The sequence below is a fragment of the Hemicordylus capensis genome, chromosome 2 (genome assembly GCF_027244095.1).
Source record: "Hemicordylus capensis ecotype Gifberg chromosome 2, rHemCap1.1.pri, whole genome shotgun sequence".
NCBI classification, from domain to species: domain Eukaryota; kingdom Metazoa; phylum Chordata; class Lepidosauria; order Squamata; family Cordylidae; genus Hemicordylus; species Hemicordylus capensis.
Window position 1 is genome coordinate 226709981 of NC_069658.1, and position 72089 is coordinate 226782069.

Consider the following 72089-nt stretch of genomic DNA (forward strand, 5'->3'; position numbering starts at 1 on the left):
GATGTTCAGGTGGTGTGTTTTTTTTTTCAAAGCACCACACAAGTTAAAGGCAGGCACTTTCCAAGTCTGAAATCCCGCAAACCTTATAATCAGATTGCTTGACAAATATTCAGATAAAGATAGACCTCTGTATAGGGAATTAAACAGCATGTGAGTGAATATTTCTATTTTATTCCTTGCCTCTCTCTCCCCCACCCTTCAGTTTTGCCAGCTTACAAGGTATTAAACCAACATTGTCTTTTTAAGGGATGTTTTGTCCACTTACTTTTGTGCCATTTATATCTTGTTTGACTCCCCTAGATCAGGGAAAAATCTAGACTTGGGTCTCGCAGAGGCCATTTGAGCATGTGCAGTGGCCATTTTTGTTTTCAGCAGCCTTTTTAAAAATTTAAACAAAATGGCCACTGCACATGCTCAAATGGTCCTTGTGAGGTCCTATGCCTTGCCAGGCCTCACAGAGGCCTTTTGAGCATGTGCGGCGACCTCCAAAATGGCCACTGCACTGATCTTTGTAGGCCCAAACAGGCCTGAAAATTAGCCTGAGACAGGCTGTGGCAGTGATCTAAGAGGCTGGCAGGGGGAGGGAAAACCTTTACAGGAACCCCCCCGAAGGGGCTACAGATTTAAAAAAAAAAATTAAAAATCGGGAGGGAAAATCCGTGAATTGGGGAGGGGGTGGGGGGGCAGCATAACACTGGCGCGGCCCCCCCACCAGTGGTGCCTAGGGCACATTCCCTGGCTGCCCCCCCCCCCAGTTTCACCTATGTATCTACCAGTTCTGAATTTTATAAACCCTTCAGTGTCCTGGTAGGTATGGGGAAGTAGGAATTTTGGAGTATGGGAGGCCAAGCCACAAACTCACATTTACAGCTACCACTACAGTGAACATTTATATACCGTTTTTCAATCAACATTCTCAAACTGGTTTACATAGAAAAATAAATAGTGGGTCAGTCAGTCAGTCATCCTTTATTGTGGTCATAGACCAGTTCTTAGTAATACATACATACTTACAAAAAACTCAGCACAATAAGTCAAACAGATTGTATGCAATATTGACAAGCTAAAATTAAGACAGTTGTGTTGAATTCCAGATAGATCTTACTGAAAGCCAAAGAGAGCAGAGCACCCTCCATTACAATCATAAAACAGGAATCACGGAAAAAAGAAGGTAAAACATTAATGAAAACCTGAGCGGATGTTGCAAACGATATAACAATACCTTGCCATTTTGCAAATTAGGTCGTCATCAAGACTGGACAGTAGATACTGTCTACTGTCTCGCTCCAGTAGATACAGGAGCGAGCACTCCGCAAACCCAGGCTACCTGCTCGTGAGTAGCCATGGCGCAGCTCTGTGCCGCGGCTACTTGCAAGTAGACCCCCGGCCGGGAGGCTTAAAAGCAGCCACCCGGCTCGAGGGTCTCCCCAGTATGCCCTGTGCGCTCGCACAGGTCATACTGGGGCTTCTGGAGGCCGCGCAGCCCCCGAGCTCCCCAGCCCCCACCGGCTCCATCCCCGGGCCGGCCATCATGTGGGCGGCCAATCTGGCCGCCCAGGGCTCCCTCCCCGCTCATGAGTGGGGAGAGCAGGCTTAGCCCACTCTTCCCGCTCACTTCCCCAAACCGGGTCTCATGGATTGTGAGACCCGGTCCTCTGTCTCCAAAGGGCTCACACTGTAAAAAGAAACATGTGGTAGACATCAGCAACAACCACTGGACAGATGCTATGCTGGGGCTGGATAGGGCCAGATGCTCTCCCTGTGCTAAATATATAGAGACACAATTTTTAAAGATGCTTCTTGCTCAGTTAGCAGGGTCTCTTAAAATTTATATATACAGGATTTTGTATGCTATTGGATGCCTCATAAAAATTTAAAAGAAGAAAAATGGAGGAAACCTGCAGTTAAAAAACAAGCAAACATGTTTACCTGAATGCAAGACTAGGTTTCTTCCAAGTCCTTTGCTGTTAGAAATTGAGGGTTGGGGGTTGCCTTAAATTCAGAGGCCGGTTCCTTTTATAACTATATTTTTCAAGGGGGTTGTCTTAACTTCAGAATCATCTTCTATTTGTGGGGAGGGTGTTTGCAAATGTATACATACGTGAAGTAGGAAGGGGAGGGGACACTCTCTTCTCACAGGACTGTAGTGACAGTAGAGAAAATAGTCTCTCCATCGGGAAAGACAAACTGAGGGTATTCTCATGATCACCGAAAAGTAGGCCAAGGGAGCTTAGCCGGCTTTCCAGTCATCATGACAACCAATGGGCTCGCAGGCAAGCCCGGTGGTTCCCTAGTAGCTAGCCTGCCAAAGTTGCCCTCCCCTTAGCCCAGGTTAGCGGAGCAAGTACTCAGCTAACCCGGGCTTCCTGATCGTGTATTGCCGCGGTGCGGCTCCGTGGCACGGCAACACATGAGGAGACCCCCGGCCGGGAGGCTGCAAGCAGCCTCCTGGGCTCTAAGGTCTCTCCAGCGCACTTCCCTGCGCATTCGCGAGGGGCATCCTGGAACTTCTGGGGGCCGCATGGCCCTCGATCCCTGCAGCCCCCACCGGCTCCGTGATGGAGCCAGCAGTTGTGTGAGCGGCCGATCCAGCTGCCTTGATCATCTGCGGGGAGAGTGGGCTAACCCCACTCTCCCTGCAGAACCCCCTCTGGTGGGTCTCACTGATCATGAGACTCGCCTCACTATCTTCCAAAAAAATCTAGTTCATGTACCGGAAGCAGCACTATATGGGAAGCCAACCAAAAAGAGCCCGGAGGCCAGAAAGGTTTCTCCCTGCCATTACAGTCAAGTCAAGAGGATTTTACAAACACACAGACCACCAGATTAGAGCTATAAGCAGACTCTAAGCAGTCTTCAAGGTAAACCCAACACACCAGCCAGTACATGGTAAATCACACACATCATGCACACACAAACGGAGGCTTCAGCAACAAGTATGTGTGTGGTGGGGATCTCTTTGTCACACACACATGCACGGGTTCCAAATCAGGGACAGGAGGAAAGTGAGAACTTAAGGAGAACACACACAAGCCAAGTGGCTGACCAGGAGCATACCAAGGTTGGAGTGGGCCCGGAGACGAGATTTTAAAATTGGCCCCTCGCTGCCTTCCTCTCCTTCACTGAGATCAGTGCAGAACTGATCTCAGTACTTGGGGGAGGGGGGCGCACTGGGACAAAGAAAAAAGTGGCAGCCCTGCCCCACTTTAATATAAAATCTAGCAGTTACTGTCTAGCACTAAAAAAACAAAAAACCCAGAGTTCTTTCAAGGCAGACACACACACTGCCCCCCCACCCCCGGCAACTTAAGCCCTATCAGTCTTAACCTCCTGTGCGCCATTTTAAGCCTAAAACCAGGATTTAGGGCTTGTCCTTGTCTCTTTTTAACATTCAGATTGAAAAAGATAACTTCAGCGTTTGCTTGTGATATTTTAGTTGGTCCCAATAAAGGTATTACCTTACTTTGGATGTTTTCCCTTAATAGACCGATGGCCACCTACGATTGTTGCATGCTACTAAAAAATAGTGAGCCTGCATGGAATTGATTCAACACCTAGCCCACTCAGTAATCCGCATTTGAGTACTCCTCTTGAAGGAAGGTGATGAACACTAATAGGCCATTTTTCTAGAAGAACACTAGACACATGCAGTATTTTTAACACATGGGTTCTTGAGGGCACAAACAGCAACTGCGCTCACAAAAATGTAAGAATACAAAACAAGTATATTTATGCCAATATTCATTAGCAGAAACATTAGAATACTGTGGAGGGCTTTCTCTATAAAGTTGTGTTAACTGTCCTGCCCATTGGCACGTTGCATGAGGTCACAGTGAGGAACACAGGAACCTGCCTGAGTCATACCATGGGTTCATCTAGCTCGGTATTGTCTGCACGGACTGACAGCAGCTCTCCAGAATTTCAGGGGTCCTATCCCAACCCTATCTGACGATGCCATGGATTGAACCTGGGACACCACACACACACCCCTTCTGCATGCAAAACATGTGCTCTTTTACAGAACTACAGTCCCATGATCCCTAACAGACAACATCTACCACAGTTGACACAGATTAGGGATTCTAACATAAAACAGAACACTGAAAGCAGAACTGCACAAACACCTAGTCAAAGGGAACTCTGCTGGTAATGAACACCAAGGCTGAAAGCTAAGCAATTAGCACAAGGCCAGCCATGGTAGAGATGTTGTTTTTTTAAACTTGCTCTTGTTAAATTAGTGGGAATCATCAATTTTCTGATGCTAGTCTACTCAATGCCTGCTTCTGCTTTAACATGCCACAGGGCTCTTTGTCTGCCACAGGGCCCTTTTAACATGCCACAGGGCCCTTTTAACATGCCACGGGGCTCTTTGAGGAAGCCCCTCTGCTCGGATTCTCACCCTCTCTCACTCTGGGCTGCTGCTCTTCTGCTTTGGGTGTCAGCCAGCCCTCAGCACCAGTGTTCCACCTGTTTTCTTTCATCCATGTGCTGAATGAGTTTTGTTTTTGAACAGCAGTAGCAAAGCAATGTGTGCAAATTTTGTGTGCCATTATAGATACAAGTGTACACACACACACATATGTAAGAAAAAATGGATTTCACAGATTTTTCCTTTCTTCCACTTCACATTTGCACATATATCTCAACCAACTGATAGGGAACAGATTTCAGTCCTGAACAAAAAAAATCTTGAGTTCATCCCAATGAACACAGGTTTACTATGGAGTAAGTGTACATAAGATTCCATAGGTGCCCCTATGAAAAAACACTATTGTATGGTTGGTGTGTGTGTTTTAGTTTATGCCAGCCAACCTTAATAATGTTTAGCCACTCCTGTACTTATTTCACAGCTAAAATAAAGAGTTTAGTCTCCTTTGTCTCCTGCACTCAGTACCCCACTTAGTTAAAAGCCAGTGTGGTATACTGGTTAGAGTGGGATGAGAACTGGGGAGAATTGGGTTCAAATCCTTCCATACTCAGCCAGGAAGCTCAGGGGATAACCTTAAACTAGATACTCTCTCTCTCATCCTAACCCATCTCACAGGATTATTGTACAAATAAAAGTAGGAAGAAAGAATCATGCAAACACTACCCTGAGCTATGCCAAACAGAAAGAGAAGTCACTCACCAGCAATCAGTTAAGACGATCTCTCCCTCTCTCTCTCTCCACTAATTTGATTTCAAACCAGACAACAGAATGGAATACATGGTGTCATCCCAGTTTCTTGGGATTTAAATAGTAAGCATTTCAGGAGCAGGAGAGAAAGGCAGCTTAAAACAAAATCCCCATCATCAACTGATTTGCAAAGTCTTTTTTTGCAAGTCTTTTTTTAAAAAGCATTTATTCAGCAGCTTTAGCCCCAGGGGCGGAGCCCAAAGAACCCAGGCCGCCAATGGAAAAGTCCAACACCCCATGGCTCGGGCTCCAGAGGAGCCCAGAGCCAACCCCACACACACGCCCGGGCCACTGAGAGCCCAGGCGAACTCTGCGCCAGTTATTTCAGGCAGCGCCAACTGCCTGATAGAACGTTTTCCCCTTCCTCTCCCTCTCTGGAGGGAGAGGAAGGGGAAAACGTTCTATCAGGCAGCCAGTGCTGCCTGAAATGATGAGCTGAGAGCTCGTTCCAGCTCTCGGCAGCCCAGGCCATGCCCCCTTTGCGTGTGACATCACATACATAATTTGAAAACTATAAATCTAATTAAAAGCCTGGGTGAATAAATGTGTCTTCAGTGCCTTTTAAAAAGTTGCCAGAGATTCGGAGGCTCTCATTTCAACAGGGAGCACATTCCAAAGTCCAGGGGCAGCAACGGAGAAGGCCCGTTCCCGAATAGCCGCCAGACAAGTTGGCAGCAACCACAGACGGACCTCTCCAGATGATCTTAACAGGCGGTGGGGCTCATGGTGAAGAAGATGTTCTCTTAAATATCCAGGGCCTAAGCTGTTTAGGGCTTTATAGGTAACTAGTATTTTTAAGCCCGTTAAAATAACGGGCGCTAGTACCTTTTTGTTTGTTTGTTTGTTTGTTTGTTTGTTTGTTTCCTTTATTCCTTCTCTGTCTCTCTTTCGCCCTCCTTTCCTTTTTTCTTTCTCTCTCTCTCTCTTTCACTCTTTCCTTTTCTCTCCCTCTTCCTCTGTTTTCTTTCCTTCCTTTCTTCTCTCTCCCTCTCCCTCTCTCTCCTTTCCTTCCTTTCTTCCACCTCTTCTCACTCCCATCTTTCTCTTTTCTTTCTCTTTTCCTCTTTTCTTTCTTTAACAGGCTCGCTCTTTGGGGCTGGCTGCTCCTCCCTCCCTTCTGTCTTTTTTTTTTTGTCCTTCTCCCTCATTTCTTTCTCCTTTTTCTTTCTTCTTCCTTCCTTTCTTACTTCTCTCTTTCCTACTTTCCCTCCCTCCCTCCTTGTTTCTTTTGTCCTTTTCCTTCCCTTCTCTCTCTTTTCTCTCCTTCCTTCTTTCCATCTTTCTATTGTCCTGTCTCCCTCCCTCACTCCTTCCTCTCTCTTTCTCTCTCTCTCTCTATCTTTCTCTTTGCCTTCCTCCCTCAGTCCCTGGCCCATGTTAGCTAGTAGACCTTTGGTGCCGCCTGTTTCTGCTTCCTCTGGCTTCACCGCATCCTCCTCCTTTTGGCTGGGCCCAGTGCCTTCTCTGGTCTGGAGTGGGGGTTTTTTTTCTGATTGTTTCCCCCTACTCTCTCTCCCTGTCTTTTGACCCACACTTGTGTATTTGTTTTCCTTCCTCCCACCCCACCCTCTTGTTTTCTACCCTTTCCTCTCCCGCATTCTCTTCTTTCCTTTTCCCTCTCCCTTGGCCCTCTTTTTTTTTTTCTCTCCCCTCTGTCCCGCTTTTTTTTTTTGCCCTTCCTTCTCCCTTATTTAGTTTTTTTCTTACTTATGAGGCAACTTTTAGAGCATATTTCTTGTTTAAATACTCTTTTTTATTTTTTCAACTCAGTATTAAACTTAACTTACTCATTTTAATCATTTTTTGGTTTCCCCCCCAACCCTCATAGTATTTCTTTATACACCACATTCTTTGTGAAAATTCTTTCTGAGTTTGCTAATAGTCTTCCTTGTTCTGGGCCTTCTAGCACCTTGACCACGACGTCTGTAAAACTTCTGACTCTTGATAATGCCACATATAACTGTCTGTGGCTGAATACTGTCTCGGGCAAATAGATCCCTACCTTTTCTAGGGTCTGACCCTGTGATTTATTTATTGTCATTGCAAAAGCCAATTTTATCGGGAATTGTCACCTTCTCAAGGTAAATGGTAAGTCAGTGCAGGATGGTGCCAAATCAATTCGGGGGATGAAGACCATGTCTCCCTGTGCCGATCCTGTAATCACTTGAGCAATGATGAGATTTTTTTTTTCAGGTTTTTTACGATGAGGCGGGTGCCATTGCATAATCCTTTCTTGGTGTTTAGATTTCTCAGGAGCATAATTATTGCACCTACTTTCAGGGTGAGATAATGCTTAGGCATTCCTGTTGGTGTTTGGTCATTGAGGAATTCAATAGGGTAGTTTTTTGAATCCTCTTCGGTGGAGTCATCTGTTGTGTCTGCGCTGAGATATGTGGCTTCTTCTCCTTCCAAAATGTTGAGCACCTGTTCGTTTATGGTGTCAACATCGGAGTTCTTAGGGCAAAGGATGGATCTGTTTGCTATTTGGGGAACATTGTCAACAGGAATGTTTTCTCCAAAAATATCTTTGACGATATCCCCTGTGCATATTATTCTGGCTGGGATTTCAATGGTGTCTTCTGGAAGTCCTTCAATGCGTGGTGTTTCTCCATTGCCAACTTTGATTAGCCACTTGCTGAATTCTGCGTCGATGGATCGGATATTGTTTTGTAGCTTGAGGATTTTGAATGTGGGCCATAGCATATTATATTTTATGCAGGCTTCAACGATATGTGTCTGGCTGCCGTGTGGCACCACTGGAAGTGTTTGCCGGAAATCTCCTCCCAGCAAAAATACTTTTCCTCCCATGGGTTTGTTGTTTTCCATGATCTCTCTCATTAGTTTGTCCACTACTGAAAGTGCTAGAGTGGATGCCATTGTTGACTCGTCCCAAATGATTATTTTTGCTTTTTTTATGTTTTTTGCATCTGCAGAATTGAGGCGCATGTTTGATATGGAGTTCTCAAGAATAGGTACTGGTAGTTTGAACTGGGAGTGGTATGTTCTGCCTCCCTGTAGTAGATTGGCTGCTATTCCTGTGGAGGTCACAGGGAGTGCGACTTCACCTTGGCCACGCACTGTGCTGAGTAAGGTCTTGTATAAGTACGTTTTTCCACTGCCTCCTGGCCCATCCAAGAAAAAACAGCGGTGGCAAAGCTCATCATTCTGGCTTGCTGTTAATATTTGCTCCATGGCTGTTTTTTGCTCGTCGTCGAAGCTTCTTGCCATTTCCTCAGCTGTGTGTTTTTCATAGGCCTGGTTGTAGGCATCTGTAAGCTGTTCTGTGTTTTGCATGGTGTATGTCAATCCAAAGTCTGTGCATTTTTTTCCATGGAGTGTCAGAATGTTGGATATTTCTTGAAGGGCGAGGTCACGGCATATTGTGCACTCTTCATTGTGTTGCATATGTGCGTGGACATAATCCTCAATGAGGTATTGTTCATATTTTTGAAACAGTTCATGCATGTTTTGCAGGGATGCGAAGACGCAGATATAGACAAACAGTTCTCTGATTTGTTTGGGCATGCTGTATTGGACAGCATCTTCTAGTGTACTCTCCCACACTTGCTCATCATTAATGAGCCCTCTTGTTTTGGCTGCTTCTTGGAAAGTGGGGTAGACATTTCCATTTACGCTCCTGAGATTTTCGAAGGATGTTGCACCTGGTACATGCAGCAGTAGGAGGCATAGGCAGTAGCGCTCTGGGTCCGATGGTAAATTTACAGAATACTTTCGCCTGATCACTTTGTCTGCACTACATTGTCGCAATTTCCAAGTGCAATTTGCAGAGTCAAAGACATAATGTAAAGGAATGTCTGAGTATAATATGTTTCTTGCTTTCTCTTCTTGTTGATTTAATTTGAACCAAGCTGTCAAATGAGTTTCTCAACTTGAAGCTCTATCGGCTGCAACGCCAATGTCATCGGGGTTGAAAATTACTGCCTGTTCGTTTGGGAGATGAACTGCTAGCCTGTGGACTGTATGGGATTGGTAATGCATTTCAAATCCATTCAGACGCCATGCTTCTTCTGGTGCGCTGACATACCTTGAATCCATGAAGGTTTTATTTCATCGTGGTTCAAAGTGTCTTCTTCCTGGATCACTACTTTTGCGCAATTGTGGCCCTTGTAGACATATTTGAATAGGTATTTTACACTCTTAACTGAAGCGCAGACTTCAACGTTGATGTGGCAGTTGAACTTCAGGGCTAGATATGGATTATACGGTACAACCCAGCTGTTATCAATTGTCCTGCCATTTTCCATTTTGCTTTGGCCAGTGTTTCGTCTTCTGTATTTGGGGTAGCCGTTTCTATTTGCAATAGTTTGTTGCTGATATTCTTTTGGGAAGAACTTTGTGCATTTCTCATTTGACATACATGGTGAATTCCGATTGTGTGTTCCACATGGTCCATGGATCATATGCTTTGTTATGATTGCATATAGTCGAGGAGTTTTCTCCATGTTCGGGATTTCTGCGGATACTGTTTTGTCTATGGACGCTTCGGTTTTTGGTTTATAGTTTTCTGTTAGGATGAGCAGTATGTGTGCATGTGGCAAACCTCTCTTTTGGAATTCTATGACATACACAATGGCTTTGGGTGGCCCAAAAATATGCTTTTTGCAGATGTCATCAATTAGTGATCTTAGTTTTAGGTGGAAGACTCTAGCCACTAAATCAGGTTGTGCAGCAACAGATTGGCCATGTTGCAGGTTATCAACAATTTCTTCCCATTTGGGGTTGCATGTCATGGTAATAAAGAGATCTGGTTTACCATACTTTCTGACAATTGCCATTGCGTCCTGATAGTTTTGGAGCATGTTTCTGGGGCTACCTGCAAATGAGGATGGCAAAATAAAGGTCTTTCCAGGAATCAGGCCTGCTGCATTGGCTTCATCATTTAAATGGTCCATTAATCCTGAGTATTTCTCCACTCTCAATTTTGGCTGATTTTGCCAGACAAAATTGAGTCTGTTGGCTTCTGTTTTGACATATGCATCTACTATGTATTGTTGTGTAAGGCGTCCAGCATTTAAGAAGGCGTTAAAGTCGTCTCTGATGGAAAGGCAGTAGCCATAGTACTGCATCTGGCTGACTCTCACTCTTGGTGCTCGTGGCTGTTTCGTTAAATCTATTAAGGCTTGTGGTCTGAGTTGTAAAGGTATGTCAATTCCCCAGCTTTGTTCTCCATAGGGGAATAGCAATGGGTACACCATTGGCTCTAGATTGGGATCTAGGGCACTAATCCTTTGTGTTCTTTTCTGGTCTGGATCGCCTGCACTTGGTTTGCACTGTATTAGAAGATCTCTTTCCAGTGGTGGTTCTCCGTCATTATTTAGGAAAATAAACACAACCTCATTATGCTTTGGTGCGTTATACCGTCTTGGGTCATTTTCATGATCTTGGACTATTGTCATGGACACTTTCTTAATAGAATCGCCTGTCTCGTTGGCATCCTCTTGACACTCTTTTTCTACCTGGTGTAGCATTTTGCAGGCTTCGGGAAATGGATTGTTTTCTGCCATACGTGTACTTAGTACTTGCATAAGTTGAGGTTTTATTTTTGTGTTGGATTTATTTTGCATTCTTTTTTCTGTGGCCTCAGTGGGATCTAAAATGTATAATTGCGCAAATTGTCTGTCTTGGCCCTGCTGTGGGTGCAGCGTGCCTGCTCTGTGGCAAATTGAGCCGTGTATCCGGAAGCAGTATGGCCCATGGCCAGGTGGTGGAGCAATGTTTGCTCCCATGGAGGCAAATGCTAGGGCACTATTTATTGATCTGACATTTTCCATGAAGTTCCTGCTGCGTTGATGTTGACCTGTCATAAGGTGCTGGATGAATGGATTTGTTTTTATGGGGGGTAGATCTACTTTTCCCTTTGGACAGCAACGTGTAAATTTTCGATCTGTGGGTCAAAATGTTTTGCATTACAGAATTCATATCTTTGATCTAAGTTTCCACATTTGTGTGGCTTGATGTAGTCCTCGTTCAGCCCTGTAATGTCATTTAGAATGGATGTTGCATGTATTGCTGCCTGATATTCCTGACTTTGGACTCTTTTCCTATGGGCTATTTGTTGTCGTTGCATTTTTTGTTTTTCAGAAGCCTGTTCTCTTCTTCTGGTTCTCTCCTTTTCAGCGTGCTGTCTTCGCTGTGTTTGTTGTTCCTCTGGAGTCTGCTTTGCTCTTTTTTCTATGCGTCTTTGTGTGTCTTTTTGCTGTTCAATTTGCTTCTGCTCAAATGTTCTCTTTGTTCGTATTTGTTTCTCTCTTGCAGCCTTTTTCTTGTTTGACTGTTCCTGGTGGCCTGTTGGCTCTTCCTCTATATGCTGTTTCTCTATGTCTTGTCTCTGTTCTGTGGGTTTGGTTTTTTTGTTCTCTTCGTGTCCTTCTCTTTTGGAGGCCATGTGTGTTGGTTTGCATTGGTTCATGTGTTTTGTGTTTTCTTGAAGTTCATGTGGTTTTTTCTCAAGTTTTTCTGGTTAATGTCTTCTGTCTGATCTATACATCCACAGGTGTGTGGTCCGATGTTCGTCTTTTCCTTATTTGCACTGTCAGTCATTAATGCTGTTGTGTGTATTGCTGTCTCCGATTTTTGGGTTTGGTGTCTTTTACTTTGGGCCAAATTGTATCATTGTATTTGCTGTTTTTCATAAGCCTGCTCTCTTTTTATGGTTCTCTCTTGTTCAGTGTGTTGTTTTTGTACTAATTGTTGTTCCTCTGGAGTCTGTTTTGCTCTCCTTTCTCTGCGCCTTTGTGTGTTTTTGTGCTGTTCATTTTCCTTCTGTTCAATTGTTCTTTTTGTGCATCTTTGTTTCTCTCTTGCTGCTTTCCTCTTGTTCAGTAGTTCCTGGTAAGCTTTTTTCTCTCCCTCTATATGTTGCTTGTCTATGTTTTGTTGGTTTTTTCTTATGGGTTTGGGTTTATTGTCCTTTTCCTGGGTTATGGAGGCCATGTTTGTTTGTTTGCAGTGGTTTGTTGTGTCTTTCTCCTTTGCAATTTTGTCTTTTTTATTTTTTCAGATTTTCTGGTGGATGTTCTGTCTAGTCTTTGTGTGTGGCTTTGTTGTTGTTGTTGTTCTTTTCTGGCTGCTGGTATCAGCAGGAATATTGGCCTGGTCTGGCCTTCCAAATTCTCTCTTTTGTTAAGGCTGGCTCTGGCTTCCCTGTGTTTCACTGGTCACTGCGATGAGGATCTAGGCCTGAGTGGTGTAGGGTGAAGTAATTTTTAATTTAAGCTTTAGTGAGTCATAGCATGGCCTGCAAGGCGAAGTCAGTGGTGTACGTGTGTTCTTTATGTTTTTTTATTATTATTATTTTGGTTTGTTTTTTTCCTTCTTAGGGTAGTTGTTTAGTCAAATATATGCGTCTGACTTTTTTCTTTCTTTCTTCTTCTCTGCTTGCACATGCAGAAATATCGGGGTGTTATGCCCCTCCTAATTTCCTCCTCATTAAATGCTGGCTTTGATTTTTCTGAGCTTTCACTGTTTATTGAGTTGAGGATCTAATCCCGAGAGCAGTAGTGAGAAGTGTTTACTATTGAAATCTGTTGTGCAGCATGGCATGGGCTGCCAGGCTGAGGCACTTGGTTTTGTTTGGGGTTTTTTTGGGGGGGGGAGGGGTTGTCAAGTTTGCCTTTTTCTTTTCAGGTGTCCAATATATATATATTGGGTTTTGAATTTAGTTTGTCTTATTTGAATTTTCATTAAGTTATTAGGTTATATTAGGTTATTCTTCTCTATTTTTCATTCCTGGTTTTCCCTCAAAGATGGATGGCGACAGACACACACTGTCAGTCTGCCATTATATCTGCTGCAGATGCAGGTCTAAAGTAAGAGCAGCCTACTTGGTAAGCTTTTGAATTTGGGTATTGTTCTGACAATAGCTGGGCAGCTAATTAAGGTGCTAATTGCTCTTTTTTGACACAGAGACTTGGAATGCTGCTTCTGTGTGCTTGCGGCACTCTCGGCAGCGACCGTTGGTCCGTTTTTTTTAGGTTGCGCATGCGTGATTCATGGTCCTTGCTTTCCCGCCCTTGGCTGTTGGGGGGGGGGCCTTCTTTCTGCTCTGTTATAGGGCTTGTGGGGGGGGGGTGTTGCTTTTCTGAGTGTGTATTGTCTTTCAGGTGTTTTGGCGGGCAGGGGGTATAGTGCTTAATGCAAACTTTTGCAATTGTGTGTATTGTCTTTTGGGTGTTTTGGCAGGTGGGGGGTGTAGTGCTTAATGCAAACTATGTGTGTGTGTGTGTGTGTGTGTGTGTGTGTGTGTGTGTGTGTGTGTTCCTTATTACCCACCCGCCTCTGCCATCACTGCCCTCCCCGATCCACGCTTCTTATTTGTTTTAGCGGCAGGGCTGGTCCCGCCGCTGCCGACTCTGCCCTCGCCGGTTTCTACTTGTTTTTGCAGCAGGGCTGGTTCCGCTGCTGCCATCTCTGCCTTCCCCTGGTCTCCGCTGCTTCTCCGCTGCTCCTCATTCAGGCTGGTTCTGCTGCTGTCGCCTCTGCCCTTCCTGGTCCCCGCCTCTCTTTCTTTTGATTCGAGAGTCAACATGGGCGCCATTATGTTCTCGCCGCTGCGGTCGGGCCGGTCTCTTCTCCCTGCTCTAATCTCCCCGCCGCTGCCGTATTTTATTCCCGCCATTGCCGTCTCTGCCCCCCCCCCCGCGGGCCCGTCTTTTTTCCCTTCTCTTTTCTCCCCGCGGTTTTTTTTTCCCCACTGCTGCCTCTGCCCTCCCGGTTCCCCCGCTGCCACCTCTGTCCTCCCTGTCCCCCTGCTGCCGCTTTTGCCCGTAGCCAACACGTTCTCAACATGGCCGCCCGTGTCTGGGTGGCCATATCTTTCTCAGACGTTCTGGGCATGCGCTCCACACATGCCCAAAACGGCCGAGAAAGACACGGGCTGCAAAGACACGGGATCACGCTTTACCTTTTTATTATAGAGGATAACCAGCACCTTGTATTTGGCCTGGAAATGTATCGGCAGCCAGTGTAGTTCTTTTAACACAGGAGTAATATGATCTCTCCGAGATTACCCAGAGACCAACCAGGCCGCCACATTATGGATCAACTGCAATTTCCAGACTATGTGCAAAGGCAGCCTCACATAGAGTGCATTGCTGTTATCCAGCCTAGAGGTTACCAGCATATGTACAACCATTTTGAGGTCATTCATTTCAAGAAATGGATGCAGCTGGCGTATCAGCTGAAGCCGATAAAAGCACCTCTGGCCACCACCTCAACCTGGGACACCAGGGAGAGGTTCAGATCCAGAAGAACCCCCAAACTGCGTACCTGTTCCTTCAGGGGGAGCGTGACCACATCCAGAACCAGCAGCTCAAAATCATCTCATAGGAACATAGGAAACTGCCATATACTGAGTCAGACCATTGGTCTATCTAGCTCAGTATTGTCTTCACAGACTGGCAGCAGCTTCTCCAAGGTTGCGGGCAGGAATCTCTCTCAGCCCTATCTTGGAGAAGTCAGGGAGGGAACTTGAAACCTTCTGCTCTTCCCAGAGTGGCTTCATCCCCTGAGGGGAATATCTTGCAGTGCTCACACATCAAGTCTCCCATTCATATGCAACCAGGGCAGACCCTGCTTAGCTATGAGGACAAGTCATGCTTGCTACCACAAGACCAGCTCTCCTCTCCTGAGTTCCGACCCTGCACAATAAGTACCTCCGTCTTATCTGGATTCAGTCTCAGCTTGTTACCTCTCATCGAGCCCATCACTGCCTCCAGACAAACATTTAGGGAGGTTATGCATTCTCCCGATGAAGTTGACATGGAGAAATAGATTTGGGTGTCATCAGCATATTGATAACACCCTGCACCAAATCTCCTGATGCTCTCTCCCAGCGGTTTCATGTAGATGTTAAACAACATCGGAGACAATATGGAGCCCTGAGAGACACCATACCAAAGTTCAGATTTTGAAGAACAACAGTCTCTGAGGGACACCATCTGGAACCTGCCCGAGAGGCAGGAGCGGAACCACTGCAGAGCAGTGCCTCCCAGCCCCAACCCCCTCAGATGCTCCAGAAGGATACTATGGTCAGTAGTTTCGAAAGGCGCCAAGAGATCCAAAAGGACCAACAGAGTCACACTCCTTCTGTCAATTCCCAATTGAAGATCGTCCATCAGGCCTTCCAAGGCAGTCTCCACCCCATAGCCCACCCGAAAGCCAGTTTGAAATGGGTCTAGATCAGGGATGGGGAACCTTGGCACTCCAGCTGTTTTTGGACTACAACTCCCATAATCCCCAGCCACAAAGGCCAATAGCTAGGGATTATGGGAATTGTAGGCCAACATCTGCAGGAGTGCCAAGGTTCCCCATCCCTGGTCTAGATGATCAGTTTCCTCCAAGACTGTCTGGAGCTGGGAGGCCACCACCTTCTCAATCAACTTGCCTAGCCATGGAAGATTGGAGACAGGCCTGTAATTGCTTAAGTCTTAGGGATCCAAAGCAGGTTTCTTCAGAAGCGGTCTAATGACTGCCTCTTTAAGACAAGGAGGCATCCTGTCCTCCCTCAGAGAAGCATTTATAATCTCTACCAGGCCCTCAGCCTCCCAGCCAGATATTATAAACCATGCCGGGCAAGGATCAAGAGGGCAGGAGGTAGGCTGCACCATTCCAAGCAACTTGTCCACATCCTCAGGGGTCACGAACTGCAACTGAACCAGGGTCATCACATAAGAGGAGCTGCTGGACACCTCAGCATCAGACTCTGTAACAATTGTGGAGTTTGAATCTAAGTCGGCCCGAATACGAGAGATTTTGTCCACACACAAAAACTCATTAAAAACATCACAGCGAGTAGTTGCTGGTTCCAAGTAAATTATTCAAGGGGGAAGGCGTGCACACTAGCCCCTTCACGACCCTGAACAACTCCACCAGACATGAACTTGCGGACATGTTACTGGAGAAAAGAATCGCTTCTTTGCCTCACGTATCACCTGAGCATAGATCTTCAAATGCTCTCTACGTGTCAGCAACCAAGCCACCCGGTGTGGGAGTCTGTCCAGAAAGGGACGAAGCAGAGAAGTTGTTGAGTCTTCAGAGCCGGGAGCAGAGCAGGGCATGGCAAGAGGCAGGGGTGATTCTCACGACCAACAAAAATCGGGCTAGGAGAGCCTAGCCCGATTTTTGTTGGTCGTAAGAACCACCGGGCTTGAGAACCCCTGCTAAAAAGCAGGTTTGCGGAGCGAGCGCTCCAGCAAACCTACTGTTTAGGCTCATGAGTAGCCACGGCACGGCTTCACACCGTGCCTACTTATGAGTAGACCCCTGGCCGGGAGGTGAGAAGCCGCCTCCTGGCTTGGGGTTCTCCACAGTATGCCCTGCACACTCGTGCAGGGCATACTGGGGCTTGCGGGGGCCACGTGGCCCCCGCTCCCCCCATCTCCCACCGGCTCCATCACGGAGCCGGCTATCATGTGGGCAGCTGATCCGGCTGCCTAGGCTCCCTGCCCGCTCGTCTGCGGGGAGAGCAGGCTTAGCCCGCTCTCCCCGCAGTTTTAACAAAAGCTGGTCTCACGGATCGTGAGACCCACCTCACAGTGTTCCAGTCAGAAACCAGTCTGGGTCGCAGAGGCTAACACATGACTAGGAACCTTTCTGGCTCAGGTTAGGGTCTGGTAAATGCCACACGAAAGACGTGTATTGTCTTGTCTTCCAGAGCCTGACTACAGACTGCAGACGTGATTTATAGTCTGAGCTGATAATTCAGCTGGCAGGGATTCAGGGCTTATCAGCTTTCTGAAAGAGCCGCCTACTTCTCCTGACGGTTTCCAGCTGTTGATGCCGTCTTGTGACTCTCCTCTGTTGCAGAGTCATCAGGAGTTGCCTGTTTAACTCATCACCTGATTCCTCAGTCCCTGCCTCAGAATGCTGTGTTTGTTCTGGAACAGCAACCAGACCTGCTTCGGGTCTGACAGCCAGGCTCTGCCCCCCAGGTACCCCTGCGTTGGCTGGAGTGCTGTCAGAATCACCTTCCTCCTCACTATCTGAGACCGGGGGCGTGACACTATGTAATAATCTGTCGGATTCAAGGTCTTTCTCCACTTGTGCTCGTCTACCTCACCACTTCAGCCCCCATAGTTCTTCCATATACCAAGCAGCCAGTTTCGAAGTGAGTCAGAGAGGACACTTAGGAGCAATCGTGTCCACTGCCCTGGTGAGTTGATTATTCCAATTCTCCACCAGAGTGTCGACAGGGTCACCAGCAGAGCCAACACTAAATACCTACATGGCTTCCTGGAATCCTTTGGGATCCAGAAACCTTCTCAGGCAGACCATCCTAAAGGGCCCTCCGCCTCTGCAGAGGAGGGACATGGTCGTGAGTCCAATCTTAACCAGATGGTGGTCCGTCCATGACAATGGGGACACCCACAGAACACCACCCTGTTCAGAGTGAAAGACCAGATCAAGCGTGTGACAAGCAATATGCGTTGGTCCCAAGACAACTTGGGATAGGCCCATAGTTGTTATGGCCGCTATGAACTCCCAAGCCACCCCAGACAAATTGGTCCCAAAGTGGATATTGAAGTCCCTGAACACCACAAGCCCGGGAGACTCCAACACCCAGTCCGAAACCAAGTCAGTCAGCTCAGTTAGGGACTCTTTTGGGCAGCAGGGTGCCAACAGCAGGGCAGCAGGGCGCTCTGCTCCGTTGGGCTGCAGGGCAGCAGTACACCAACAGAAGTCCCAGTCTATCCCTGGTCCCCGAAATTAGGTACACATATTCAATATGGTCAGACACTGCATCAGGGATCCTGCAAGGGAGATATTGTTCTTATAGACCACAGCCACTCCACCTCTCTGCCCACATCCCCTCCCCTGCTCCTCAACAGAGTACCCTTGAGGGAGACGCTGGGACCAGACTGGGCCACCAACCTCCCCCAATCAAGTCCCTGTAATACATACCAGATTGTCCCCTTCATCCAGAATCAGATCATGGGTGATTTCAGGTTTATTTTGATCGACCTAGCATTACAAAGGAGCAAGACGAGGCTCTGTGGGTGGGTGGCATTGCTTTCCAAGGTCAAAGAATGTTTATTCTTTATTATAAATATTTATTATGAATATTTATTCATAAATGATCTAGAAGTTGAGGTTAGGGGTGTGCAAGGAACCAGTTCTTGCAGTTCAGGTCAAATTCGAACTGAACTGCCGTCCGCGAACTGGTTTGGTCAAACTGACTGGCAGTCTGGTCCATGCTATTGAACCAGGTCGAACTGGTTCAATGCAGTTCGACATTCCGAGGGCTTATGCTTGTAATGGGGAATCTGGTGAGGATTCCGCTTTACAAACAAAGGGGAATCCTGCCTCTAAAAGGCTTCTAAGGGCACCCAGGGTTGCAGCAGGAGGGCACCTCACCAGTGGTGGTGCTGGCAACTCCTCTAAACCCCGACGTCCCCACTAGAAGTGAGGCCCACATGGTGGTGGAGCAGTTCCAGTCTCCATGCAAGCATGGAGGCCATTTTCGTGATCTCTGTGCATGCATGGAGGCCATTTGCACGAGCACGCGAATTTGGTCATGAAAATGGTCATGCAAATGACTTCCGCAAGAAATGACTTACTGCTCGTCCTGATGTGTGGAGGTCGGAACTGCACCACAGTTCCATGCTGGGCCACGCTGCTGGGGAGAGCACCAGGGTTTAGAGGAGCCGCTGGCCTCAGCATTAGGACCAGCAGTAAGGTGCCCTCTCACTACTACCACCATCACTACCAGCCCCCCTTAGAAGACTTTTAAAGACAGGATTCCCCTTTGTTTGTAATGGCAAACCCTCACCAGATTCCCCTTTACAATCATAGCCCCTCAAGCCAGGTCAAACTGGTCCATAACTGACCAGGCCAATTTGGTTTAAAATCAGATCGGTCACCTTTCCTTGAGGCCAACCTAGTTTGAGTTCGAGCCAGTCAAACTGGTCTGGGTCAAATTGAACATAGTTTGATTCAAACCGGTTCCACACACACCTATTTGGGGTAAGCAGCAATGTGGCCAAATTTGGAGATGACACCAAATTATTTAGGGTAGCAAAATCCACAACAGATTGTGAGGAGCTCAAAAAGGCTCTTTCCTTCAAACTGGGTAAGTGGGCAACAAAATGGCAAATGTGGTTAATATATAATGCCCTTCATCTGAACTTCTCCCATCCAGTCCATGACTGACTTCAGGCACCTGTTCAGAACTTCCACATGCACTTTGAAGAACATAAAGAAAGGAGAACTGGAGTTGAGTGCCATTCACATATTTATGATGTGCCATCCAAAATCCTTGAATGATACCACCCTGCAAGCAGATTTGTAGATGTTTAAAAAGCATGAAGAGCAGAATAGAATCTTGCAGAGCAGTGCACAAGTGAAATGATGCAGAACGAAAGTCCCCCAGCACCATTTTCTGGAGCTGACTTGCCTGACAGAAATGGGAACTCTGCAGTATGGTGCCCGCAATTGCCCTTTTTAACAAACAATCCAGAAAGATACACTGGTCATTCCGTATCAAAACATGCTGTGAAGTTCTGGAGAATCATCAAGGTGAATTCTCCATCATTCTGCTAACTGCTAACTGAATTCTCCATCATTCTGCTAACCCCTGCTAACTGGGCAAACCCCTGCTAACTGGGCAAAGAGGCACCTTTTACCGTGGTGATTCTCTTTATTTAGCAGGGGGAGAGTAACTGGCCCTCTCCACCCTCAGCACACTACTTCCAGTGACTGTTGCCGGTGTGTGTCTTATGTTTCTTTTTAGAATGTGAGCCCTTTGGGGACAGGGAGCCATCTTATTGTTTCTTATTTCTCTTTGTAAACCACCCTGAGCCATTTTTGGAAGGGCGGTATAGAAATCGAATTATTTATTATTATTATTATTATTATTATTATTATTATTATTATTATTATTATTCTGGCACGGGTCATCCATCAGCATGGCAAAAGCAGAGCATAGGAAGATTCAGGGGCATAGGGAGGTTGGTGGTGGCGATCATGGGACATGTCACAGCCACCACCTGCCTTTGAAGTGCTTCTGCCTGCCCACATCTGCCACACCCCTTGTCCCAGTGCCAGAGCCATGCAAATGCAGAAGGCTTGGCTGAAATCAGAGCACAGAGAGACAGGGCCCTAAGACTTCCACAGCTGACCAGATGGCACTTTGTTCACTGGCTGGGTGCTGGTGAGGGAGGGAAAGAAAGTACCCATCTGGAAAACAATGTGCTGGCTGGCCAAAGGGCAATGAGTCAAGTGTACATCTCTATCTGCTGGTCAGTCCTTTGATCACCAGTTGAGTGCTTCTTATCTCTCCCTCCATCTGAGAGAGAAGAAGAAAGAAGCACAAATTGCTGGCGAGCAGGGAGAGGGTGCACATCCATGCAGGGAGAGGATGAGAATCCATTCAGATTGTCTCCCCGCCCCCCATCCCAGCCAGCGAGTGCTTCATTCATCAGCTGCTTAGAGGGCAAATGGGGTTACTTGGGGGTAGCAAGGGATGTCATGGTGGCCCCTGGACCTCTGAGAATCCAGCGACATTTGTACCCCACTCATCCTATGGTCGCCACACCACTGGGGAGATTGCACAGGCAAGCACATCATTTCTGAAAGATTCTTGCAGCTCCTGGACCAGCTAGGACCTTCAAAGGTAAGAACTGGGCCTGGAAACATAGAGGAATTTTGCTGGCTGCTCATAGTTTTGGGTGAAGGAATGTCAGAGCTTTCTCCTGAAAACAGGAAAAAATCCTCATTGCTTCCTTTCCTCACCAGGTCAGTTATGGTGCAGTTTCTCATACGCTTACTGATAAAACTCGGCTCCCTTTTTTCTACCGGGTGATCCCTAGGGAAAACCATCCGTACTTAGGGATTGCCCGACTGCTCCAGCATTTCAGATGGACATGGGTTGGCCTCCTTTTTCCCAACAGTGATGACGGCGAAAGCTTTGTGAGGGTCTTGACACCTGTGCTCACCAAGAATGGCATTTGTGTTGCCTTCTCCCAAAGCGTCACTGGAGACTCTGTCTCATTTTCTAAGATGCTTACAGAGCTGAACAACATACTTCCACTTCTTATGCAAAGAGAAGTTGGGGTGTTTGTTCACTATGGCAATGTCAACTCAATGATGGATTTAATGTACCTGAATCGGCAACTTGATGGGCAGATGAAACCCAGACAGGGGAAGGTTTGGATCATCTTAGGTGTGCGAGACAGCACCTTGGCTTCAAATATTTTAAAAATGTTTCACTTTCATGGCTCTTTGTCCCTCCAAAGCCAGGCCAAACAAAGACAAAATTATGCCAGTTTTGACACATTTCTCAGGGCCATCAAGAGGTTCAGGCTGGAGGCATTTTTTTGTTCAGATGGAAAGCCGATGTTGTCTGGTAGCAGCCAGATAAGATGCAGAGATAAGGAGAAACTGGGCAGCCTGCCCCAAGATACATTCAAGAAGATCCTGACTGGTGACGGTTACAGCATTTACACCTCTGTCCAGGCCGTGATGCGTGCCATAAGCACTGCATATGCCCCCGAAGCCAAGAGGGAGATGATGGTGGCTGGAGACCTGTCAGACCGTCCAAGGATACAGCCATGGCAGGTATTTGTTATCCCTCACAGGTAGCTCCCCTGACCATGGGCTCCACCAGACGCTGATATATTCCAACATATGCTCACATTACCACTAGTAAAAAAGGCAGGGAAATCCACAACACTAACAACTTGGGAACTTTTTGTTGAAAAGTGGTATATGTATGAGTGTGTGTGTGTATATATATATATATATATATATATATATATATATATATATATATTTGTCATATTCATATTGTGCTATATTCTTATCGCCATCTGCTAGGCAAGCTGCAGCAATCAGTGAAACAACCATCATTTTTCATGCTCTGTTTATTCTAAAGACCATTGTTTTTCATGGCTGTTTCATGGATTGTGACAGACAACTGGCCATCATGAGAATCCTACAGTCAAAGTGGGATGAGGTGGAAATGCTCATCTGCGGGCTGGGTACAGAGGTGGGAGGCATGGGCACTGCTTTCCCTCCGCCCTCACTCTGGAGCTGGGTTTGTCGAGGTTTCTCCTACCCTAGCAATCATCATGAGAACACCCCTCCCGTCTGTCTTCTTTGTGTGGATTCCCTGCTTTCCCTCTGTCATAATCCAAGCTGATGTTGCAATATTTCAGCATCTGGAATATATTCGCATCCCCATTACAATTGGTTTTTCCTTATCTCTAAATGCTTGTGTTTCCTCTTTTGTTCTAGCTTCACCCTTTTCTGAGAAATGCTTGGGTTTACAATTGTTCTACAGAGGACGTTTGTTTGAATGAGGAGGACAGGGACCTAGTGACTGACCTTGACCTTGTGAACTGGGTGGTCTTTCCCAATGGCTCCTTTGATGCCGTGAAAGTGGGAGCTCTCAAGAAAAAAGGACCCACTGACATCAAAGTCAGCATTGACCAGGATTCCATTGTGTGGTCCAAGTGGTTTAATCAGGTGCGCCAATCCTTTTCATCCATTTCACATCTTTTCAACTTAAATAACTTTGGAAAGGTACTATAAAAGATGCAAAATGATTATAATTCCTATCCAATTAGAGCATAAACTAAAAAGATGGGGAGAGTTCATGGGACAATTCTGTTGAAGCAGGAAAGCAACACTGGTTTTTGAGGAGGGTCATGTGCAGCTGCACCCAAATCCAAACCCTAATGGGGTATCCTCTAGCTTAGGAGGTCAGCAACTTGATCAACTACCATCTAGAAAAATGCCTATTTGAACTGCAGAACTCAAGAACCTGGCTGAAACCTGAAGAGGATGACAGCACAGAGCTCAGTGATAGAATACAGGAAGCTGACTTCTATGCAGTCGGCCACAGCCCTCCTACTCAATGTGAGTCTTACACATGACCACCAATCTCCATCCCCTTCCTTGATGTTTTTTACGAGCACATGATCACAAGACAGGCGTGTTTTCGCAACTCCTGAACCTGGGTAGGATGCTTGTCCTATCCAACCAGTGATTGTGCAAACTAGCCTAGTGACTCCTGTCGTGCATCAAAATATGAACTGGCTAATTAATATGTTCTCCATCTTTTTCTCCCCTAGTTGTAACCCTTTACAGTGTGATTTGCTATTGCAGAACAGCAAATACCAAAGCATATCCTCCAGGCAGTGGCCTATCAAAAGTTCCTGCTTTCAAAATGCTTATACCACAACCAGGCTTGGGACTAGAGTTCCAATTTGCTCCTTCCCAACCCTGTGACTCATTTCCATCATAGAAACATAGGAAGCTGCCTTATACCGAGTCAGACCCTATGTCAATCTAACTCTGTTGGAAGTACGCCAGACCCCTGCCACCCACTTTCAGTCTCTCATCTCTTTCCCCAAAAATTGCTGTTATGAAGCAGGAACAAAAACTATTTTGACTATGATTTAAGCATCAGTGATACTGAACTCACTTGTGATATTTTCAGATGCAGACCACTGCAACAAGTGTCCAGATGATCAGCACCCAAACAAGGAGCGAGATGAATGTGTCCCCAAGGATATAACCTTCCTGTCATATGAAGAACCATTGGGAATCATCCTCATTTCCTTTGCCCTGACTTTGGCCATCATCACAGCCTTTGTGTTAAGAATCTTCATAAAATACCTGGACACTCCAGTGGTCAAAGCCAACAACCGGGACCTCTCCTACTTACTCCTTGTCTCGCTCCTGCTTTCATTTCTGTCCTCCTTCCTGTTCATTGGCTGCCCGAGGAAGGTGACCTGTCTTCTCCGACAAACCACTTTCAGCATCATCTTCTCGGTTGCCGTCTCTTCCATGTTGGCCAAAACCATCACTGTAGTGGCTGCCTTCATGGCCATCAAGCCAGGCAACAGGATGAAGAGATGGCTGGGGAAGAGCTTAGGCAGCTGCATTGTCATGTCTTGTTCCAGTGTTCAACTTGGGATCTGCACCATCTGGCTGGGGATCTCTCCACCCTTCCCAGAGTCTGACATGCACGCCCAGCCCGGACAAATCACCCTGCAGTGTAACGAAGGGTCTGTCGCCATGTTTTATGGTGCCCTTGGCTACATGGGCTTCCTGGCCACCGTCTGTTTCATGGCGGCTTTCCTAGCCAGGAAGCTGCCTGGGGCATTCAACGAAGCCAAGTTGATCACCTTCAGCATGCTGGTCTTCTGCAGTGTCTGGATCTCCTTTGTGCCCACCTACCTGAGCACCAAGGGGAAGTCCATGGTGGCTGTGCAGGTCTTCTCCATCCTGGCCTCCAGTGCTGGCTTACTGGGCTGCATCTTCATTCCCAAGTGCTACATTATCATACTGAGGCCTGATCTGAATACCAAAGAGCACCTGATGATGAAAACTGAAGATGATTTCTGATTCGTAGAATTCCCAACTTACAAACAGGTTGCATTCCAAAATTCCATTTGTAAGTTGCAACCTCATAACTCAGAAAGACATTTAGTTCCCAAGAGGAACAACTTGTTTGTATATGTGAATATTCATTTTTTTGGAAAGGCAATGTCCAGCAAGAATCTAAACTACTTGGGAGTGAAGTACTCTGAGATGTTATTATAAGAAATCTCTCTATGCTTCACATACAAAGGAATAAATAAAACATGAATGCAATTGTATTGTAGCATTGAAATGGTCACAGGAATATTTGTTTTAATGATTGCTAATTTATCACTTCATCCTAACTTGATTTCAACTGGATTTATCTTAATATATTTTAATTACCAATATTGGAGTATATGCAACTAACACTCCTTTGGCCTTGCCCAGAACAGAGTTTCACAACATTCATTTTTTTGTAATCTAACAAACACAAGAGAGAGCTTCAAAATGTGTTACCTGTGAGTGAACCAAACAGACGCCATCTTGGTGAACTCAGCATGAACTGAGCAAGTGTTCTATCATATGATAGATAGATAGATAGATAGATAGATAGATAGATAGATAGATAAGCTCTATTACGATCGTAGATCAGACTGTACAACAACAAAAACATTACATAACACTAGAGCGTATAATACAAACAATGTAGCAGAATCTAGTCACCTTGAAAGTGATCTCTTTACGAAAGTTAGATAACAAAAACTCTAAATAAAATTCACCTGAGTGACCTGGAATCTTCCCCAAAAGGGGAGTAATTAATTTTAAATGAGCATCACTATAAAATTTACAATATAAAATAACATGAGGGGTAGTTTCTATGGCACCCATTCCACAGGGGCAAATCCTTAAATTAAACGGAATCCCTTTATATCTACCATCCCTAACAGCCGTCAGAAGGGCGTTTAGGTGGGCAAGAGTAAATGGACGCCTAAATTTAGGGATAAGAATATTCTCTAAATATGTTGCCAGTTTGGAATTAAAAAGTTCTTTCCCCAGATAGATGCCACTCCTTAGACAGGCTGTATCCACTTGTAATTCTGTATCGGCAATACGCTGCTTAATAACCTGCCAGGCCTGATCATGTCCTAATCTAAGAATTTCCTCATGGGAGAACCCAAATTGAAGAAGTTTGTTTTTAACCAAGGTCTTCCACTTATAATTAAAGTCATCAGGCATTACTAAGGAAGCCAGGCCTACATTGGCAAAAACCAGTTTTAACCAAAACTTTATAATACAGGTCCAGAACCCGATTCAACCCTAGCGAGACCTACTTCTTGTCTGGTAAGAGAGTTGGGAACACAGAGGGGAACTTGAAGAATAGCTCTAATAAATTTAGACTGTACTTAAATTTTGACTCCAGCAGGCCAAAATTACTACTAGGAGGCCCCAATTGGGCACCATTAAAAAAAAAAATACGGGATAGAGTTTAGAAACAAATAACTTGATTGCCACTGGGATAAATGAGGCCCCTCTTGTAAAATGGAATGATTTTATTTTATTTGTAGAAATTTGAGCATTTTGTATAGACAAAATACGATGTTTATGGCCTGCAAAATATATGACCTATGTCTGTTTAGTTTCACATCCCCTCCCTATCCTCTCCTGACACTTGCCTTGAGATTAGTAACATAGTATTTCATGGCTGGATCTTCATGCTGGGCCTGCTGGTCAAAGCAGAAATGTGCCCTGATAAGAGATGAATCTCTAGAAACAAAGAATCAAGTATGTGAACAAAGACTTTGCTGTGGTTTCATTTTTCTTTCATGATGATGCATCGATGTACTTACCTGTCATGCTTGTTGTTACAATCGAATGTAGCAAATGGTTGGAATCGTGCTCTCCCGTATAAAATGCTTGGGCAGCCTCCATTTTGGGCTGTCCTGTCTTTGGAAACCTACTTCCAGGACTGCTTGCTTGCTTGTTTTGCAGAACAATAAAGCTCTTAGATACTAGTCTCTCTTGGTTCGTTATTGGCTAAGCGCACCAGGTACAATACTCGTTTGCAGGTAACAAAAGGGCTTCACAAATGCTGAGAGTGTCCTTTGAATGTAGGCCTGTACACAGAGTTAGCCAACAGCTCCAGGATCCAGGAACTAGCATTGATGCAGAAACTGAACCCACCTCAGTCTGGGTAATTTCACAAGAACTTGGCTACTCCAAGTTAGCTAATCATGCTTAATGTGTGTTCACTCGGAAACACTGGGCGGCATCCTGACTATACCTCCAAAGGGCCACAACTTCATTTCAAATCAGTATTTGGATGGTGTCAAGAACAAACTCCACCCCCAAGCAGTGCGGGCCTAACGAAGGCTGGAGTCAGACTTCCGTCCTCCTGAATCATTTTGGGTGATACATCCTGGCTCCAAGCCTGGAAGCACTGAATGCTGCTTCCTGCTCGTCTCTTTGCCTACCCCATCGGAGTCTGGGCCTTGCGTGGATTTCACCAAAACAAGCCGTAAAGCCTTTGAAGTGGTGAAAACCAGGAAGCAGGTATGGGTGCCGCCGACCACATCTTTGAGCCACGAAGACTCTAAGGGTAGGTAAAGCACCCTCCTGATTTAAATAGCCCAAGGATGCTCACCATCGGAAACCAACCCTACCGCTATACAGCAGAGGCGTAACTAGAGAAAATGGCGCCCGGGGCAAGCACTGAAATTGCGCCCCCCCGCCGCGCCCCCCCAACATACATCTGACTGACACACACCACAACTGCCTACTCCTAGATTTACAAGGAATACAAGCCACACCTAATGGCACAGCAGGGAAGTAACTTGACTAGGGAGCAAAAGATTGCGGGTTCGAATGGAAACACCTATATCGGGAAGCAGTGATATAGGAAGATGCTGAAAGGCAACATTTCATACTACGTGGAAGGAGGCAATGGTAAACCGCTCCTGTATTCTACCAAAGAAAACCACAGGGTTCTGTGGGTGCCAGGAGTCAAAACCAACTTGTTAGCAAAACAAGCCACACCAGGGCTACCAATTTTCCAATAAGCCTCTGTAGCTGTGTGTTTGATAGTTGCTTGACAGGCAGAAATTTGCAGCTGAAACGTTTCACAGCTCATCCATAATGTTTATCCCTCAACTTACACAGGCTGAGAAGCTATTAAAAGCCACAGATGCAGAAGCAAGGCTGAAAAACTGGAATAGAACATCGAATGTGGGAGAGGCAGAATATTACAGCTGCATTCATCAGAGTTCAGATTGGATTGATGGAAGAGCATCCTCTACACCTTTATACTATTCAGGCACTGGCTTCTAGAGACAGGGTTTTGACAACTGGAAATAAGATTTTAAAATGAGATCTATGGGTTATTTTGCCAGTGAATGGAGTCCTCCCTTCCCTAAGTTCCCTTCCATCCCTGCAATCAGCTGCAGACACACACGCCCGGCACTTTTGCCTTGCTGGCACTTTCCTGCTCAGCTCTCCTTCCCCTCCCAAATCTCACCCAGCTCTCTCTGATCCCTTGGCACTGGTGGGCAAAAAAAGATCAGACGATGGCATCCTGAGATGCAAGAGGCATTAAGCCAAGAGAAGTTGGGGAAGGTTATTTTGCCAGTGAATGGAGTCCTCCTTTCCCTAAGTTCCCTTCCGTCCCTGCAATCAGCTGCAGACACACACAGCACTTTTGCCGGCACTTTCTTGCTCAGTTCTCCTTCCCCTCCCAAATCTCACCCAGCTCTCTCTGCCCCTTCCCTCCTCCTTTTTTTTTTTTTTTTTTTACATTGGCTGCCTCCTGCACGTCCCACGCAGACTCCTGATTGCCGCCTCCTGCTCTCACTCTTGAATTGCTGCTGGTATGCTACTCCCGCACGCCCCATTCCCAAAACTGTGCTGCTGCAAATTTGCTTGGCGTGTTGTAGCAATGCTTCCAAGTCCTCCCCTTGCAGAGGCAGGCTGCAAAAAGGACGTGACATCACCTTCTCAGCTCCAGCCCAACAATGAAGGCTGAGTGAAGAGGAGGAGAAGCAGGGAACATGTGCTCAGGCAACCCACTCCCTCGTGCCCCAGCAGAATTGTAAATAGCGTGCTGTTGAGCTTCTGGAGGGGAAAAACGGGAAGAGCTGGGACCAATCAAACTGAACAAATGGCGCGCATTCATCACAAAACCAGCACACTTACTTTGACCTCAAGAGTCAGTGAAGCAGGTAGGGAGCAGAATCAATGCACCTTTTGCTCCCTGGTAGTCTACTCCTTCCTCCTCGCTTCTGCAGGTCCAGGCGGGCCATGAACAGCAGCGGCTGCAGCAGCACACACAACACGAGGGCAGCATGCTCTCCGCCGCTCCTCCTCTCGCCACAAGGAGCCCCACCTACAAAGATCTCCTCTGGCAAGTCGCGCCTGCGCCGAGGGGGGGGGCGCCGCCGCTGCCCTGGACTCAATTTTTTTTAAAAAAAAAATTCTGGGAAAGGAAGGGGATTGGCAGGGGCACTTTTTGGTGCCCCTACCAAGTGGCGCCTGGGGCACGTGCCCCCCCTGCCCCCCTATCATTACGCCTATGCTATACAGAGCCCGCACTGCCCCTGCCACAAGGGGAGGCTAGCCTTGCTTGGCCTTGCCTCCCCACCCATCCAAAGATTCTCAAATTATTCTGGAGAAAAGCAGTGATCCGAGAGTATCAAATAAAGCCCCCCCCCATTGTCCAGCACCTCCTTTCCCATGTCCCAATTAATCTTACCCCTAGCACATTATCCACTCCCTACCAAACCCTGCACTGTAGGAGATCCACCCATAACATAATTAACATAACATAATTATATCCATAACTGAATCAATTCAAAATCCTGCCGTGCCTGATGCACCAGAGAAACCTCCGTTTCTCTAAGCCGGGTTGTTTTCCCCCAAATGAACCAGCAGCAGCAACTCCAGAGGGGCTCTAACTAGCAATGAACTCCCAAACCAGAGGCAAAAGCTGTCCCTAAAGCATACCCCTCCTACCAAACCATGAGATGGACAGCTGGTGGCCCATACACAAGTGGGTACCCCAGTGCATGGCTCTGGCATGCTTGTGGGCCCAAGACACAATGGAATGGCCACAGATAAAGGTACATTCTAGAGGTGCTGCTCCCCCTGCACCTGCAAAGAGAAGACACAAGAGCAACATAAACAAATAAATTAATACCTGAATGCTCTACAACAGGGATTCTCAGTGTTGGGTCCCCAGATGGTATTGGACTTCAACTCCCATCATCCCCAGCCCCAGTGGCCTTTAGTTGGGGGTTATGGGACTTGAAGTCCAATAACATCTGGGGACCCAACGTTGAGAATCCCTGCTCTAGAATGCCAGCGCCCAATATGCTGCACCTCAGACAAAGGCGCTCTTACCCCTGGAATTCTGGGAACAAGTCCAGGGCCTCTACACCTTCTTGGGGCCTCCAAAGACTCCTTAGTCTGTCCTGGGTGGAGCTGGCCTGCCACTATGCCAAGCAGCTGATTATGACCTCTGCATTAAAGACAAAGGGGGAGTGGGGAAAGAAATACATGGGATGGGAAAATGTTCAGTTGCGTGCTTGCCTGCACCCTTGGAGAAGCCGCTGCCAGTCTGTGTAGTCAATACTGAGCTAGATGGACCTAGGTCTGACTCAGTATATGGCAGTTTCCTATGTTCCTATATTTGCATAAATATGCCTGTTTTATATTCTTACATTCTTGTTTTGTTTTTTAACTTTTTCCAAATTCAATTTTTATTAATTTTCAACAATAATAACCATCATAATAAACAAAAATGGACTTCCCGCTCACCTCTCTTCGTGAAATTACAACTATAAAATTTACCCTTATTATAATAGTAATAAAAAACATAAATTTAAACCTTTAAAGTTCAAAGAAAAAAAATCATTATTCTACCCAACCTGCGTTTCAAAACAAATCCTGCTGTAAGATCAATAATAGGAAAATAATTCTTTAACTACAACACTCTTCCATTTCTATGCATATATCATTCTGTCCACCGTCGATGCATACATGAAGAAAGTCAAACCATTTGTAAAAATTACTCCTTGTGTTATTCCCAGCAGGAAGGATTCTGGCTTCTTGGGAAAAATCACTTTCTTTAATTCATTATATATCATGTCCCAATAAGCCTTAGCCTTCCCATAGGTCCAAATACCTTCCGTATGCCCACACTTCCAACGTTTGTTTAAAACATTTTTATACATTAATGCCAGTTTTTTAATGTCAGATACCATATAAATCATTTTATAATAATTCTCCTTCAAAGCATAGCAAACAATAAGTTTTAAATGACTCTTCCATAATTTTTCCCAGGCTGCCCTTTCTGTAATTATGTCCAACATCTATACTAAAACCAGTCTCTAACCAAATTTTATATTTCAATTAAGCTTTTTAACTTACAATCCTTCCCATAAAAATACTACGAATCTCTGTAAATACCTCAACACATCTACTATACATATTTGATTCTTTACGCAATAAAGCTTCAATCAAAGGTAACCATAACCAATTTTTTTGTTCTAATATACAAACAATTCTAACCAATTTTTATATTTTAACCATACCCTCATTAAGCCCCTTCTTATATAATAATTCAAAAAATCTTTATATATTTTACTTTTTTCGTACCCTAAGCAAACATGCCATCCAAACCTTCTATCAAGACCCTCCAGATCAAAACTCTGGAATTTCTCAGTGTTATCTATTCCTTTAACCATATCTAACAAACAGCATCAAAATACAACCTTAAATCTGGCAAGGTAAAACCACATCTTTAAAATTTATTCTTAATCTTTTCCCCTGCCAAAAAAGCTTAATTCTATCCTTCTGCCATTGCCTAAAACAAGTCACATTATTAATTATAGAAATATTCTTAAAAAGAAATATCATTTTAAGTAAAACATTGTTCTTCACCACTGAAATTCTTCTCATTAAAAATAAATTCATTTTAGACCATCTTTGCAAATCCTTTTTCATTGAGTTCCATATTTTAGCATAACTTTGACCAAATTACTATATCTTATCCAAAAATCTTTCAATCTTGTCCATTGGATTTTCTAAAAATTTAGATTCCAAGAAAAAAATTCTGTGTGTATATTTGTAATCCATATGGACTGATTTAAATTATATATTTATGGAGCAGGATGCTCAGAAGATAAATCTTTATTATATTTCTGCCAAAATTCTTGTGCTTTGAGGAGCTCAGTAAGTCTATTCCTCTTGTTTTTGTAGAAAAAAGAGAGTCCCTCTGGCAATTCCCATCTAAAACGTATTCCTTTGGCATTTAATGCATCAGTCAAAAATTTGTAATCCTTACGTTTTCTTTGAATTCTAGCTGGAATTTCCTTCAAAAATTTTATCTGATGGGCTTGAATTGTTAGGGCTGTGGTGAGATGAGCCTGGATGATTCGTTCAGCTATTGATTTAGTAGTGAACTGTACTAGACAGTCCTTGATTAGTTTATTTCTTGTGGCAAAATCCGAGTTTTGACAAAAAGCTCTCTCAATCTGGGCCTCCATCTCTCCTGCTGTAATTCCCAAAAGTAGTGCAAGTTCTTCTCCAAGTAGTTTCTTAGTATTCTGGTTGGGAATTTCTGGAATGCCCCAAACCTTAAAAATTTCTCTTTTTGTCTTAATTCCAGCAAAGCCATTTGATCTAATAGTCTTTCTCTGTCATCTTTCAGTGATCCCAAATCTTTCTCTAAAGCTTCCACTTTTAATATAAATTCTTTATTATCTTGTGCTAATTTCATGACAGTTTCATCAGTCTTTGAGATTTTATCATTTAATCCATTCAAATTCTGTTTCATCTGGGTCATATCCAAAATGACTTGTTTGAGGGCAGTGGCATTTGATTGCAATATTTGCTTCATCTCAGAGAGCATTTGGTCCATAGCTACAGGTGTTGTGGTTTCCCCCACACCTGAATCTGGAAGTGAAGGTTTCCTGGCTTGTATATGCGTCTGACTCTGATGAGCTTTGCCTCTCATAATGATATGAAGGGGTTAAGAAAAGAAAAATACTTGCAGAGCAGTGTTTGTCCTTGATCTCAAAACAGAAAGTAAAAGCCTGTGCTTATTTCTCAAGTATAAACAGTTCTGCAGCGTGGATTCTATCTAATCACTGGCATTTAGAATTTTCTCACGGTGGTGTGGAACATCTGTTGTTTTCATTGGTTGAGAAGAATGATAGGCAGAGTCCATAGCAAATAGGAAACACCAAAACGTCTCTTCTTTAAGCTTAAAGAATAGCAATCCCCACTAATGAAATCCTTTCCGAATGTTAAAAATTTTTAATCAACAATTTAAGTCTAAAAGTTTAGTATTTAGCAAACAAAGAAAAAGAAAGAATTCCTTTCTTCAATCCAAAGAGAAACTTACAGCCTTATCTGTAGCGTCTTTCCCAGAAACGCATGAGGAATTTCATCAATTTGTCATCATCATTCACTAAAGAGGTGAGCTTCTGAACTTCAAACATTAATTATATCCAAGCCATAGAGATTGTCTGCCGGGCAGCTTCAGTCATGAAGATTTCCTGAGAGGGAGACAAGCGAAGATGGAATCCTTTTCCCTGCCGATCACCTTGAGACAAAAACCGAGCTTTTCAGTCCAATCCCTGAATCAGATAACCAGCATATGAGAAATCGTGGTTTATCTTGGGTCAATCCTTTAATCCAGGACGACGTGGGAGGGTTCTGAAGACTCAAAAAACCCCTTATTTCTCCTTCTCGTCTCCTCTTTGCAGAGGAGCAGCCAGCTGCCCCGGCATTACAACCGGAAGTCGTTCTTACATTCTTGTGAGTTCAGTTGCTGTTTGTGCCCGCAAGAACCCACGTGTTAAACATACTGCATGTGTGTCACAGTGTGTGGGGGCGTGGGGGGGAGGGTGCTCCAAAGGGCTTTAGGTCCAGGCTCCAAAATTACCTAGCTGCACCTCTGACCTCAGAGTCCTGGAATCCCAAATCCGCACCAATGTGAAATGAATGAAGGCTTAATTGTAAAGGGGTCTCGCCAATTGCCAAAAGAATCTTTTGCAACACCACCCAAACTTGGAACTGACTCAAAGGTGACCCATAGAATGACCCAGTTGACACCTACTGGACCCCAAGGAAAAAAACAGGATGAACTCTGCTTAGCTGCTGGCCTTCAGAAAGCAAAATCAGAGCACACCCTGTTTAGCATTATGCCCCTCCAAATAAAAACCAGGTCAAACCATGTGCTGCTCTTTTTGCCCCTCCAAATAATAGCTAGGGCAAACCCTGCTTAGCTGCTCTCCCCTCCAAATAATTACATGGGCAAGGCCTGCTTAGCTTCTCACCACGCCAAAGAAATACCAGGGCAAACAGGACTAAGCTCTAATTCTGTGTTTAATTATCCCTTGAGAATGCACCCCCAGCTTCACAAGGGGGGAACAGGACCACCCAAAGCAGCAAGTCCATGCACTAGAGAAAGTGCTCGTGGGGGGAGCCCCTGTAGCAAAGGGGGAAGACACCCCCACTACCCCCAAACCGATGTGTGTCAGGGGGTGGGATAGCCCAAACCCCCACTCCAAGACCTGCACTTCCCCCAAAAGGGGGGGCAGCTCTGAATGCCCAATGCTCGCTTGCTGCCCTTTACTCCTGGGAAGACAATGAAAAGAGGATGGCGGGTGGAGGGGGGAACTGGCCAGGAACAACTCCCCTAGAAGTGGGGGGGCAGAAATAAGCTTCCCACCCCACCAATCATCCCCAAACAGAGCCTCAACCCCAGATCCCCAAACAGAGCTATAATTGAGTAGATAAGTTCAAAGAACCCGGGAGCCCGCAGCTCCTAAGGGCCTCCAGCTCAACCCCTCCCTATTTTCTTCATTATCTCTCTCATTCAGAGGGCCCACTGGGAAGACGGGTGAACACAGGCCCCCTGTCCCCTAGCTTCGCCCCTGCTCAACCCCCCCCCCAAACCCCAAGCCGGCCAGAGAAAGCCTTCTCCATCTCATTGCCTGTTGGGCTCAAAGTCTCCCCCGTCACCTCCTCTGCCAGTCCTGCGCCTCCGGTTCAAATATGCCTGGCTGTAAAGGTCCCCACCGCATCTCTGCTGTTGCCTCGCTGTTTGCTGAAATCTCTAAGGCGTAGTGTGTGTGATACCCTTCAGGTATCTTCCCAGCCATTTGACTGCAGTCCAGTCATTCTTGATTCATGACCAAAGTAACCCCATCCTGAGTAACTCTGCTGGCTCCAGCTCCCTCCTGGAAAAGCCTGGGTTCTTTTTTCCAAGCTAATGAATCTCTTTCCTTCGCTTCGAGAAAGTCAGTCGGAGGGGGTGAAAACAGATGGCTGGAGAAGCAAGAATGACCATATCTTACTCTGCTAACCTGCCCACAGCTGGCTTCCTTTTCTCATCTCCCTCTTTCCCTTCTTGGTGGTGGAGGGGGAGGATCACCTTGCCAAGTGGTGAGGAGATGCATAACCTTCCCCTCGAGGGGCCCAAGACTGGGCCAAACTTCTTTTTGTAAAATGCACACCCTGGTTGCCCATATTCACTCCAAGCCGAATCTACATTGCTAAGCAGCTACAGGCATGTAGTTGAAGCATGGACGTTGATTCCACTCTACGTTCCTGGTCTGGTGGACGCTAAAACGACTGTTGAGTATTACTGCAATATCAGGACACTTTGCTCAAAGGATCTGTGCTCCCTGGATACTAACAGCTGAAGATGTGGTCATGGTTTACTTTGTATAGCTACATTTCCCCAAAAATACGATCTTATCAAGGCCTATACACTCTTCACCCGAAGTGGAGGAACAGTTTAAAGATTTAATATTAAAGGCCAAAAGTATAATAAAAAGTCATGTTTCTGTGTGTAATCAAGCAAAATAGGAGTCCCAGGTAGTGATGTGCGGTTCGGTCCGGATCCGGACTGGTTCGTCCCAAACCGGTCCGGATCGGGCCCTTCTGGGACCAATCCGGACCGAATCCGAGCCGGTTCGGTACCGAACCGGCTCGGGTTTCCCGAACCGGTTCGGGAACGCCATTGCCTGCAATTGAGTCTCTGAGTGTCTCTTAAAAGTTTCAAGTGTGTCCTCCATTTTGTGTCTCCTTCCCGAAACTTTTGCTCCTCCTTGCATCCATTTTGTGATGCTATTTCCAGGCATTGTATTGGCTGCACTATTGATCCTTGATTGGCCAGAATGAGTCCTTTGGTCTGGTAGGCTGCTTGGCTGTTGCACTGTTGAGAGCTGGCACCCTGTTGGCCGTGGGGGGAGTGCAAAGGTGGGGGCTCCCAAAGGAGGGAATTTCAAACCTATATAAACCCAAGCCTCTTCTCTGGAAACTTCTCTTGGCTGCAGTTGTGGGATCATCTCTGAGACCTGCTTGCCCTTTGCTGGCTGCTCTGGTGTCTCTGTGAGTCCTCCCTGACTGTGTCCTGTGTCTCTCTGTGTGTGCTTTAATCCTTTGTCCACCTGCCCTTTGTGACTCTCTGTGTGTCTCCTCTCTCTGTCTGTCTCTTGTCTGTACTGTGTGTTACTTCACTTTACTTTCTTCTTAATTTCCCCCAATTTTCCCTGTTCCTTGTCTGTCTGCTTTTCTCCCCCCCTCCCCCCCTTTCCCTTCTCATCCTTTGGGCCTACCCTCCCCCACTCCCACCCACTGCATCCTCATTGCTTTAAAAGTTCTTCCATTTATTATTGCTCTTTGTCCTGCCTTGTTTTTGTTCAACTTTTTGATTTTCACATTGCATTCCATTGGTTTCATTTATATATTGCTTGCTGGTTTTGCTTAAATTGTACCATTTTGTTTGTTTCTGCTGCTGCCCTGCGAGTTGGTTCCCTGAATCCCTCCCCCCCACCCCCAGAGGATTCTGTTGTTGTTTCTTGTTGTCCCATATAATCAGTTTTGGTTTCCTGCTCCCAACTTGCCCCTCCAAGTCCAAACCACACCCCACCCCAACCCCACCCCATCCAGCCTTCTCCCAAATTTGCTGCTGCCAAACAGAGTCCAGTTTTCTTTGCTTGCAGTTCCACTTATTCATTTGCTATTATTAATTTGCAGCAATTGTGGTTTCATTGTCTCTGTTCACTTAGTGGCCCCCCTCAGAGTCTGTGTGTTTGGTTCCCCCTCCCACCCACGAGTTTCTTCTTCTTGGTGGTTTTTGGTTTAGAAAAAAAGAGTCTTTCTTTTCATTGTTTTTTTTTAAACTTCTGGCTTGTGTTCTCTTGATATATATTTTGCTCCCCTCCTCCTCCTCCTCCCCCTGCCTGCCCCCCCACCCTCCCTCCTCCCAGACCCTAGCCCAGGCCCAGCTCCTCCCCCCACCACCCCATCCAGCCTTCGCTGCTGCTACCCAGAGTCCAGTTTTCTTTGCTTGCAGTCCCACTTATTTATTTGCTATTATTAATTTGCACCAATTGTGGTTTCATTGTCTCTGTTCACTTAGTGGCCCCCCTCAGAGTCTGTGTTTGGTTCCCCCTCCCCACACCCACGAGTTTTTTCTGCTGGTTAGAGTCTTTCTTTTCATTGTTTTTTTTTTTTAACTTCTGGCTTGTGTTCTCTTGATATATATTGCTTTATATATTTTGCTCCCCTCCTCCTCCTCCTCCCCACTGCCTGTCCTCCCCCCCACCCTCCCTCCTCCAGACCCTAGCCCAGGCCCAGCTCCTCCCCCAACCACCCCATCCAGCCTAATCACTGCTGCTGCCCGAGTTGTTCCAGTTTCTCCTTTGCTGTTTGTTGTTGCCCCCTCCCCTTCCCCCAACACCCCTCTGCCACACACTAGCCCCCAACCACACACACCCTCTCTGCTCCCCCCACCGCAACCCTTTTTTCTCCTTGCCCCTGACTCTCTCCACTTACCCCAGGCCCCCTGCCACACACTAGCCCCCAACCACACACACCCTCTCTGCTCCCCCCACCTCTTTGGACCGCTGCTACTGCTGTCCTCCCCCACACCTGAATCCCCCCTCCCTGCTGCGCTGCGCTCCTCCTCTCTCCTCTTTCTCTCTCTCATCTCTCTTTCTCCTCTCTCTCTCTTTCTTTTCTCTCTCTCTCCTCTCTTTCTCTTTGTCCCTGCCCCCCCTCTCTTTTCTCTCTCTCTTAGTCTTTTCTCTCTCTGCTCCCCTTCACTTTCCACCTCCTCTCCCACAGCTGCAGCCGCACACAGTAGCCTACTCACCTGGCGGCTGCCATCGGTTTTTTTTTTCTTTTGATAGTTTTTGGTTGATTTTGTCTCTGCTTGGGGGTGAGTTGAGCGACACAAATAGTGTTGTCTCCTCACTTCTGCCCCTCCATCGTTGAGCAGCAGGAGAAGGACCGGAAGAAGAGGGGTTAGTGCGTGTTCGATTGTGCACCTTTTGTTGCCCCTTTCTCTCCCTAGCTGGCGGTTTTAAATAGGGACACCCCTATTTTGAAATGCATTTGGGTGTGGGGAGGAGGGAGGGAACCTTGGAGAGGAGATGTACTGTTGTAACTTGTGTCTTCATGCCCAATAAAGAAATTGCTGCTGTGTGTTGCGTTGCACTGCATGCGTCTTGCAGTTGGTTTTTGAACAGGTGCCTTCCAGAGTGCTTCCTTGCCTCTGGGGCAGTCTGAGTGGGGTCCTGGGTTCTGATGCTGCCACTACATGCTGGGCCAATACACACATATGATGATGATCATAATGTTCAATCCATGAGGCTGCCATCAAGTGTTTGCTGCTGCTTGCTTGCCATGGCATTGGGTGGGCAGAGTCACAGAGTGGGTGGGTTCAACCTCTGTGTAGGTGTGACTGGGTTCTGGTTTTTGTTGTGTGCAATTTAGAGTCACTAAATAGGCTGCATTGAGTTTGATGCTCCCCCCACAGGAGCATTACTTGAGAACCACCCCCCAGAACCCACACTTTGTGTTCCAGTTCACTAAATAAGGGTTTCCTCCTTTGATCTGCAGGTTCCCAAGTGTTGACTGCGTCCCTCCCCCACCCCCGGTAGGTGCTGTGCCCTCCCCCCATCCACTCTCCCCCCCCAAAAAAGTTAAAAACTTGCCACCCACACCACAACTACTCCACCCAACTGCCCGTGCCACCCACACCAGGTGTCCACCCTTTAACCCCCTATTTTTTTAAAAAACCCTCCCAGACCCATGTCCCCAATTGGCTTGGTTGACTCCCAAATTCAAAAAGGACACCCTCCCCCTCACTTCAATTGGCTTCCCCCCCCATATCAAAAAGTCTTCCTTTCCCCCCAATTGGCTTCCTTTTTTAAAAACAAACTCCCCCCCCCCCCCCCCCCGCCGCCGTCTCCAAATCAGCTGCCTTTTTTTTTTGGCCCCTAAGCCCCTCCAAATTATTTTTTTGACCCTGTCTGGCCTTCCTCCTAAAGTCTCCCTCCTTCTGACCTAGCAGCATGTCTGAGCGCCGTGTGGCGGGCAGGGCTCGCTCAAGGCTGGCAGGCAGAGGTGGGAGAGGCCAGGTGCGGGGTGCGCCTGCGGCACGAGGAGGGAGAGGACGCGGGGAGCCTGAGGACACCCCAGTTCTCCCCATTGGAGAATTCTTCGCTCCGGCCCCATCTTTGGTGCGCAGGATTCAGTTCCCCCCGCCTGCTGCCACCAATCGCGGCAGAGGCAGAGGCACCGTTAGGGCTGTGGCGGGTCCCTCCTCGCCGGCGGCACCAGGTGCTGCTGAGGTACCGCCAGTTGTTGTGGTGGAGGAGACTGTGGAGGTGGAAGAGCAGGTAGAGGGTGGCGAGGATGTAGCCAGGTTCTCCCTCCCTCTGGGGCCCCTTCCCCCTATCCTTTCGCCGCTCAGTGGGGCCCTTCCTCATGAAGCCCGACACTCTGGTGGGGAGCGGTCTGGCAAGGTAGTGGAGGAGAGGCCTGCCTCTCCAATGCCAGCTGAGCCGGGCCCTTCCTCTGCTGTGGAGGGCGGAAGGGGCGGGTTGGGTGGCAGCAGTGGGCAGGCAGCGGCGGCCGCCCCCCCCCCCCCAGGACTGCAGCCAACCCGCGAGAAACGGCCTAGGACGGCGCCCAGGGCGCAGGAGGCCAAGGGCAGTGGTGTATGGGTGCATTTTGAGGTCCCTGAAGATGCCCCATTCCACGCCCGCTGTGTCCACTGCAGGATGCTTGTCAGCCGTGGAAGGGACCCTGCGCACCTGGGTACGACGCCTATGTGGAGACACATAGAGCATCACCACCCAGGTCTCAGGGGACAGGCTGGCAGCGCTAGTGCGCCTTGTGCATCTGCCACTAGGGCGGGCAGCGGCAGTGTGCCAGCCAGCAGGCAGGCTACACTGCCCGTCCAGCGGTGGACGCAGTCCGCGGGCAGCCAGCGTATTGTTCGTGTGGACCATCATCACCTCACCCGCCTCATAGGGGAGATGATTTCCACCGATGACCAGCCGTTTCAGGTGGTCGAGAACAACGGCTTCTGCCGGATTCTCCAATACCTGGCTCCCGAATACGTCATCCCCTCAAGGACCACGTTCAGCCGGAACGTGGTCCCCTCCCTGTACCGCCGGTGCAGGGAGCTCGTGTCGGCCGAGCTGCGTGCAGCTCCGGCCAGGACAAGCGTGCATTTCACGACTGACCTCTGGACCAGTGTCAGTGGGATGCACGCTTCTTTCCTGGCCCTCACTGACCACTGGTGGGGACCGGAGAGTGAGGGGACCTCCGCGGGCGATGCTTCCGGGTCCGGCGCGGCTCCCGCTGCACTACGGCACAGGTGGGCCGTCCTGCACGTGGAGACGATGGACACGAGGCACACCGCAGAGGAGGTGGCGGCCGTACTCGACCGCCAGATAGAGGAGTGGATTGGCGGGTGTCCATACCTCTCCCACGGCTTCATTGTCACCGACAATGGAGCCAACGTTACCGCCGCTGTTGAGACAGTCATGGACTGTGTGAACATACGGTGTATGGCACACACGCTCCATCTGACCGTCAGGGACGCCCTTGGCCTTAAGGAGCTGAAGGCGTCCCAGGAGAAGGGGGCCCGCCCCATCCCAGCTGCTGTTGCTCTGCCACGGCCACGCTTGTGGATAAGTCTCGCAAGCTGGCCGCCCACTTCCACCGCAGTGAGAAGTCCAGGAGACTGCTTCGCCAGAAGCAGGATGACCTTGGCCTTCCTCGCCATCTCATCCCTACGGATGTGGAGACGCGGTGGAACTCCACCTTCCTCCTGTTCCAGCGCCTGTTGGAGCAGGAGAGAGCCCTTGTCGCCCTGGCGAGGGACGAGTCCTTGGATGTCTGCGACTTCTTGAACGCAGAGTGGAAGCAGATGTCCGAGGCGGTGTCGGCACTCGTGAAGAGGAAGGTGTTCTGAGTGAGTGTGGATTCTGTGATAGCAAATGAGAGTGGATTCATGGTGTCTCATTGGAAATCTCATTAGCTATCATAGAATCTACACTCAGAATACCTCAGAAAAACAACAGAACCATCACTCCTATCTCTACAGGGATTGCTGGGAGGGACTGAGGGCAATTTTGCTATGGCCCCGGACCCACTTTGGGGGTGCTGCCACCCCACAGAGGTGGGTCTGGGGCAGCCCCAAACCCCCATTCTAGCCAATGAAAAAAAAAATTTCTTCAAAAATTCACCAATAATACTAGGAGGCACCAATTGCCTTGGGATTTTTGGGGTGGAGGACACCCATGGGTGGCTACCACCCACCCCAGCTTTTTTGCCCCTAAGGGCTCCACATTGTGAGTTATGGGCAAAAATTAATTTTTAAAAAAAATTGTAAAAAATCAGAGGAAGGTCCAATCGACTTGAAATTTGGGTGGCAGGTAGAACACAATGTCCCCTTCAAAACCAGCCACTTTTTGTGATCCGAACCAGTTCAGTTCAGATCCGAACCGGTTCGAAACCGGACCGGACCGGGGGGTGGTCCGGCAAAACCAAAACCGAACCACCCCGGTCCAGTCCGGACCCGGTTCAGACCCGAACCGAACCGTGAGAACTGGTTTTATGCACATCCCTAGTCCCAGGGCTTTTGGAATGATGAGGGGTCTGCACTGGCCACGGCTGGGAGAGAGAAGCACCCCAGATGTTGGACTGGGAGCACAGTTGCTTTTCCTGGATGGAACCAGCTTCTGCCAAGAAAAAGATTTTTAAACTTAATAACCACTCTCAGAAGAAAGGACAAAGGTTTGCCATGCACTGCAAGAGAGCTGTGAATGCTTCTTCCAGACCCATTTCCCATGCTCTGCTTTGTCCAGTTAGCCAGAGCTCAGGTTGAGGCTGCGTCTTCTCCGGCAATATATGGTGATGGTTCCGGAATTCCCCTGTGTCAGTTAGCTGGCATGTATTGAACAAGCTGCAGCAATAGAAATCCTAGTATGCCCTTCCATCCTGGCCACATCTTGCCATCCTTTTCCTCTACAGGGTGTTTGCTTACCAAGGTCCAGCTCTGCTCCAAAGCAGCTCCTTGCTGGGAGTCTGGTGGGCTCTGGGGCCACAGGAACATAGGAAGCTGCCATATTCTGAGTCAGACCATTGATCTATCTAGCTCAGTCTTGTCTAACCAGACTGGCAGCAGCTTCTCCAAGATTGCAGGCAGGAATCTCTCTCAGCCCTGTCTTGGAGATGCTGCCAGGGAGGGAACTTGGAACCTTCTGCTATTCCCAGAGCAGCTTCATCCCCTGAGGGGAAATATCTTACAGTGTTCACACTTCTAGTCTCCCATTTATATGCAACCAGGGTGGACCCTGCTTAGCTAAGGGGACAAGTCATGCTTGCTACCACAAGACCAGCTCTCCTCCCAGCAGCCGTGTCACTGAATGCCCAGTCCAGAGGGAGCCTGGGTTGCTTACCAAAGCAGCCATGCCTTTGACAAGACCACACACACTGAGTTCTAGCAGCAGGGACAACTGACTTGCCTTAGAAACCTCAACTTGGATTTTGATTGGAGGAAATTCTTGGTTTATTCCACAATAAACATGTGACTGGGAAAGGCCATTCTTGGCCTGAGACCAGGGACTGGGAGGCTGCCTGTCAGAGGAGGTGGCCATGGGACAGGTTCCCGAATGCCTGCAGTCTGTAGACGGTAGCTTCATATGTTCCTAATAGAAGAGGTGTCTTCATATGACTGGCGCAGTGTGGCAAGGGGCGTCTTGATGCCCTCTTTTGCCCCAGTGACCTGCCACCTGAGATCAGTGCCTCACCTCACCTCATGGAAGGGCCGCCCCTCAGCACATGCTTCACTCCTACATCATATTGTAGCAGGGGTAGGTTCTCCAGATGTTGTTGAACTACAACTCCCTTCATCTCCAGCCACAGTACATTGTGACTGGGGATGATGGAAGCTGTAGTCCAACAACAGCCGGAGAGCCAAGATTTCCTACCCCTGATATATTGTAGCTTGATTTAGTGAATACTTAGGACCCGGATCATTTGACCCTGAAGTGAACCCTGTAAGGTGATGGATTCACTTTAGAAAGTCCTCACAATCACCCTCTTGTTTTCCCCAGCTCTGTACCTGTGCTTGGAGCCATGCAGAGAGACCACGAGATTGCAGAGGTGATGCCTCCCTTTACAATTATCTAAATCACAGTGATTGAGCTGCCTTCTCCAGAGAGCTCAGGGGGGTTCAGCCAAAGATAGCCTTTGAAGCCAGTAACATAAACATCAGAATCTGCAGCAACAACAACACATGACAACTTTTTGGACTGAGCCAGCAATGGCATAAAATCTCTCCCATATCACCGAAATTCAGTGCAGGAGGGAGCTCTGCTGCAGTGAGGTTCGATATCATCCCCTGCAGGCTTCCTCACCACAAGGACAGTCCTGCAGCCTGGGTCTTGCAAGAGCACATAGGAAGGTGCCTTATACTGACTCAGACTGTTGGTCCATCTAGCTCAGGATTGTCAACTCTGACTGCCAGCAGCTCTCTAAGGTTTCAGACTCGGGTCTTTCCCAGTCCTGCCAGGATTGGATCCTAGGGCTTGAGAACTAAAATCCTTCTGCACACAAGCAGATGCTCTACCACTGAGCTATAGCCCCATTCCTTAAAGGGAATATCTTGCAGTAGACAGTACTCACATTGAGTCACCCATCCAAATGCAAACCAAGGCAGACCCTGCTTAGCAAAGGGGGAAGTTCATGCTTGCTACCACAGGTGACTGGCTTACCTTCCCCAGTCCTTAAATTCATGTGATGATCTGCTCTGTAGCTGAGGGCAGCCACAAGGGAAGTGGCTGTTGCAGGCAGACCTGAGAATGAAGTTGCTGCTGCTGTTGCTGTTGCTGATGCTCCTGCTCCTGCTTCTGTTTCTGCTCAAAGGAGCTTCGGAGCTGCCGAAAGCAAACTGCCCGCTGAGTTTTAAGAGGAATGCAATTAACCCCTTCAATTACTATGAGCCAGGAGACCACCTCATCGGGGGGATCATAGCGACCACCAATGTGATGTCCGTGCAAAACTATTTCATCAAGGAGCCTTCCTCCTCAGTTGTCCCGTAAGCAGTTGAGTAGTGATGCATCTATCTATCTATCTATCTATCTATCTGTCTGTCTGTCTATCTATCTATCTATCTATCTATCTATCTATCTATCTATCTGTCTATCTATTTATATTCAATTTATGCAACATATTATATACCCCAATAAATAAAACAAAAAGATAACAATAAATCAAAACCAACAATCAAAAATGAAAATAATATAAAGCACTTTCAAACAGTTGGGAAAACTCTGGAAGGTCAGGTGAAAGCCGTTAAGTCTTAAGGGTTCAATGATGCCCCCTCCTCTTCTCTGATTTCATGACCATCTTTCCAGGGACAGTTTTCCTGTCCCTGACCCTGGCAAATCACTGGCCCAGCTTGGCCTGAACCTTCTTGTCCTGCCTGCCATTTCCTTTGCTGCAGCTGATCTAGTTCCTTTCAAGGCTATTAAGGATGGTCGGTATATTTTGTTGGGGGTAATTACTTACATAGCGGAGTATTAAAAGAACTTTTTAAAGGTACCTTTCATGGGTTTTCTGACAGGCTGGCCCTCCACCGATAGTGAGAGAGGAGGAGAGGCAGGAGCTACAGGGCAGCTAACTGGCCCTATCCAACACCAGCACAGTGTCCCTCCAGTGGCTGTTGCTGGTGTCTACCTTATGTTTCTTTTTAGATTGTGAGCCCTTTGGGGACAGGATCCATCTTATTTATGTATTATTTAATTTTCTGTGTAAACCGCTTTGAGAATTCTGTTGAAGAGCAGTGCAGTTGTAGTAGTAGTAGTATTTCAGGAGCTACCTCACTCAATAAAGAGAATCAATAAAGAGAATTGCTACTTTTTAGGAAAGTAGATGACAAGATGACTTGATTTTTCATAGCCTTGCTTTAACTATAAGAAGGAGACCCGTTTGCTTTTGAAAGAAGGTGACCAGATATGGTGTTAAAAGAACTATTCTAGAACGCTGGCACCAGGTTCTGAGACTACTTTTGGGCTTGTGTGGGGAATTAGTGGAACTAGAGTGAAAAGTCCATTACAGGCTCAACTGTGCAAAGCTCTCATCTGGAAATAAGGACTTGAGAGAGGAATATAGTACAATCAGATTTATTGAAGGGTAATTGGGGTACAGGAAATGAGAATGAGTTGGTGCGTGGTAAAAGGCAATAACAATTTGACTAGCGATATCAGTGAGAGACTCACCGAGAGGCGTTTTCGCTTAAAGGTTCGAACTGCAACCAGCTTAAGGTTGGTGGACCTGGAGTGCAGAGTTTAGACTTAGGAGAAAGGAGAGGGAGAGATGATTAGTAATACCTTCTTCCAATTCCGTTGGGGGCTCTATCACCCTTGCAGGATGGGGAATTCTGGGGTCCTCCTTCCCAGGGGCCAGGCAGAAGGACAGGGTAGAGAAGAGGCGATGCCACTCGCAAGCCAGGGAACCAAGAAAGCGGCTGGTTCCAGGAAAAATCCAGGTAAGTTTGGTTCTCTAAGGCAGCCAAGCGTGGTGTGTGGTTTGGATCAAGAGATAGGTCCAAACCAGAAGCTGGAAGCAAAACTGGAGCAGAGGTCATGGTAGATGGAATTGCCAGAGCCAAAGCACAAGCAGATGGTAGGTCCAAAGAAGGAGCACATCAGTGAATGGGGTTTAGGGTTGAAATAGGCAAAAACATGCCTTCAGGTCACACACAAGTCACATCTCCTGGTTTCAGGGCATGACCTCCATGGTTAACAAAAGAAAACATGCTGTATGATTCAATCACAGGTGTGTGCAATCTTGAAGAACAATAAAGTGAAATGGTTTGGACAACCTGTATGGGATAGGGTAAATGGGTGAGCTCAGAACTTATCCCCTGGGTCAGGAAGACCTTCCAGGTGTGGAGATCGGAATGCTTTTTATGCTAATGAGACTCCCTCCCTCCCATGGTCTGTGTCTGACCATTAGTGCTGCATGAGGTGGGAGTGCTACAGCCTTATCTGAGCTCCTTTTGAAATGAATAGTAAGACTAATCCTTCATGCCAATGAAGAGAAGAGGATCACTATTCTCTTGAGAAATATTCCTTTTCCTTAACTTGTGTCTGCCCAGCCAGCCTCCTTCTCTGTAGTTGTAAAAAAGAGAGGGTCATGGGGGGTACCTTTCCGTTACATGTCATACTTGACCTGCTTGTGCTAGGCAACTAACTAAAAGTTTACCAAATATGGGCAGGTGGAGGGCTCGCAGTCCGCGTGAGTCCAGGCAGCCAAGGTGGAGACTGCAAGCCTGCTGTTCCAAACCATCTAGAGCAGGGTTTCTTAACCTGGGGCCCCCAGATGTTTTTGAACTACAACTCCCATCATTCCCAGACATGGCCTTTGTGGCTGAGGATGATGGGAGTTGTAGTCCAACAACATCTGGGGGCCCAAGGTTAAGAAACCCTGATCTAGAGGGGTGCTGCTTGTAGCCCCCAAACAGGCTCTTCTTGTCACAATGGGTTGTGGCTGAGGTCTTTCTTTCCTGGTGGTCCAGACATGCAAGCTCAGGGCACACTTTCCTCTCTCTGCCCTTCCCAGCTGCTCTTAGGAGTCACTGTTCCCAGGTGTGTTCCAGGGGCAGATCTGCTATCATAAGTGAACCAACCATGAAACCATTTGAAATTAAATGTTCTACTAAGTGTTTTAACATCTTAAAACACACCATTTTAAGGAGGCTGTTTAATATCATCATTATTTTGTTATATCTGGTAGGTTCCCTTTAACTGCTTTAGCTTTTTATAATTTTCAGTTTTACTTTGAACTTAATAATTGTTTTTAATCTGACTTTTTTAAAATTTAATTTTATTACTTGTATCTGTCTCTATCTTATTGTTGTAAGGTGCCCCGGGCAGTATTATGCTGGAGGGGTGGGGTATAAATATTTTAAATAAATAATAAATAAATAATATTTTAAGTTCTCAGAAAGTGCTGTGATTTAATTGGAAGGAACCCATTCTATTCCGCAAAGAATCTCTTGGCACTTTAAAGACTAACACTCATAAAGGCTGTTCACACGAGCAGCCCTACCAAGGCCTGGGCAGCCCTGCCTGGGTAGGGCTGCTTGTGTGAAGCCCCATGATCAAGGCCGATCCTGGTGCTGCCTCCTTGAGTAACCCAGGATTTTTCCCTGGCCTTATACGCAGGTCTTTTACCCAGGTCTGGGGTCATGTGTCAGCCCAAGCAGACACAGAGCCAGGTGCCTAGAGCACCCAACTCACCGGGGAATCCTCCAAAGCACAGCACTAGTCATGCAGTGCATTGTGGGGTATCTGGAGGCTGGGGAGCATTTTTCAGCCTCCAGAGCACTGCACGGCTCGAGGCAGCACCCTTCATGTGGGCACGCCAGCTGCATGGCTTGGGCCACTACTGGATCATCTGGGTGGAAGATAGGTGCTCTCTTGCCTTCCACCCCACCGTCCCCAGCCCAACAAAAGGTTGTGTGACCGACCTTATACTATAGCAAATGCTTGCATGGATGGGGTCATAGCTCATCTGCATTGTGTGCATAAGGTCCCAAGTTCAGTCCCTGGCATCTCCAGTAGGTGAGAGAGACTCTTGCCTGAAACCTTGGAGGGCCATGGCCGGTCAGCGTAGACAATACTGAGCGAGATGCACCAATGGTCTGGCTCAGTATATAGCAGTTTTCTATGTTCCTATGGACTATACGTCATCAGATACATGAAGTGTTAGCCATACGGATGAGCATATATGGGGACAGAGGGTGGGGGACTAATCAGGAGGTTAAATGATCAAGACATGTATGAGGTATCATCTGTGACACTTCTATACAGAGCAGAAATGTACCTCAGATCTGCAGCAGTAATGATCTGCAGCAGAACAGCAGATCTGCAGCAGAAAATCTTCCTGGCTATGCTATGTAAATTAACCCTGGCAAATTGCTTTCTAGGGATGTGCATAAAACCGGTTCTCCCGGTTCGGTTCGGGTCCGAACCGGGTCCGGACCGGACCGGGGTGGTGCGGTTTTGGTTTTGCCAGACCACCCCCCCGGTCCGGTCCGGTTTCGAACCAGTTCGGATCCGAACCGAACCGGTTCGGATCACAAAAAGTGGCTGGTTTTGAAGGGGACATTGTGTTCTACCTGCCACCCAAATTTCAAGTCGATTGGACCTTCCTCTGATTTTTTTAAAAAAAATTTCAAAAAATAAATTTTTGCCCATAACTCACAATGTGGAGCCCTTAGGGGCAAAAAAGCTGGGGTGGGTGGTAGCCACCCATGGGTGTCCTCCACCCCAAAAATCCCAAGGCAATTGGTGGCTCCTAGTATTATTGGTGAATTTCTGAAGAAAATTTTTTTTCCATTGGCTAGAATGGGGGTTTGGGGCTGCCCCAGACCCACCTCTGTGGGGTGGCAGCACCCCCAAAGTGGGTCCGGGGCCATGGCAAAAATGCCCTCAGTCCCTCCCAGCAATCCCCGTAGAGATAGGAGTGATGGTTCTGTTGTTTTTCTGAGGTATTCTGAGTGTAGATTCTATGATAGCTTATGAGATTTCCAATGAGACACCATGAATCCACTCTCATTTGCTATCACAGAATCCACACTCACTCAGAACACCTCAGAAAAACAACAGAACCATCACTCCTATCTCTACGGGGATTGCTGGGTGGGACTGAGGGCATTTTTGCCATGGCCCCGGACCCACTTTGGCGGTGCTGCCACCCCACAGAGGCGGGTCTGGGGCAGCCCCGAACCCCCATTCTAGCCAATGGAAAAAAAATTTTTCTTCAGAAATTCACCAATAATACTAGGAGCAACCCAACAATTGCCACCCCATCTTTTTGGCCCCTCTCTCTGGGCGCCCTAACACGTAACACCTAGTCAGTCCATCTTAATGCCTACCTACTACCACCACTCCTATCCAAGCAAGTAAGAGGAGGACACTCAGAGAGACAACACCCACTCTCTGATCTAACAAAAAGGCCACTGCTGTGCTGCCTGCCAGCACAGCAGCAGCAGCGGAGCAGCACACTAAGCACAAGAGCAGCACACACAGAGAAGAAGCAGGAGGCGGAGCAGCAGAGCAGCAGACCTGCCGCTCTGCATGATGGGTGACGTGATGCCCAAAGAAACCACCGCCTCATTCAGTGCCTGCCACTGACTAGGCCCGACAGACAGAAGCCAGCCAACCTGCTCTGCTCTGCTCTGATGCTCCCCATGGATGATGCACACACACCCTACATCTGCATCCCAATGACCAGACCAGACCAGACCAAGTGCGCAGAGTCAGCACAGGCCAGCAGCCACCAGCCCAGCAACAACAACAGCTACTACTGCTACCACCACAACCAGTGTTGCCGCTACAATAACATTCCCAGTCCAGTCACGCGCGCCACAGCCTGAGCCTAGCACACAGCCAACAGCTGCTGCCAGCCAGTGCCTGGCAAGCCCAGCCAACATGAGGAGGAGAGAGCTAAGTAGACGGCGCACGCACATCACCAACCCATCACGACGGCGCAACTGCAAGGGGAGAGGGCACAATTACAGGCAGGAGGAGGAGGAGGAGGCAAGGCAATCCTAGCACAGATTTGAAAGTTTAAAATCCACCAGGACATCTTCTAGAATCTAGACTTCTGTTTTTTCTACCACCAGCTGTAGTGTCTAGTTAGTCAGTGTGCTGTGCAGCTGAGCTGAGCTGAGCTGCGTGTGAGGAAGGGTGATTGTAGCTAGTTCTTTAGTTTCAGCAGACTGAGCATTGAGCATGGGCAGTGGCCTTGGGAAGCAACACAATTACACGACACTCACCTGCTGCTGCTGGTTCTAGAAGTTGCCTCTTCTCGTCTTTTCACCTCTTCGTGTGTGTGTGTGTGTGTGCAGTGAGTGCATGCCTTTTGCCTTGCTGGAAAGAAATGCTTCTCTGGTCCACCACCACATATCTGCTCAAGGACACAGAGGCCCAAGGCAGAGGTGGTGGTGGCACCAGTGTGAGTGCATGTGTGCTGGTGGTGTTTGCCACCACAGGTGTTTTGTGTGTGTATGTGTGCGCTGCTAGCTAGGAGGGGGGAGGGAGGGAGGCAGGGAGGCAGGGGGGAGGAAAGGGGAGGGGGAGAGGGATGTAGAGGGGATTGAAGGGGGGAGGGTCCGGCTCAGAGTTGGTCAGCCACATATTTGTGCACACACGTGCTCACGTGTGTGCTTCGGTGGGAGAGACCAGACTCTCATCATCTGCCAGACCGGGGTTGGGGGCAGGTGAGGCGGTGGTGGGCTGGAAGGGAGGGAGGATGGAAGGTGGTGAAGAGGAAGGGGAGAGGATGAGAGGGGAAGGATGGAGGGAGGCATGGGGGGGAGGAAAAAAAACATGTAGACAGACACACACCACACTACACACAGAAAGCATCCACACACAGAGACAGTGCTAGGCATCCATTCACACAGACAGACAGACAGACACACACACAACAGGAAGAGACAGACTGAGCCTGCACCACACACACACACACACAGACCCAATTCCCCCCCTGCACAGTTATCAATCAATATGTTGTGTTGGCAGCCAGTTCATTGCTATTCTGATGGTTTTGGGTTTTTTGCCATCAGCCAACATCAACAGTGACCACAATCAAGATGAACATAAGATGATAATAATTCATTCGTTTCATTTGAAAAAATCACCCAGTCATTTTCTCCATGTAAACCAAGCCCCCCACACATGATTTCTGGCAACATTTTCAATAAAATCAATTCATTTGGCATTCATCATTTTGTTCTCCCTCTGTCACCTTTTTTTCTTTCTTTTGCATAATTTTGAGGCTTGATTTTGACATGGGGTTTTTAAAGAAAAAATTATTTACATGTTTATTTACATACAGTATTTACATATCTACACTGCATTTTAGAACGTATACCCGCCGCTGCCGCTAAGTCTAGTACTCCGTGGGCTGTGCTACTTTGGGGGGGTGTGCCGTGCCCACGCCAGGTCCCCAAATGCTGACAGGTGGATAGATAAAGGGCCTGTGCTGGTCAGCATTGGGTTTCTTTTTAGGTGGGCGTGGGCATGGTAAACATCTGGCCAGTCGCAGCACTACAACTACTACTACAACTGCATCTCTGTGTGGGCACACTACACGCTGCGACTGGCTGGCACGGCTCAGCATCTGTCACGTCAGCTCAGCTAGAGGTGGAAGGGGGGAGGGTAGGGATAAGCACAGAGGTCGAGCCAGGCAGGTGACCAACCATGGGGCAACCCACGGTAATCACTCGCCCGTCTCAAACTGCAGCTTGGGGTAGCCCAACAGGGGGAGGTTCACCTTAAGGAAGACCAGCTGCTCCACCAGACCAGGGTCCAAGCGGGAGCGAGAGGGTGTCACCACGTCCCCGGCACGTGAAAACACCCGCTCGCTCTGGACACTGGTTGGGGGGCAGGAGAGGAGGCGCACAGCCACCACCGCCAGGTCCAGCCAGACTTGGCGGCGGCTCGCCCAGAACTGTGCGCAGTCCACGCCGTCTCCCTCCACAGGCTCCTCCAAGTACTGCGCAACGCATTGCTCAGCACTGGAGGGGGGCCTGGCAGGTCGAGCCTCCCGCATACCAGGCATGGCGCCATAGCAGAACCGCTGAAACCACTGGGCGGATCTCGAGTCGGTAGCAAATGGCTGCTGCGATGGCGCCGCCTGGGATGCCGCGCTGCTGGACTGGGAAGAGGGAGGGGAAGGGGAAGCTGACGCCGGCTGGCCGCCCATGCTGCTGCTGGGTGCGGGTTGGGCCGCGAGGGCTGCCCCCGCACCACTACCAACACCCTGGTCTCTGCGGGCCCTAGCGGCCTCCTCCTCCCTAACCTTCTCGACCAGGATGCCCTTCCACCTGGGCAAGTCGTCGGCACTCACGGCATTGCCCTTGAGGGCTGGGTGACAGAGACAAGCGAGGACATACTCCTCCCTGTCTCCCAGCACATCAACGAGCCGCTTGTCAACCCCAGACCTCAGCCTCCCAGCCAGAGCACGACCCTCTGGCGTGGTCAGAGAGATATGGAGTCCACCCATCAGCTTCTCGAGACCAACAGCTGTGGGCAGCGCCTGGCTCAAGGGAGTGGTGTCGCCACACAAGCCCTTCGTGGCAAGCTGGAAGGGCTCGAGTGCCGACACCGCCTCGGACATCTGCTTCCACTCTGCGTTCGAGAAGTCGCAGACATCCAAGGACTCGTCCCTCGCCAGGGCGACAAGGGCTCTCTCCTGCTCCAACAGGCGCTGGAACAGGAGGAAGGTGGAGTTCCACCGCGTCTCCACATCCGTAGGGATGAGATGGCGAGGAAGGCCAAGGTCATCCTGCTTCTGGCGAAGCAGTCTCCTGGACTTCTCGCTGCGGTGGAAGTGGGCGGCCAGCTTGCGGGACTTATCCACAAGCGTGGCCGTGGCAGAGCAACAGCAGCTGGGATGGGGCGGGCCCCCTTCTCCTGGGACGCCTTCAGCTCCTTAAGGCCAAGGGCGTCCCTGACGGTCAGATGGAGCGTGTGTGCCATACACCGTATGTTCACACAGTCCATGACTGTCTCAACAGCGGCGGTAACGTTGGCTCCATTGTCGGTGACAATGAAGCCGTGGGAGAGGTATGGACACCCGCCAATCCACTCCTCTATCTGGCGGTCGAGTACGGCCGCCACCTCCTCTGCGGTGTGCCTCGTGTCCATCGTCTCCACGTGCAGGACGGCCCACCTGTGCCGTAGTGCAGCGGGAGCCGCGCCGGACCCGGAAGCATCGCCCGCGGAGGTCCCCTCACTCTCCGGTCCCCACCAGTGGGCAGTGAGGGCCAGGAAAGAAGCGTGCATCCCACTGACACTGGTCCAGAGGTCAGTCGTGAAATGCACGCTTGTCCCGGCCGGAGCTGCACGCAGCTCGGCCGACACGAGCTCCCTGCACCGGCGGTACAGGGAGGGGACCACGTTCCGGCTGAACGTCGTCCTTGAGGGGATGACGTATTCGGGAGCCAGGTATTGGAGAATCCGGCGGAAGCCGTTGTTCTCGACCACCTGAAACGGCTGGTCATCGGTGGAAATCATCTCCCCTATGAGGCGGGTGAGGTGATGATGGTCCACGCGAACAATACGCTGGCTGCCCGAGGACTGCGTCCACCGCTGGACGGGCAGTGTAGCCTGCCTGCTGGCTGGCACACTGCCGCTGCCCGCCCTAGTGGCAGATGCACAAGGCGCACTAGCGCTGCCAGCCTGTCCCCTGAGACCTGGGTGGTGACGCTCTAGGTGTCTCCACATAGGCGTCGTACCCAGGTGCGCAGGGTCCCTTCCACGGCTGACAAGCATCCTGCAGTGGACACAGCGGGCGTGGAATGGGTCATCTTGAGGGACCTCAAAATGCACCCATGCACCACTGCCCTTGGCCTCCTGCGCCCTGGGCGCCGTCCTAGGCCGTTTCTCGCAGGGTGGCTGCAGTCCTAGGGGGGGGGCGGCCGCCGCTGCCTGCCCACTGCTGCCACCCAACCCGCCCCTTCCGCCCTCCACAGCGGAGGAAGGGCCCGGCTCAACTGGCATCGGAGAGGCAGGCCTCTCCTCCACCACCTCGCCAGACCGCTCCCCACCAGAGTGTCGGGCTTCACGAGGGGGGGCCCCACTGAGCGGCGAAAGGATAGGGGGAAGGGGCCCCAGAGGGAGGGAGAACCTGGCTGCATCGCTGCCAGCCGCACGGTCCTCACTGCCCTCTACCTGCTCTTCCAACTCCACAGTCTCCTCCACCTCAACAACTGGCGGTAGCTCAGCAGCACCTGGTGCCGCCGGCGAGGAGGGACCCGCCACAGCCCTAACGGTGCCTCTGCCTCTGCCGCGATTGGCGGCAGCAGGCGTGGGGAACTGAATCCTGCGCACCAAAGATGGGGCCGGAGCAAAGAATTCTCCAATGGGGAGAACTGGGGTGTCCTCAGGCTCCCCGCGTCCTCTCCCTCCCCGTGCCGCAGGCGCACCCCGCACCTGGCCTCTCCCACCTCTGCCTGCCAGCCTTGAGCGAGCCCTGCCCGCCACACGGCGCTCAGACATGCTGCTAGGTCAGAAGGAGGGAGACTTTAGGAGGAAGGCCAGAGACAGGGTCAAAAAAATAATTTGGAGGGGCTTAGGGGCCAAAAAAAAGGCAGCTGATTTGGAGACGACGGGGGGGGGAGTTTGTTTTTAAAAAAGGAAGCCAATTGGGGGGAAAGGAAGACTTTTTGATGTGGGGGGGGGAAGCCAATTGAAGTGAGGGGGAGGGTGTCCTTTTAGAATTTGGGACTCGGGAGTCAACCAAGCCAATTGGGGAGATGGGTCTGGGAGGGTTTTTTAAAAAAATAGGGGGTTAAAGGGTGGACCCCTGGTGTGGGTGGCACGGGCAGTTGGGTGGAGTAGTTGTGGTGTGGGTGGCAAGTTTTTAAGTTTTTTTGGGGGGAGAGTGGATGGGGGGAGGGCACAGCACCTACCGGGGGTGGGGGAGGGACGCAGTCAACGCTTGGGAACCTGCAGATCAAAGGAGGAAAGCCTTATTTAGTGAACTGGAACACAAAGTGTGGGTTCTGGGGGGTGGTTCTCAAGTAATGCTCCTGTGGGGGGAGCATCAAACTCAATGCAGCCTATTTAGTGACTCTAAATTGCACACAACCAAAACCAGAACCCAGTCACACCTAAACAGAGGTTGAACCCACCCACTCTGTGACTCTGCCCGCCCAATGCCATGGCAAGCAAGCAGCAGCAAACACTTAATGGCAGCATCATGGATTGAACCTCATCATCATATGTGTGTATTGGCCCAGCATGTAGTGGCAGCATCAGAACCCAGGACCCCACTCAGACTGCCCCAGAGGCAAGGAAGCACTCTGGCATGGTATTGGCCCAGCATGTAGTGGCAGCATCCGATCCCCTGACCCCACTCAGACTGCCCCAGAGGCAAGGAAGCACTCTGGCATGGCATTGGCCCAGCATGTAGTGGCAGCATCCGATCCCCTGACCCCACTCAGACTGCCCCAGAGGCAAGAAAACACTCTGGCATGGCATTGGCCCAGCATGTAGTGGCAGCATCCGATCCCCTGACCCCACTCAGACTGCCCCAGAGGCAAGGAAACACTCTGGCATGGCATTGGCCCAGCATGTAGTGGCAGCATCCAATCCCCTGACCCCACTCAGACTGCCCCAGAGGCAAGGAAACACTCTGGAAGAAGGCACCTGTTCAAGAACCACCTGCAAGACGCATGCAATGCAACGCAACACACAGCAGCAGCAATTTCTTTATTGGGCATGAAGACACAAGTTGCAACGGTACATCTCCTCTCCCTCCTCCCCACACCCAAATGCATTTCAAGATAGGGGTGTCCCTATTTAAAACCGCCAGCTAGGGAGAGAAAGGGGGCAACAAAAGGTGCACAATTGCACACGCACTAACCCCTCTTCTTCCGGTCCTTCTCCTGCCACTCACTGCTGGTCATGGATGCGCCGCCAACAGCCAACCCCCTGGGCTGGGACACAACAGGGCGGCCGCACGAGGCACAGGCAACCGGGGTAGTTCAACGATAGAGGGGCAGAAGTGAGGAGACCACACTATTTATGTGTTGTTGCTCAACTCACCCCCAAGCAGAGACAAATGAAATAAAACAACTTTCAAAAGAAAAATAACCGATGGCGGGGACCTCCAGGTGAGGTCGGAGGTAGGATACTGTGTGGCTGCAGCTGTGGGAGGAAGAAGAAGTGAAGGGATGAGGAGAGAGAAAGAGAGAGAGAGAGAGGAAGAAGAGAGGAGGAGCTGTAATGTAGCAGCAGGGAGGGGGATTCGGGTGTGGGAGGCAGCAGCAGCGGTGACGGTCCCAAGAGGGGGAGAGACCAACAGAGGGTGTTTGGGGGGTGGAGTGTGTTTCAGGGGGTCTGGGGTATGTAGCGGGGAGTCGGGGGGCAAGAGGGGGAGAGACCAGAGGGTGTTTGGGAGGTGGAGTGTGTTTCAGGGGGTCTGGGGTATGTAGCGGGGAGTCGGGGGGCAAGAGGGGGAGAGACCAGAGGGTGTTTGGGAGGTGGAGTGTGTTTCAGGGGGTCTGGGGTATGTAGCGGGGAGTCAGGGGGGCAAGAGGGGGAGAGACCAACAGAGGGTGTTTGGGGGGTGGAGTGTGTTTCAGGGGGTCTGGGGTATGTAGCGGGGAGTCAGGGGGGCAAGAGGGGGAGAGACCAACAGAGGGTGTTTGGGGGGTGGAGTGTGTTTCAGGGGGTCTGGGGTATGTAGCAGGCAGTCAGGGGGGCAAGAGGGGGAGAGACCAGAGGGTGTTTGGGAGGTGGAGTGTGTTTCAGGGGGTCTGGGGTATGTAGCGGGGAGTCAGGGGGGCAAGAGGGGGAGAGACCAACAGAGGGTGTTTGGGGGGTGGAGTGTGTTTCAGGGGGTCTGGGGTATGTAGCAGGGAGTCGGGGGGCAAGAGGGGGAGAGACCAGAGGGCAGGGTGTGTTTTGGGGGGATTAGTATGCGTCAAGGGGGATGAATCTGGGTGGGAGGGGGCAGGCAGGGCAGGAGTGGAGGAGGAGGAGGTGGCAGTGGGGGGAGTGGGTTTCTGGAGGGGAGGGAGGGGGGAAGCTGGGAGCAGAGGGCCACACAGAGAGGGGAACAATCAATGAATCAATCAAAGCAAACCAAACAATATGAAAAAAAAGTCCAAAAAAAAAACCACCTGGGAACAATGGGCAGAAAGTCGGGGGGGGGGGAGAGCAACCAACAACAACCAGCAGGGAGGAATGGGACACACACACAGCAAAACCAGAACCAAAAGAAGCTAATTGATTTCACACAAAAAACCAAAGTAACTAAGACAGGACTCAACAGGCGGCAGCAGCAGCACCAGGGAGGATGGGAAACAACACTCAGTCTGGGTGGGAGGGGGCAGGCAGGGCAGGAGTGGAGGAGGAGGAGGTGGCAGTGGGGGGAGTGGGTTTCTGGAGGGGAGGGAGGGGGGAAGCTAGGAGCAGGACCACACAGGGGAACAATCAAATTTGAATCAAAACAATCTATACACAAAGTAAAAAAAAGGAAACCAAAGGGCAGCCAGAAAGTCTCAGGGCGGGGGGGCGGGTAACAACTACCAGGGGGAGGGACTGGGGGAGTGGGTGGGACACACACAGGGAGCAAAACCAAAACCAGAACCTAATTCCACAAAGAAATCCAAAGAATGCAAGGCTCAACAGGCAGCAGCACAGGAGGGAAACAATCTTATCTGGGTGGGAGGGAGGGAGGGAGGGAGGGGGGAAGCTAGGAGCAGGGCCAGAGGGGAACAAATTAACAATCAAAATCAGAACACAAGGAATCAAATTGCAGCAATAATATAAACTAAATCCTCAGAAACACAACTCAGACAGGCAGCCAGCAATAACAATAGCAGAAGTTATTAATTAAAAACCAAAATCAGCAAATATATAAATTTACACAGAAGCAATAATTGAAACTCAAAAAGTGGAACAAAGGTCAGGCAAGGCACAAAAACAGGAAAGCAATGCAGAAGAGGGGGGTGGGGGGGGAGGAGGGAAAGCCAAAACTTTGGAAGAAGGGTTGAGAGAGAAAGGGACAAGGGTGAAGAGAACAGAAAACACAACAGGAAAAGTTGGAAAAAGTTGAGGGGAAAGTATTAAAGAGGTTTGGACAGAGACAGACAGAGGGCAGATGGACAAGGTGGCACACAACAACACACAGAGAGAGCAGAGAGACAGACACACACTAATGTGACACACAGTCAGCAGGGACTCACAGCAGACACCAGCAGCAAAAGAGCAAGCAAGGTCTCAGAGATGATCCCACAACTGCAGCCAAGAGAAGTTTCCAGAGAAGAGGCTTGGGTTTATATAGGTTTGAAATTCCCTCCTTTGGGAGCCCCCACCTTTGCACTCCCCCCACGGCCAACAGGGTGCCAGCTCTCAACAGTGCAACAGCCAAGCAGCCTACCAGACCAAAGGACTCATTCTGGCCAATCAAAGGATCAATAGCGCAGCCAATACAATGCCTGAAAATAGCATCACAAAATGGATGCTAGGAGCAAAAGTTTCAGGAATGAGCCACAAAATGGAGGACACACTTCAAACTTTAAAGGGACACTCCAGAGACTCAATTGAACTCCCGAACCGGTTCGGGAAACCCGAGCCGGTTCGGAGCCGAACCGACTCGGATTCGGTCCGGATCGGTCCCAGAAGGGCCCGATTCGGTCCGGGATCGAACCGCCGGATCCGGACCGGACCGCACATCACTATTGCTTTCTGTCATGAAAGACAGTTCTCTCCTTTGTAAATGGGTGGAATTATTATGAGAGAACAATTTTCAAGAGGAATTGCACCATGTGGATGTTTGCCCACTCCAAGGGAATATCTGCAGTCCCTGTCTGGAAATCTACACCACACACACAGGCATCTAAGAGTTAAGGTGGTCTCCCAGGAACTGCCTATGTGCCCCCCAAAATAGCTGCAGATGTGAAGGATTTCCATCTTATTTTATTTCACTAGAGGTGTTCTGAGCACCTGGAAAGACCCTCAGGGTTAAGGAAGAGGAATCTGACATCTTTTCCTCAAATGAGCTCTGATAACCTGACCTCTCTTTTGTGGCAGGGCGGTGCATATCAAATACTGGCACCTCCTGTCCTTCCTCTTTGCCATTCAGGAGGTCAATGAGAATCCCAGACTCCTGCCCAACCTCACCCTGGGCTACAACATCTATGAGACCTCCTCCCATGCAAGGATTGTTTCTGGTGCTACGTTGGACCTGCTGTCCGCTGGGCAGTTGAATGTCCCAAACTACAGCTGTGGCAGAACACGGAATCCCCTCTTGGCTGTTCTGGAAGGGGCTGACTCCGAATACTCTATCCAGATCTCAACCATGTTGGGCATCTACAAAACTCCACAGGTACAACCTCTCCCCCTGCCCCCAGCCAACACTGGAATGGAAGCAGAGGGCACAGAGCATGAATGTGAGCCCAGAGACAGAAAGTGGTTGTAGTGATGGGAAGGATTTGAGGGAGGACTGGGCCTCAGTAAGAGCAACTGCTGGAAGTTGGGCCTATTGACAGCCCCAGGAATCTTAGTTGTTTCTCTCTTTCTTGTATCCATGATCCATGGTTTTGCACTTTCTTAAATGCAGTGATGATAAATCTCAACAATTCTGAACAGTAGGCTGATTTGTTTGGGCTACGGCTCACTCCACTTCAGTTAAATGAACATTTGAAGCTGTTCCATAGTACCAAGGCAGTTCATTGGTCTATCTTGCTATCTCAAATGACCTGTGGTCACTGTTCCATGGGGAGGGAGTGTTTTTTTGTATTGAAAGATTGCTTGAATCCACAAATGGGTTGTGCTGCTGTGCTAGTGCCACAGGGACAGGCTACCACCTGCTGCAAAATTCTCAAATAACTGTGCCAAAAAATTAAGTGTCGTTGTTGTTCATCATTCTCTTCACTCTTTCAACTTGTTTATGTGGGGGTTCAGGGGCAAAACAGTGGGTTTGGTGGCAGTGCCCCAAGGGTGGTGCACCCAGATTCCAAATAGGGCAAAGGGCTGATTTCTTTGGAACTTTTGAGGTTTACACGTCTTTAGGATTTGTCCCCACAGGGAATAATGGAGGTTTCAGCAGCCCCATAACTCCACCTGGGGGGCACTGGGATGATCCGAAGCGAGTGGTGGTGTAGTGCACAGAGGGTGCCAACCACCCCCCTGGATTGCTAACCCATTGGGGTACTGGGCTTTGTTGTTTCTGAGGTGTTGAGTTTAGATTCTCTGGTAGCAAATGAGATTTTTAATGAAAAACCATGAATCCACTCTCATATGCTACTAAAGAATCTACTCTCAGAACACCTCTAGAACAACAAAACCCTGTACTTCATGGGTTGGCAACCCATGTGGGTGGTTGGCACCCTATGTGCACTATACCTCCACTTGCTCTGGGCCACCCCAGTGACTCTCAAGTGGAGTTAAGGGACTGCAGAAACCTCCATTATACCCTACGAGGGAAATCTGAAAGACGCGTAACTTCATTAATTCCTTAAAAGTCAGCCGTTTGCCAAATTCCTCTTAAAAAATTGTGGTAGCTTCCTTGTACCAACTGGTCACTACCACCAACCACACTCCACTCTGGGCCACCCCTCCCCCCGCCACCATGTGAAGCTATACTTTTCCTGAAACCTCCATCATACCCTATGGGGAAAATCTGAAAGACGTGCAAACTTCAAAAATTCACAAAAAATCAGCAATTTGCCCAATTCCTTTGAAATTTTTGTGGTAACTTCCACTCATTGGGCACTATAACCCCCACCCACACTTTTGACCTCTCTTTTACACGAAATGAGCTTCCTAGGAACCAGCTCTATTTGAGCCAGGCTTGTTCTGGCTCAACCAAGAACAGGCTCTATTTTTTTTTTTTTTTTTAGGAGTTTGGGCCTGACCTAGAACCTTCTAGATGGGGGTTGACCAGGCCTCACAGAGGCCATTTGAGGATGCATTGCAGCTTCCAAAATGGCCACCAAGCTGATCTTTGCAGGCCCGAACAGGCCCGAAAATCAGCCCGGGATGGGCTGTGGCGGTGAATTAAGAGGCCGGGGGGGAGGGGGAATGGTGAGTTTGTCTTTGAATCAGTGTGAAATCCTTAGTATAAGGCCCACTGGGAGTTTCTTCCTCTCTTTCTCTCATTTTAACTGTCTTTCTGAAATACTAGAATATATTCCAAGCAGTGACACAGTTTATTCTGCATATCCTTTAATTATTTTCAGAGTATCGGGGGGAAAGTCAAATTCTCCATTTATTTTTAAAACCTATGTAATAGTGATGCTACAATGCAGAGTAGAGAATTAGACAGGCACTTCAGTTTAGTTTTCCAAGTATACTTCCACATAGTATTTGGGTATTTCATGAGCCCCAACATACTGAAATTTGTAGTTTCCCAGCATTTTTTGGTCTGGCTACGTCCACTGCTAAATAGTTTTTGAAAAATTAAAAGAATAACGAGCTTGACTTGCATTTTTTAGCTGATATTATGGTAAAGTTATCTGAAAGATGAGTGTCAGATGTTTGGACACGGGTCACAAATTCAGTGCTTGCCATAGGCGCTATTTTCCCTAGATACGCCTCTGAACATTTGTACCCCACTTATTCTATGGTGGCCACACCACTGGGGAGATTGCACAGGCAAGCACGTCATTTCTGAAAGGTTCTTGCAGCTCCTGGACCAGCTAGGACCTTCAAAGGTAAGAACTGGGCCTGGAAACATAGAGGAATTTTGCTGGCTGCTCATAGTTTTGGGTGAAGGAATGTCAGAGCTTTCTCCTGAAAACAGGAAAAAATCCTCATTGCTTCCTTTCCTCACCAGGTCAGTTATGGTGCAGTTTCTCATACTCTTACCGATAAAACTTGGCTCCCTTTTTTCTACCGGGTGATCCCTAGGGAAAACCATCCGTACCTGGGGATTGCCCGACTGCTCCAGCATTTCAGATGGACATGGGTTGGCCTCCTTTTTCCCAACAGTGATGACGGCGAAAGCTTTGTGAGGGTCTTGACACCTGTGCTCACCAAGAATGGCATTTGTGTTGCCTTCTCCCAAAGCATCATTGTAGACTCTGTCTTATTTTTTAAGATGCTTACAAAGCTGAACGACATACTTCCACTTCTTATGCAAAGAGAAGTTGGGGTGTTTGTTCACTATGGCAATGTCAACTCAATGATGGATTTAATGTACCTGAATCGGCAACTTGATGGGCAGATGAAACCCAGACAGGGGAAGGTTTGGATCATCTTAGGTGTGCGAGAAAGCACCTTGGCTTCAAATATTTTAAAAATGTTTCACTTTCATGGCTCTTTGTCCCTCCTAAGCCAGGCCAAACAAAGACAAAATTATGCCAGTTTTGACACATTTCTCAGGGCCATCAAGAGGTTCGAGCTGGAGGCAATTTTTTGTTCAGATGGAAACCCGATGTTGTCTGGTAGCAGCCAGATCAGATGCAGAGATAAGGAGAAACTGGGCAGCCTTCCCCAAGATACATTCAAGAAGATCCTGTCTGGTGACGGCTACAGCATTTACACCTCTGTCCAGGCCGTGATGAGAGCCGTAAGCGCTGCATATGCCTCCAAATCCAAGAGGGAGATGATGGTGGCTGGAGACCTGTCAGACCGTCCAAGGATACAGCCATGGCAGGTATTTGTTATCCCTCACAGGTAGCTCCCCCAGACGCTGATATATTCCAACATACGCTCACATTACCACTAATAAAAAAGGCAGGGGAATCCACCACACTAACAACTTGGGAACCTTTTGTTGAAAAGTGGTATATAAATATTTGTCATATTCGTATTGTGCTATATTCTTATCGCCATCTGCTAGGCAAGCTGCAGCAATCAGTGAAACAACCATCATTTTTCATGCTCTGTTTATTCTAAAGACCATTGTTTTTCATGGCTGTTTCATGGATTGTGACAGACAACTGGCCATCATGAGAATCCTACAGTCAAAGTGGGATGAGGTGGAAATGCTCATCTGCGGGCTGGGTACAGAGGTGGGAGGCACGGGCACTGCTTTCCCTCCACCCTCACTCTGGAGCTGGGTTTGTCGAGGTTTCTCCTACCCTAGCAATCATCATGAGAACACTCCTCCCATCTGTCTTTTTTGTGTGGATTCCCTGCTTTCCCTCTGTCATAATCCAAGCTGATGTTGCAATATTTCAGCATCTGGAATATATTCGCATCCCCATTACAATTTGTTTTTCCTTGTCTCTAAATGCTTGTGTTTCCTCTTTTGTTCTAGCTTCACCCTTTTCTGAGAAATGCTTGGGTTTACAATTGTTCTACAGAGGGAGTTTGTTTGGATGAGGAGGACAGGGACCTGGTGACTGACCTTGACCTTGTGAACTGGGTGGTCTTTCCCAATGGCTCCTTTGATGCCGTGAAAGTGGGAGCTCTCAAGAAAAAAGGACCCACTGACATCAAAGTCAGCATTGACCAGGATTCCATTGTGTGGTCCAAGTGGTTTAATCAGGTGCGCCAATCCTTTTCATCCATTTCACATCTTTTCAACTTAAATAACTTTGGAAAGGTATGCAAAATGATTATAATTCCTATCCAATTAGAGCATAAACTAAAAAGATGGGGAGAGTTCATGGGACAATTCTGTTGAAGCAGGAAAGCAACACTGGTTTTTGAGGAGGGTCATGTGCAGCTGCACCCAAATCCAAACCCTAATGGGGTATCCTCTAGCTTAGGAGGTCAGCAACTTGATCAACTGCCATCTAGAAAAATGCCTATTTGAACTGCAGAACTCAAGAACCTGGCTGAAACTTGAAGAGGATGACAGCACAGAGCTCAGTGATAGAATACAGGAAGCTGTCTTCTATGCAGTCGGCCACAGCCCTCCTACTCAATGTGAGTCTTACACATGACCACCAATCTCCATCCCCTTCCTTGCTTTTTTTTACGAGCACATGATCACAGGACAGGCGTGTTTTCGCAACTCCTGAACCTGGGTAGGATGCTTGTCCTATCCAACCAGTGATTGTGCAAACTAGCCTAGTGACTCCTGTCATGCATCAAAATATGAACTGGCTAATTAATATGTTCTCCATCTTTTTCTCCCCTAGTTGTAACCCTTTACAGTGTGATTTGCTATTGCAGAACAGCAAATACCAAAGCATATCCTCCAGGCAGTGGCCTATCAAAAGTTCCTGCTTTCAAAATGCTTATACCGCAACCAGGCTTGGGACTAGAGTTCCAATTTGCTCCTTCCCAACCCTGTGACTCATTTCCATCATAGAAAGATAGGAAGCTGCCTTATACCGAGTCAGACCCTATGTCAATCTAACTCTGTTGGAAGTACTGTTGGAAATGAAGGACTTTGTGCTGCCTCATGCCTCAATGACAGAGGGGGACAGACTAGTGAGTCTGTCTAGTGGCAGGCTAGTGGGCTATAGGGGTCAAGACACTGGTCATTCCTCCTCTCTACTGCTCTGACACTATCCCTTTGATATGTAGATTGCTACTCTCAGGGACTTCCTTCCTTCTCCCTAACACACACTCTTGCCTCTCTCTCTGCACCATTTGTGCAGAGATGCAGACAGCATCTCTCTGCATCCAGCTAGCTAGCTAGATTAGAGATTCTATCTCTCCACTTTCCTATCTAGAATGGAGTTCTCCAATAAAGACTCCTTATATTGATTTGAAACTATGAACTGGCTCCAAGTTTCTTTTGGCTCTTAGCAGACACACATGCCTAGGCAGACTCTGCTGTGTTTTGCCTCTGTGCACTCTGCTGTAACAGAAGGGTATCTCTTACCAGAGAGAATTCCCAACAAGTACTATCTATATTAACTGGAAGGAACTATTCAAAGTTTCAAGCAGGAGTCTTTCTCAACCCAAGCAAAAAGCCCCACCAACACGTGCTGATTGGGGGAAGCTGCTCCGCAGCAGTGTGTAAGGTGATCTCCGCCCTCACTTTTCAACCCGATCAAGTTCCCCCCAGCTTTGCTTGTACCACATTCCCCTTTAACAGCAAGCAGAACTGGGTCGAACCAGGCAGAACCTGTTTGACCCAGTTCTAGTGCAGAACCAAACTGCCAGCCGGTTCTAATTTGCTCTTGGAACAGCAGTTTGGTTCGGTCCACGTTCAGTTTGAACTTGAACAGAAACACCAGGAACAGTTCCATGCACACCCCTACCTGGGACCTTCAGCATGGAAGGCAGATACTCTGCCATTGAGCTATGATTCCTCCCCAGAAATCATATGACCTAGGGAATGTCATTCTTTCTGAGAAGATGTAATGACCAGTCTCCCCTCCCTCTAAAGAGTTAACAGGAAGGGAACCCTTGTCTAGACTGACAGGCTGGTGAACTCCAGAGCTCAATCAATCAGTTTGCCAGGTGGGTGGGACCTAGAGAGCTATAGCTGGAAATTCTGGGATGAAGAAAGGAGGTCTGGGCTGGATGAGTGCAGAGGACATGAGGCAATGGAGTTTTGCTGTAGGAAGATGACTTTAGATCCTGGGAAGACAGGATTTCAGGAGGCTTGATTCTCATCAGGAGTTTGGTGAGTTCAAGGGAAAGAGCCAAGGCTTATGGTTTTGAGAAGTTTAGTCTTGGGGAAAGTTTGTTTAGTCAGACTTTGCGTTAGAAACTTCTATTTCTTTGTGTGTGTGCTTTTCATTTTCCTATATATCTGTTCTTTGCAACTGAATAACCAAGATTTTTAAAGTGTGCTGCCCCAGCATCATTCAGAGTGTTTTTGAAGTATTCTTGTAACCTACTGGGTACTTTTAACTGAATCTAAAAGATGAGAAAGCCTCAGATGGAAGCAATCTGTAGTATTTGAATAAAAGTGGGATTTTTTGCTCTTTTCTTTTTACAATCCTATCCAAGTTGGTTTTAACTCAGGAAAAGGGAGGGCTAAGGGTGTTTGCTCTGGTTCAGACATGTACTCAAGCGCTCAGCAGCTATTGGTTTTCTCACCACGTGTTTATCTGCCTATTGTGACAGGCAGTGAATCATTCATTCGTTCATTCATTCATTCATTTGATTTCTATGCCGCCCTTCCAAAAATGGCTCAGGGAAGTTTACACAGAGAAGTAACAAATAAATACAATGGCTCCCTGTCCCCAAAGGGCTCACAATCTAAAAAGAAACATAAGATAGACAGCAGCAACAGTCACTGGAGATACTGTGCTGGAGATGGATAGGTCCAGTTACTTTCCCCCTGCTAAATAAAGAGAATCACCACGTTAAAAGGTGCCCCTCTGCCAAGTTAGCAATGCTTGCAAATCTACAAGCGTTTGCAGGCAGGACTCTTTCGTAGTTCTGCTGCCTAAGACTGTTTAACTGGAGATGGCAAGGGTGGAAACTTGGACTTTCTGTATGCAAAGCAGAGGGGTTCTGCCACTGAGTCATGGTCCCACCTCCAAAAAAATTATCCACAACTTTGGCATGATGCCCCTTTTCTTCCTTTTTAGACTCTGCCTCGTTCCAGGTGCACAGAAAGCTGCCGCCCTGGATACACCAAGGTGATTCAGGAAGGAAAGCCAGTTTGCTGCTATGGATGTGCTCCCTGCACAGAAGGGTCAATCTCCACTCTGGAAGGTAGGCAACCTCTGAGGGAAGGACAGCCCTTTGGGGAACAGAACAGGGATGCACTCAAATCTCTTTCCTTAGTTACTATGTCCTCCTTTTCTTTCACTGTGGAGCTGAAGGTAGCACGTCAAAGGGTTCTTATGTAGTCCTCCATCCAGGCTCTGACCAGACACAGAACTACTTCGTTTCAAGAAGGTGGCTGCAACATGTACCACCAGACCATGCCTTGTAATACAGTTCATAAAGTGAGTTGAAAGAAATGAGCCAGGTTGATGGATGAGGGGAAGAGAAGATGTGATGAGTGGCAGGATAGAGTTCAACGTCACACACAGACCCCATTGGACTTTTGTTCTGCAGCTGCACCCAACCTCTGATTTAAGAATGCCATCCAAGATACACGCCAGAATCTTCTACCAGATGCTGTATAACACTCTAGTGCATCACTTCTTGGCCTTTTGGACTTGGCCTCTTTTTGACAAGATCAAACGTAAACATTTTCTAAGTTAATTAATCTGTTCTTATGAGTAAGAATCTAATGAAGGGCTGCACAAAAATTTGGGCCCTCCAGCTGCTGTTGGACTACAACTCCTATCATCCCTAGCCACGGTGACCAATTGATGAGGGGATTTGTAGTCCAACATCTGCAAGAGGGCCAACATGGTGCAGTCCTGCTCTAGTGTCTCAGGCAGAACGAGCTCTTTCCAGGAGCGACCCTTCCAGGAGGCAAGCTGAGATAGTTGCCTCAGGTGGGGTACCAGTGAGACGGCAATATGCCCACTTGCCTCCTGCTTGAGGAAAGAGGAAAGAGGGGGAGGAGGGTGCACAGAAAAACACTTGGCATCCTGCTGCAGCTGCACACAGGCAGTAGCAGCCTGCACTAACAAGTGGAGGGGCAGAAAATGGGTCCTAGTTGCTTTTGATCCCTGATCATTTGTCTGTAAGAGGAGGGAAATCCCTGGACCTGGACATCCTTGCTTGGGATCTTTTTGGGGTGGTGATACCAAGCATTGTACTTAGAAGCTTCTGTTGTAAAACATTCATTCTATCTATGAAAGAGACCCCTTGGCCAGACCCCTGCCACCCACTTTCAGTCTCTCATCTCTTTCCCCCAAAATTGCTGTTATGAAGCAGGAACAAAAACTATTTTGACTATGGTGCAAGCATCAGTGATATTGAACTCACTTGTGATATTTTCAGATGCATACCATTGCAACAAGTGTCCAGATGATCAGCACCCAAACAAGGAGCGAGATGAATGTGTCCCCAAGGATATAACCTTCCTGTCATATGAAGAACCTTTGGGGATCATCCTCATTTCCTTTGCCCTGACTTTGGCCACCATCACAGCCTTTGTGTTAGGAATCTTCATTAAATACCTGGACACTCCAGTGGTCAAAGCCAACAACCAGGAAGTTTGCTACATCCTCCTCATCTCCCTCCTACTTTCCTTTCTGTCCTCCTTTCTGTTCTTTGGCCGCCCGAGGAAGGTGACCTGTCTTCTCCGGCAAACCACCTTTAGCATCATCTTCTCGGTTGCTGTCTCTTCCATGTTGGCCAAAACCATCACTGTGGTGGCTGCCTTCATGGCCATCAAGCCAGGCAACAGGATGAAGAGATGGCTGAGGAAGAGCTTAGGCAGCTGCATTGTCATGTCTTGTTCCAGTGTTCAACTTGGGATCTGCACCATCTGGCTGGGGATCTCTCCGCCCTTTCCAGAGTCTGACATGCACGCCCAGCCCAGACAAATCACCCTGCAGTGTAACGAAGGGTCTGTCGCCATGTTTTATGGCGCCCTTGGCTACATGGGCTTCCTGGCCACCGTCTGTTTCACGGCAGCTTTCCTAGCCAGGAAGCTGCCTGGGGCATTCAACGAAGCCAAGTTGATCACCTTCAGCATGCTGGTCTTCTGCAGCGTTTGGGTCTCCTTTGTGCCCACCTACCTGAGCACCAAGGGGAAGTCCATGGTGGCTGTGCAGGTCTTCTCCATCCTGGCCTCCAGTGCTGGATTACTGGGCTGCATCTTCATTCCCAAGTGCTACATTATCATCCTGAGACCTGATCTGAATAGCAAGGAGCACCTGATGGTGAAAACTGAGGGTGGCATCTAATTCGTAGAATTCCCAACTTACAAACAGGTTGCATTCCAAAATTTCATTTGTAAGTTGCAACCTCATAACTCAGAAAGACATTTAGTTCCCAAGAGGAACACCTTGTTTGTATATGTGAATATTCATTTTTTTGGAAAGGCAATGTCCAGCAAGAATCTAAACTACTTGGGAGTGAAGTACTCTGAGATGTTATTGTAAGAAATCTTTCTATGCTTCACATACAAAGGAATAAATAAAACATGAATGCAAATGTATTGTAGCATTGAAATGGTCACAGGAATATTTGTTTTAATGATTGATAATTTATCACTTCATCCTAACTTGATTTCAACTGGATTTATCTTAATATATTTTAATTACCAATATTGGAGTATATGCAACTAACACTAAAATTCCCAACTTACAGACAGGTTGCATTCCAAAATTTCATTTGTAAGTTGCAACCTCATAACTCAGAAAGACATTTTATTCCCAAGAGGAACAACTTGTTTGTATATGTGAATATTCTTTTTTTTTTTTTTTTTGAAAGGCAATGTCCAGCAAGAATCTAAACTGCTTGGGAGTGAAGTACTCTGAGATGTTATTGTAAGAAATCTCTCTTTGCTTCACATACAAAGGAATAAATAAAGCATGGATGCAAATGTATTGTGGCATTGAAATGGTCACAGGATTATTTGTTGTTGTTTTATTTTATTTTATTTTATTTTATTTAACATATTTTTATACAGCCCAAAACGTATGTCTCTAGGCGGTTTACAACCAGATAATAACAAAGATAAAACGTTAGTTAAAAACAAAAAACAAAATAAAATTTAAAACACAGCAATTTAAAAACAATTTTAAAAACGTTATTCTAAAAACAACATTAAAACAATTAAAACAATATCAGTTAAAAGCCTGGTTGAACAGATGTGTCTTTAAAGACTTTTTAAAAATTGTCAGAGATGAGGAGGCTCTTATTTCACTAGGGAGTGCATTCCAAAACTTCGGGGCAGTAACAGAGAAGGCCCGTCCCTGAGTAGCCCCCAGAAGAGCCGGTGGCAAAAGCAGACGGACCTCTCCTGATGATCTCAATGGGCGGTGGGGTTCACGACGAAGATATGATTTAATGATTTATAATTTATCACACAGATTGATTAAAACCCTTTTAGGGTTCAAAAAACCATAAGTAGTGCACAAAAGAGCCCCAAATAAAAATCTTAATATACAAGATTTAAATCATGAAGTATCTCTTAATCAAGCTTGCATAATAAATTATAACCCATCTTTGATGCCTATGTATTGATCCCCCCTCCCTACCCATAATAATCAATCATCTTTATTACGGTCATAGAACAGCATAAAATGCAGGAGGTGATTACACAGTATAAAGTATAATGATGGGTTAAAAGGCCTAAGGAAACATTAAAAGGCATTTAAACGCGTAAAAGGGCATAAAAACATAAAAAGGCATACAAGACATAAAGCTATAAAAGGTATATTAAAAGATAAAAAGGGATGAGAGGCACAAAAAGACGTAATTGCATAAAAGCTTAAGTGATAAATACAGCTAGACTTTATAATTATGTATAAAAAGGACAAAGCTATAACACAAAAAGGTGGGAGGAGCATAAGTCTTTCAGATGGTGGGCTGTGTTGGATGGACTCATTATAGCATGCAAGAGCCAGCAGGAGGTCAGACTAGGGCTGCTTGGACCCACCGCTTACCAGTGTCTAATGGATTTTAGACACTGCCGCACAGAACCTGGAAACACTGTAGGTAATAGCGGGCTTAGAGTCAGAAAGCAGCATAGAGACATAGACTCGAACATACTGGGTACTTGCATAGCAATGCATGGATAAAGGAAAAGCGAATGTCTCTGTAATACAAACAGTGAAGTAGAACATGCTCAGTTGTTTCAATCTGCCCAGAGCCGCAGAGGCATTGTCACTCTGCGAGTGGGATCTTTCTGAAACAGCCTTCAAGCACAGCTGAAGGGAGGGCATGGCAAAATACCAAGGTGAATGCCTTCCTATGTTTTGGGACTTCCAATTGAGTAAGATATGATGCCGGGGAGGGTAAATATGTAAGACATTCACTGATGAGAAAATTCAGGACCCTGCTTAAATCGGTTTTGGCTCTCCATATCCATTATACACTGTTTGACAGAAGCATTGGCCTGATCATAGCCCATATTAAGTAGAATCAAGGGGACAAGGCCTTGTCAAAGACGGAAAGGTCAATTGTCTCAATTGACCGTTTCCATTTAGATTGGTAGTCGTCGCATAAGGTTAAGGGAGCAAGACCAATGGGGCAAAAGGATAGTCTGAGCCAATAGCTGAGAATGGCCACACACACCCTAGCCTCCACTTCGATCAGACCTGTCTCCAAGTGCAGAGTGGTGTTAGAGACACCACTTGGAACTTGAAGTACTGCCTGCAGGAATTTTGATTGCATGCATTCCAGTGGGGCGAAACTGTAGAAGGGACTCAATTGTGCACCATAAAGATTAGTAGTCTGGCAAGGAACAGGTCAAGGGCTGCAGGTACATAATGTCCTCCTCTTGTATGCAGGAATTTGATGATGGTGGCGGAGCTCCTCTGTGCATTTTGAACCACGTGTTCCCCGTGTGCTTTCCTAGAGCTGCCAGAGTGAAAAACTACCCCCAAATATTTAAAGCATGGGGCCTGCTTGATCATATGTCCATCTAGCCGCCAAGAGTGAATGATGGGCCTTTTGGCGAAGACCATTATTTTAGTTTTATGGTAGTTAATTTCCAGGAGGTCTTCCTTACAATACTTTGTCAAGGCCCTCAGCACTCTTCTAAGGCCGCTGGGGGGTCCTTGAAAGGATTACTGCATTATCTGTATCTCCCAGCAAGTTTAGGGGGATCCATAATAATTGACACTATAAAATACTTACAAATAATCATATATAAAAATAATGTCTTCCATTAAAAATGTAATAGTTGGTATTCAGGAGACGCAATATGCATGATAAGGTGGCTCAGAATTTCTCCTTAAGGAGCTTCGTTTATTGCATAAAAAGAAAAACATAAAAACAGACATTTTGACATCAAATAAGTCAGCTTCAGTGTTCTTATTCTTTCGATGGATCACAATTTTATATTGTTCTAGCTTCCACTCTAATTACCTGGTTGTGTGATACGTTTTGGCTATTCTGGAGGAGAGAAATCCTCAGGACAAGAGGAGAGGATGTCTTTATTTTGAGCCACAGTATTAGAAAATTGAATATATACAACTATATTGAGGGATTGTAAATAATTTTTGGATTAATGCCAATGAAGAAGGCTGAGAAATAGCCAAAATTAATCTGGCATATTGTGAAGAACATTTTGACATCCTTCTGGGCAATTCAGATCAACTCAGGGATTTTTAAGAAACAAATATGGAGTTTCATTAAGGACATTATATTGTCTTTGTTCACATTGACTAGAAATCTCAGAAGAAATATCCATTTGGACTTTTAAAAATATTATAGGACTGAATTTATACATTTTAAATGAAGGAAATTATTTTTATATATGATTATTTGCAAGGGCTTTATAATGTCAATTATAATGGGTTATGAGGGGGATCAATACATAGAAATCAATGGGGTATAATTTATTATGCAAATTTGATTAAATGAGATACTTCATGATTTAAGATCTGTACATTAAGATGTTTATTTGGGGTTCTTTAGTACACTACTTATAATTTATCACTTCATCCTAACTTGATTTCAACTGGACTTATGTTAATATGTTTTAATTACCAATATTAGACTATATGTAACTAACACTCCTCTAGCATTACCCAGAACAGAGTTTCACAACCATATTTAAACAACATTCATTTTTTGGTTATGTAGCAAACACAAGAGAGAGCTTCAAAGGGCTTCACAAATGCTGAGAGTGTCCTTTGAATGTAGACCTGTACACAGAGTCTACACAGAGTCTAGCCAACGGCTCCAAGATCCAGGAACTAGCATTGATGAAGAAACATGGCCACCCTGTGTTAGCTAAACATGTTTAATCCATTATCACTTGGAAACACTGGGTGGCATCCTGACTATATTAA